This window comes from Tenrec ecaudatus, chromosome 8 (assembly GCF_050624435.1).
Source record: "Tenrec ecaudatus isolate mTenEca1 chromosome 8, mTenEca1.hap1, whole genome shotgun sequence".
NCBI lineage: Eukaryota > Metazoa > Chordata > Mammalia > Afrosoricida > Tenrecidae > Tenrec > Tenrec ecaudatus.
This window is the reverse complement of record NC_134537.1, coordinates 65419075-65491163: the sequence shown is the minus strand read 5'-3', so window position 1 is coordinate 65491163 and position 72089 is coordinate 65419075. Positions and strand designations below refer to the sequence as shown.

The 72089-nt window shown below is 37.4% G+C and overlaps 1 protein-coding gene across 1 annotated transcript; it reads right to left on the bottom strand.

Annotated features, from left to right (window-relative positions):
* Positions 1-11806: 11806 nt before the first annotated feature.
* On the bottom strand, positions 11807-69236 carry SH3YL1 (SH3 and SYLF domain containing 1). The gene is made up of 9 exons (XM_075557183.1): positions 69158-69236; positions 63980-64093; positions 61463-61527; positions 35643-35755; positions 34580-34708; positions 32628-32796; positions 31873-31951; positions 26131-26187; positions 11807-12199 (listed from the first exon to the last, which is right to left on the bottom strand). Exons 1-9 carry the CDS (start codon positions 69234-69236, stop codon positions 12009-12011), a joined length of 996 nt encoding a protein of 331 aa, XP_075413298.1. The 3' UTR covers positions 11807-12008.
* Positions 69237-72089: the final 2853 nt, after the last annotated feature.

Here is a 72089-nt window from a genome sequence, read left to right as displayed (position 1 = left end):
AAACTCCCGCAGACTGTCTTAAAAATGAACGCTCTCCAGTCAGGAGCTCCTCAGAGGAGTTCTGATTTTGGAATTCTATTTAAGAGAAAACCTACAGGTATAATGTTAGAAACAAAATCACTGACACTTAAAAATGTGTAAGAGAGAGCTTTATATCAGGAAGTAATTATATATTATATATCAAGCAAATATCCCAAACCCAGTCCAGATTGAGTTGGTACTAGTCTATAAATCTGATCCTAATCCATAAATCCCTCTTCAGATTCACGCAGCCACAGCAATGGTACAGAATGCAGGAAGATAACAGAGTTGTGTGGGTCCAATAGTGGTGGCTTGCACAGGTCTCAATGTCAAGAGGACATTTCAAAGGAAGAGCAGGGGGAGGTGGTGTGGGGGGAGGGCAGGGAGCCTCCAGAAAGCCATTTATCTCATTGGCTGTGACCTCAGTGATAAGCTAAACTCCACTCATATCTTAACAGAGGTACCATGTTGGTGCAAAAAACCTCCATACCTTAACAGAAGTACCATTTTGGTACCAAAAAACCTAACTATCACAAGAATCATCTAAAAGTCGCCCTCTGAGTATTATCAGTCTGTCACTTGCAATAATCTTGAGTAGTTTCAATTATGCAACAAAATGATTATACTTAAGTAATGCTTGAATTTTGAAAATAAAAGCTGAAACTCATGTACAAAAATGTATTTTATATTTTCTTTAACTATTAACATCTTGTTCCTAAATAGATGAAATTGTTTGACAAAATTTTTCATTAAAAATTAAAACAAGAAACTCAGAATTGATGAACCTCTAGGGCCAGCAAGTAGAATAAGGGTTTGGGAGGGGGAGGGGCACGGGGATGAGAGGGTGGGTTAAAAAGGAGATGATATCAAGGAGTACAGGAAGAAAAAGAATGTTTGGAGATTGACTGTGAAAGCAATTGTACAATGCTGCATGATGTGTTTGAACTATGGAATGATGTCATATATGTATTAACTCTCAATTAATAATATATTTTTTAAAACAAACCATAGCTCCAGGAATGGGTTTGGGCTCACACTTAACCCTAACTCCAATTTAAAAATAATTGCTTCTTACGTGGCCCTTCTTTATACTTGCCCTCAGGAAGGGAACACAGAAGATATAGGTGATACAGCAAAACTGTGGTGAAGAAATTAGATAGTACCCAGTTATCAGATAAAATAGCATCTGGGGTCTTAAAGGCTTGTCCCCAAACAAGCAGCATCTAAGTGAGATGTCAGCTAAGTCCACCTGGAAGAGGCCCACCACCATCATCAGTCACCCAAGGATTGTAAATCCTAGATTCTGAAGTCAAAGAAGGGATTAGTATCAGTGCCTAAATTGTGAGAATCCAGTTTGCAGAAGACTATGATGGCAGTGGGAACCCAAGATTCTCCTGTGGGAACTACACAGGAAACAAGCCTCCAGGGAGTTCCCTCAGACCACAACTGAGGGGTGGGAGGAAAGTGGTTGCTGAACTGAGTGCATTGGTGAGATGAGTACAGAAGGTCAAAGGCATACATCTGACTTGAACAGTTAAAACTTTGTCAGTTGATTTCCTCCTCTGATGCAAGCTGGACCTGATCTTGTTTATTATATTTTCCGTATTTTTTTTGTTTTGTTTGTTCATATTAGGGTATATCTCAGAGGTGCTATATCATTTGAGGTCATCATCTTAGACTTGTGTTACATGTTTTTCTGTTTCACTATATGAAACTGAGGCTTGATGAACCTATAGAGGCAGAGAGTAGAATAAGGTCTTCAGGGCGGGGAGTACAGTGGTGGTGTGGGAGTAAAAGGGAGACAATGTCCAGGACTCTAGGAAGAAAAGCATGTTTGGAAACAGATTATGGTAGCCACTGTGCGATTCTACTTGACATGATTGAACTATGGAGTGATATATGTGTTAACTCCCAACTAATAATAAAAGTTTTGTGTACCATCTACAGCTATATGTGTACCAGATTTATACCTCAGTAAGGACTTCAAAATGTTTTTAGAAAAAGGAAATTAAAAGATAAGGGAATTTTCCCATGAACATTTTAAGCCCCCTTGGACAATTCAGTGATATTGATTTTACACATCATGTTGTACAATTTTTTTTCAGTTCATTTTAATGAATGAAATATATTTTCTTCTTAGTGTTATACAATTTTCTTAATTAAATATACTCCTAAAATATCGACTATCTCATATGACATTTCATATTTACAGCAGTAAAAGCAGCCAAGCTATTCCTGGTGGTTACTCTTTCCGCTGGTAACCACCATTTGAATCCACCAAGCCCTCCTTGAGAGACAGAGAGGCTTTTCCCTTTAAACAGTTATTCTCCTGTAAATTAGAGCAGTAGCTAGGAAAGAGGAAGGCCCTCAAGGAGCCGGATTGGCACAGCGGTGCAACAATTGGCTCAAGTACAGAACACTTGTGTAGAGAGTGCAGGACCGTCCTGTGGTGCATAAGGTCGATATGGGTCAGAACTGACTCTGGCACTTTACAGCAACAACAAATGGTCACAGTCTCAGAAACCCACAGGGGCAGTTCTAGCCTGTCTCAGAGAGGCGCTATGAGTCAGTATCAACTAGATGGTAGTGCGTTTCTTAATTATTTAACAAAGTATGTCTGACAGTAACGTATCTTAAGAATAGAGATAAGAAAAATGTCTATTTTGATGATCAAAGTTATGTGTCAACTTGACTAGTTCATAACTTTCTGTGGTTTGGCAGTTGAATAATGATGCAGTTTTGCATTTATGTAATGGTATAGTCCTTTTCCACTTTTTGACCTGAGGGGATCATTCTCAATTTTTGTATAATGCTGATTTTCACAAAACAACCTAAACTTTGTAACTTTTAACTTATTGAGCAGACAACTTGGCCAAACATCTGACTGCTCAATTTAATAATATTTTGATGTTTGTCTTTCTCGCCTGTTTAACTGTCTGGTTGTTTGAGTTAGACTTTGTTGAAGACATTAACAGAAAATCACTAAGGTTTTATTTTATACTACCAGAAGAAAGTGAAGAAACCCCACTTTAACCAAAATTAAGATGGATCTGCAAAAGAAAGTAGACTGGTGATACTGAAAACCTTTGAGGGCAGTTGTCAAAAAGTTATAAAGATCTTTGTAAACTGTCTACAGTTCTTATGACTAATAGCACACAGTGTTGAGTTGTATACCCTCTAATCAATTCAATTTGGTGATCAACTAAGCAGGAAATTGAAAATTCTGAATTTCAAGAGAGGAAATAATGGAAATGTCATGTCTTGTGGTACTGATAGAAAAGATAAAAATTAAAAGATATTTAGTAACTATATTTTTTTCACAAATTCTTATTTTCATAGAAACACTTGTTAAAGTTTCTGAGTTGCAGCTCATATTGAAAAATGCCCATCCCAAACAACACTTATTTGAAAAAATATGGTTTGTATAAAAGTTGATTATTAGAGAAGTCTAAAATAGAAAACATTAGATCATGAAAAATCATTAGAGGATTTAGTGATTCCATTTAATGTAGAACATTTCTATAAATTCAGAAGAATGTTTTTCAAGTTCTAGTTTTTGGGGGAGTTTGCTTTTCAAGAGTTGGGTAGATAATGGCAAGATATTTGTTTTTCTATGCTTGCATTATTTTCTTTTACACACCTGTAAAATAAAAATTATTTCAATAAGTTAAAAAATCACGTGATATCAACTATGAAGGAGCTTACTAAAGAGTGGAAGAGTGGTATGTGAGGACATGATTTGGTTGCAAATGATCTGCCGTACAATGAATTGTTTAATATGACTCCTCCAGCAAAAGTCTTTGTTACTCTCCTCTAACAATATTTTTCCTGGGTAAGAAGATGTAGGAAGATACTGAGTGATATCATACTCAGATACTGAGTGAGTCAGCTGTGAGTGATTGTTAACAGGGTTAGTTGTAATTGCCATCATTTTGGGTATTAAAAAAGCCATCTCTGAAGGAAAATGTAGGTTTTTCTTTACTAGCAAGGGAGAAGAGGTAGGAGTGGAATATGTCCTTTGGACTCTTAGAACCTTTCACATTGAGTTTCCTTGTTACTTTGATCCTAGAGACACTAGATGAAGGGCAAAGGGGCAGCAACAGCAGAACCAGGAGCCAGAGCATGAGGCACAGCTCTGGATTTCTCAGCTCAAAGAGCAATTAAAGCTGAGTGTTTGGGGACAGGAGGCTGGCCTATGAAATAGGGTGCTTCTGGGCACTTAATTGAGTGAGCTGAGTTTGCTGAACCACGGAGCTGTAGATGAGTGCTTTCTGGTTGAGGCTTACAGAGGAGTGGCATGCCTTTGGAGCATTTATTGGCAGTTCTAAAAGAGTTTTCTAACAATGCCCTAACCAAATAGAGGCCAACCCCAAAAGATTGATGAATAGGTAGAACCCTGCCTTTTGGCATAGCACAGAAGAAAGTGTCCTGCCTGAATAACTATATACTGAATAATTCTCACTTGAATTGTAACATGTTAACTTCCCAAATAAAATCCGTAATTGTGAGTATCATCTGTCAGTTCTGTGTAGCTACTGCAGTGAATTTTAGAGGCTAGAGCAGTGGTTCTCAACCTTCCTAATTCCATGACCCTTTAATACAGTTCCTCATGTTGTGGTGACCCCCAACCATAAAATTGTTTTCGTTGCTACTTCATCACTGTAACTTTGCTACTGGCATGAGTTGGGAAACCCCTGTAAAAGGGTCATTACATTTCCAAAGAGGTTGCAACCCACAGGTTGAGAACTGCTGGGCTAAAGGAAAGTAGAGCTAACCAGGATGGAGGGAAGAGGCATGTCTAATCCCTGGGTAGTAACAATCAGTGATGGGAACTAAGATATCAGATGCAGCCTACACACAGTTTCAAAATTGAAAACACAAAGTTTAATAAGAAGTATAGAAAATATGAAAAATAAATATGTAAAAGCACTTCTAAAACAAAAAAAATAGACTTGAACAAACAGAATAATTTTCTCTGCTCCTTGCGTTGGACACTTGTACATCATAAAGAAGGCAATTTTCTCTATATTAATACATAAGTTGAACACAACCCAAATAAAAATTGTTCTCCTTTTTCCCTGGAGATAACCAAGTTGATTCTAAACTTCATATGTGAAAACAAGAACAAAATAGAAAAATCTTGCAATTAAAATAGTTAATTAGTACTATCACAGTTTGAAACTATAATTTAACTGGTGTGCTGACAAACAGACCAATGGAATAGCACAGAAAATCTGGTAATAGACTAACCAAAACAAATATTTTTATATGCTACAGATAGTTTTTCAAAAATTGTTGAGAGAAGATAGACTTTTTTTAGTAAATGACTATGAGAAAAGTAAATAGCTATTAGGGAAAAAAACAGTTGTATCTGTATCCATATTACATACCTTAATAAACCCCAAATCTACCAGAGTTCTAAATGTAAAATAATAATTGCAACCAGTGTTTCAATAATAATAATAATAATAATAATAATAATATAATAAATAATACAAATACTATGGGAAACAGCCCACTAATCTACAAAAGGAGAGGGCTTATTATCTCCACAGGAAAGGGAGAGATGGACCAGATCTCAACCAGGTGTGCCAAGACATGAATGCAACAGACCAGCATGAAGCAGCAATCTAATAAAGAAGACTGTGGGATTACCCCCAATCCTAGCTATGTGGACCCCCTCCCCAAAAAATGCACTACAGAGAACAGCACTGAAGTTACAGCTTAGGAAGAATGACACATCTGCTCAGAACACACAGGAGCAAACTAAGAAGGAAGGAGAGAGAAAGAGAGAGTGGAATGTATCCTGGCCCACCAAGCCCCAAGGGCGATATTTGTGCTTTGGCAGCCAATCCACAGAAAGGATGATAGGGCCAGCCCCACCACGGAGTCCCCTCACTGACCCATAGCATTACAGGGGGCGACACTGGAGACAGTGTTGGAATTATGCCCGATCTGACCCCACCACCCTGGAGCAAAACACAAAGGGCATACAACAGAGCCGCAAGGGGAGAAAAGCAATGAAGTCCCTGAGGAAGCCCCAAAATAGATTTTGTGGTTAGGTCATGGCACCTCATCAGACATGACTGAAAACCACTCATAAAGGTAAACAGAGACCTGGAACTATTTATAGGCTTTTATTTTTTTGGTTGTTTTGTTTTTGTTTTTTCTTCTTTATCTAGATAAGATAAGCAGGATAAATAATCATGAGGAGAAAACAATGGGACCAAAGTTTCTGGGCACACATGGGAGAGGAGGAGGTAGTGGAAAGGAAGGAGGGATCCAAGAAACCCAGGGACAAGGGAACAACTAGTGATTTAAAATCAAGGGTGAGGAGGGTATAGTATGCCTGGTGGGGCTTGATCAAGTGCAATGTAGCCATAGCCAAGAGGAATTATTAAAAGCCAAATGAAGGGCAAACTTGATAGTGGGACAAGAAAAAGGAAAGAGAGGAAAGGACTAGGAGGCAAAAGGCATTTATGGAGGTATGAAAAGAGGCACGGATATATGTAAATATATATGTATATAACGATAAGGAAATATATCTATGTACATATATTATATGTTGAATATTGAGAGAGATGACTGGGCCTCTACTCAAGTACTCCCTCAATGCAAAAATGTTCTGTTCTAATAATCTGGCATTCTGTGATGCTCACCTTCCCAACATGATCACTGAAGACAAAATTTGTGCATAGCAAATGTGATGAAGAAAGATGATGGTGCTTGGCTATCAAAAGATATAGCATCTGGGGTCTTAAAACCTTGAAGGTAAACAAGTGGTCATCTAGCTGGGAAGCAACAAAGCCCACATGGAAGACGCACACCAGCCTGTGTGATCATGCAGTATAGATCAGGCATCAGAAAACCCAGAACAATCATATTAATGTGAAGGAATGAGGGAGGGTGGTGCCATAGAGATCCAGCCCATCTGTAGAAAATTGGACATCCCCTCACAGAAGGGTCACAAGGAAGGGATGAGTCAGCTAGAGTGCAGTATAGCGCTGACAAAACAGAATATTCCTCTAGCTCTTTAATGCTTCCTCTTCCCCTCTCCCTACTATCATGACCCCATTTCTATCTTACACATCTGGCTAGGCCAGAGCATGTACACTGTTACACATAAGAGCTCTCAACACAGAGAATCCAGGACAGATAACCTCCTCAGGAACAATACTGGGAGTACCATGAGGGTTGAGGGAACGGGGGGGAGAAAAGAGGGAAGTGATCACAATTATTGACATATAGCCCCCACACCACCACTGCCAGAGGAACAAACAACAGAAACATGGGTGAAGGGAGACAGTGGTCTGTGTAAGATATGAAAATAATAATAATTTATAAATTATCAAGGGTTCGTGAGGGAGAGAGGGGAGTTGGGGAGGAAGACAAAAAATGAGGAGCAGATACCTAGGGCTCAAGTAGAAAGAAAATGTTTTGAACAGGATGATGGCAACATATGTGTTTGACACAATGGATGTATGGATTGTTATAAGAGCTGTAGAGCCCCCAATAAAATTATTTTTAAAATAATAAATAATATAAATACTAAATAATCTAATAAAATAATAAATTTATATAATAATATTTTAAAATAATAATTCCTATTACTAATGAAAATGTAAAATGGCACAGACATTATGGAAAATAGAGCTACAAATAGAACTACCATATGATCCAACAATCCCACTCCCAGGCCCCCCAAAAACACAAAAGAAGAGACTTAAACAAAGTGACTTACACATCAATGCCCAGTGTATTCAGAGTAGGCAAAAAGTGAAAACAAACTACCGGTAAATGTCAGTCAACAGATGAATAAACCAAATGTGGTGCATATGTACAAGGGAGCAGTACTCAGTCAGTGGGAGGAATGAAATCTTGATGCATGCTATAGTATGGATGGAGCTTGTAGACATTATGTATAGCAAAATATGCCAGTCACAATTGTTGTTAATGGTCCTGCCCATGTGTCGTAAAGGTTACATCTTTGGAAAACCTACCAATGAGTCTACTCTACAAACAGAGTCTCCAGAAGTTAGAATTCACTTAGAATCAACTTATAACACAGATTATACATGAACTATTTTTAAACATTTCATACATCTATTGAGATAATAGGTTTTATAAAAATTTACTTTTTATGCTTAGCAAGTTAACAATGTATTTAAATGGTGATTTATTATGTGGTGATTATGTTTTAAATGGAAACTCATTGTGAAGAAATTTTTAATAGATATATATACTCTCACTTATGTGAAAGAAACTAAAAAAAGAAATGAAAAGCAATCTTTGTTTATTAGTAGTTACCAGGCATGGGAAGGAGAGGGAAAGAGAAAGAAAAAAAGAAAATTTCATTATATCCTGGGTGAGGAGAAAGCCTCATAAATAAAACTACATAAAATAGTTATGAATAGAAATATTATAGAAATAATTTTTAAATTAGAAGAAAATATTTGTAACTTAAATCACAAACTATCACCACTTGTCAGCCAGATTGTTGCACTGTGGTGGCTTCTGTGTTGCTGTGATGGTGGAAGCTGTGTCACTGGGATTTCCAATGCCAGCAGGGTCACCCAAGTGAACAGGTTTCAGCAGAGCTTCCAGAGTAAGAACAGACAATGAAGAAGCACTTGGCTCCCTATATCAGAGGAAGGAACCTCTGAAAACCTCACGCACAGCTTAGAAACATTGTCAGATACTGTAGGCCTAATGAATGAGGAACAGTGTCAGAGGTAGTGCTGTAGGATTGGCCCCTTGGGTCAAAATATGACCCAGAAGGAGCTGATTTCTTGAAGAGGCATCAACCAGGATGATGTGAGTGGGGTAAAGCCTCTGGGAGTGGAGCCTTCTGGGTATTCATTTACTCATGGGCAGAATTCAAGGTAAAGAGCAACACCTGCAAAACTGCTAATAATCAGAACTTGGATTTGTGAAGTATGAATCTAGGAGAATTGGAAGTGGTCAAAAAATAAAATGGAATGCATAAAGATTGATATCCTAGGCATTCATGAGCTGAAATAGATCAGTATTGACAATTTTCAGTAAGAAAATTTTATGGTTTACTATACCAAGAAAAGCACAATCAAAAGGAATGGGGTGTTACTCATCATCAAAAAGGACATTGCAAAGTCAGTCATGAAATGAAGTTGGAAATCACATGATAAAATGTTGCAAAACCAACATGTTCATAACAAACACCTTTTCAACAATACAAAAGGCACATGGGCTTCTGAAGTTGTAATACACCAAAATCAAATTGGCTACAACTGTGGAAAAACGAGATGGAGCAACTCAATATTATAGTAGCTAAAGCAAATGGAAGAGAGGATGAAGTCAAATAGTTGAGTGGGATATTTCAAATGTCAGCTCAAGAAGACAAAACCAAATATTATAATGAAATGTGAAAAAACTTGGAATTAGATTACCAAAGGGGGGCAGCATGCTGAGCATATCTTAAACTGAAATAGTTGAAGAAAAAAAACTCAAGCCTTGAGTTGAAACACTGAGAGATTCTGTGGGAAAACTGTTGACTGATACAGAAATCATCAAAAGAAAATGGAAAGAATACACAGAGTCCCTGTACCAAAAAGAATTAGTCAACATTCCACCACTTCAGAAAGTAGCATATGAGTAAGGACCAATGGTACTGAAGGAAGAATTTCAAGCAGCACTGAAAGCATTGCTAAAAGCAAGGTTCTAGGAATTGATGTTATATCAGTTGCAATGTTTCAATAAGCTGATGAAGCACTTGAAGCACTCACGTGTCTATGCCAGGAAATTTGGAAGACAGCTATATAGCTAACTGACTGGAACAGATTCATATTTGTATCCATTCCAAAGAAAGTTGACTCAACAGAATGCTCAAATTATAGAACAATATCATTGTTATCACATGTAAGTAATATGTTGCTGAAGTGTTATCACATGTAAGTGATATCACATGTAAGTAATATGTAAGTGATATCATGTAAGTGATATCACATGTAAGTAATATGTTGCTGCAGTGGTTGCAGCAGTGCATTGCAGCAGTGCATTGACAAGGAGCTGCCACAGGGTTAGGCAGGATTCAGAAGAGGACGTGGAACAGTGGATATCATTGCTGATGTGACACGGATCTTGGCTGAAGCAGAGAACACAAGTAAGATCTTTACTTGTGTTTCATTGACTATGCCAAGGTATTCAAGTGTCTGGGTAATAATAAAAGTATGGATATCTTTGAAAAGAACAGGAATTCCAGAACACTTCATCATGCTTATGCTGAACTTGTACATGGATTAAGGGGCAGTTGTTAGTCAATCGCAATCACAAAAGGACAAATATTGTATAAGACTATTACAATAAGGATAAAAAGGAAGATAAAGGTATGTTTCTACTACCACATTGTGTGGTCTTCTACTCTGGTACTCCAAGAAATGAGGTGGTGTGCCTACCTAGTTCCCAGAAACCTTATAACATGCCCTTATTTGAGCATCTGATAAAGTACCTTGAGAAAGGTGGCCTCACCCCAAATGGTGTCAGTTTCCAATTTTGTAGAGAGGAGAAGATCAATCAATATCTGACAAACAGCTTTGTTCTGTTGTCACCCCAAAATCAGCAGAAACTTCTATGAGTAACTAGTGAACCTTAGTGGGAACTCAGATGAAGAGCAGGTTATCACAGAAGGCAACGGCACTCCTGACTATGCAAATTGGTGGGGCACTCTGCCATTGATAAAAAATGTTTAACTTTACTTATATGAACCCCCATAAGCCTGGGCACCTTTGAGCTAAGTTTGACCTAGTTTCTAACCAGTACATGCTAACCCAGGTATAGAAAACTAGAACATTAGACTGTGTCCTTTTAAAGTGTGCACTTCCTATTGTAGACCACACCAGAAGGACATGATGGACATGAATTGGAAACCCTAGTAAATGAACTAGACTTTACCTTAAACTCACTTGTAGACAAGCCAAGAAACTGAAATACTCCATTGAATTTAAAGTGGAAAGGTCCTATTTGTAGAAGCAGCAGACAATTACTATCGTGAGGTTATGGATTTGGTGGTTGTTGGACTTTAGTTTGGTTTGAGCCTATTGCTTTGAGTGCCAAGTTGCATTTGAGATGCTATGCCCAATAAAGATACACACAGATGACAAGTGAGTAGTCAGAGATAGGAGTCTGGTGTTTAGGAAAGAGGGTACAATTGTAGAATGAAAATAAGACTAACAAAACCAAGACATTGATTTAGTAAGCATTTTCAAAATATTTATTTATAGACATCTGAACCTTGACACAGTAAGTGATTCCACTGGTAGAAAATGGCCAAGGAAAAACATAACCCCAGAAAGAAGAAAAGTTAATAGATATAATCTTTTTCTTAACACATAGCAGTTGAATTTCTTTGTAATCATACATTTCTTCTATAAGTAAAATATTTGGATATACAAAGAAACATTTTAAGGCTTCATATTCTAGTTAATAACGATAATTCTAGTTGTTTTATTTAATACAGGCATACTTGAGAGATATTTTGAGTTTAGTTCTGGACAACCACAGTAAAGTGAATATTACAATAAAGCAAACACACACACACACACACACATATATATATATATAGTTTTGGTTCCCCTATACATATACACATTATATTTATACTAGACTGTAATCTAGTTAGTGTGTAATAGCATTGTGAAAATGTTTGCTATATGAAGGGGCTTCAAAATTTTGTAGGATAATTCCTATCTTTTAATTCCATTTTCCACAAAGTTTTGAAAGTCTTTTTTTTTTCTCCAAGAATTACCCAACTGTGATGCAGAGACATGAAGTGAGCACATGCTTTGGAAAATTGGGCTGATTGAATTATTCTATACATTATCATCACAACCTTCAATTGGTTAAAAAAAAGATAGAGTATTTATGAAGCATGATAATTTGAGGCATGCCTGTATTTGATTTGGTGAGTATAGAGATATATTATGTATTTCTCAAAGAACAGGAAAAAATAGACTCTAATTCATGGTTACATAGTTGGCTGGGAAAATGCCAGTTTGACCTCGAAGTTTTCCTTCCCACCAATCAAAATGTGACTCGGTTTTTGAAATCACTGTGATCCTGTCTCCAGCTTGAAACTTCAGATCTCCTGGCTGCTGTCCTTCAAAAGAATACAGTGCTGTCACTTCTACAGGTTGCTGGGACTTTCCTAAAATGAGATTGGAAGTATTTAAATCATTACTTACATTTATAAAATTAAAATATAGATTAATCATTTAGGGCATGGTATGCTAAGATGAAGGATATAGTAAATGACACAGTGTGAGAATTCAAGGATTACATTTTCTCAAATTATTAAGCTGACATTTTTTGGCAATAACATTTCCAACATCTACACAAGTTAGAGAAGCATAATATTTTATACCTACAATTTATTAAACAAATGTTTCTGGTTAAAATTATTTGAACTTCAAATAATCTACAAGATGTTTACATATTTATTAAATATTTACATACTTCTCATTTAATAGTACAATGGCTTCCATATAATACAGCTAGTGAAGAAAAGCTGTTATTTATGTTCATGATTATATTATATGAAATTTTAACATCTTACTCTAGAGTATATGGTTTTAAAGATTTTAGTTAGGATGTTTGTTTTGCTGCTATTATAGTTAATATTTATATTTTTCTCCACGGTTTCAGAGCTGTATTTATTTGATCCTTTCCCTCAATATATGCAATTCAAAATAGAATAATTTGAAGCATATCCACATATGCTAATGAAAGTATTTTAGCACATTATCGAATTAAAGGAACTGTATTGGAAAAAAGTTCTTCAAGAATTAAATGACTAATATGAGTAAAAGATAGTAAAGCTATAAACTGTGGAATATCACGGAAAATATAAAGCCATAAACAGATACATTTTAGGTTCATATCTACAAAGAATTTAATATTTTATGTGTCATATTAATTTGTAAATGGATTAAACAACTGTATACCCATCTATGTACAGAAATACAGAGAATATAATTAATAGAGTTCTAGAAGCATTACTTATTTGAACATAAAATATTACAAAATGCAAAAAGATTACCTTTGGTCTTCCAGTAGGAAATAAAAATAGTAACACTTTAGTAAGAATTAAAGACATTAACACAGACTCGAATTTGTAGCTTAGTCAAGATGGTTCTATAGTTCTCTGTAAAAGCATGCAATATCTAGTTTTAAATAATCTTAATAATCACTAATATAAGTAAATAAGGAATATTTATAGTATAATTAGTTTTCTCTATAGTAGAGAATCATGCATATTTGTATGTATTTATATTAGATTACTTTCAGCCTGCCCATTTTAAGGAATAAAATTAAAAGAATATAACAAAAAGAAGAACTATTATATAGTATGGAAATAATCAATTCAAGTTAACTAATGACTAATACATTAAAAAAGTTATAATTAAATGCTATGAAAATTAAATGGCACGAAACTAGTATTGCATACATCCAACAGAATATTCATACTATGCTTCACTGATATTAGCTCATAAGAAAATGTTACAGAAAAATAAACTTCGGATGATTATTCTCTTAGCAATAATTATGTGTTTGAATTTATATACAAAGTTTAATTTTGATTAACCAAGCCTCATCAATGAAGACACAATTAACACAATTCTTCCCCTTTGTTCCTGTCTCCTTAGAGAAAAACAAAAAAATGAAGGTTCTCTGTGAATGCATAAGAATGCTCAGGAAATCATAGTTATTTCAGATGCCATAGACTTATCCAACAATTTACAAACTTATAAATGAAAAAGAAAGATGTTTATATTGATGAAAGTATGAAAAAAATGTTCTTTGGGGTCCAGTTCACACAAGCAAGGCTTTATTCCAACAAAATGTGCTTGTATATGTCTCTGTGACCAGCAGACAGCTGCAGGCACGTTCTCTTGGTAACACATTTGGTTAGGTTGCTAGGGTAAAGTCAGACAGTTGTTTTCCAGGGGGATCTTCTGGCCATTTAAATTCAAAGCAGAAAAGAGAACTCAGATGGTTTGGTGACTGTTTTGAGAGGTTGCAAAGAAATAGGTTTGATAGAATTTCTTGAAGGATGCAAAATTACCACGGGGACTTATTCTCAAGAAGCTTTAAGAAAGAGGAAACCTGCTGGAGGGAAAAAATGCCAGGAAACTTGCCCTGGGAATTTTCTCCCCTTCCCCCCATGATGACAAGGCAGCTGTGCGTCTTCTGCGGTTGTCAAGGTCTGTCCTCTGTGAAAGTGTTAAGAAATATTACCCCCCCATCCTACAGTCCTCATCTGGAGCCTGCAGACTCCTATTTGCTCCTCAAACAAAAAGAACACTGGAAAGTTCCTAGAAGACACAGTGGTCACTTGGGCCAGTCAAGTCTATTAGATCCCTGTGTATTCCATCCAGAGAAGGCCATGTGGATAGTTGACGTTTATATTGTTGGGGAACATTTTTGCAAATAAGAACTGATTTGTCTTGCAAAATTCTATCAATTGACATCCAGCTTCTTCTATTTTATCACCAAGATCATATGTTCCAACTACTGTCTCCTCCTCTTTGTTTCCAAGTTTGCATTACAATCACCAATAATTATCAATGGGTTTTGATTGCATGTTTAATTGATTTAAGACTGAAGAAGTTGGTAAAATTCTTCAATTTCTTTATCATCAGCTTTAGTGTTTGTTTCACAAATTGGAATATGATATTAACTATCTTTTATATTAATAGATATTATTCTATCAGAGATAGTATTATACTTCAAGATTTATCTTGAAATGTTATTTTTAACAATGAATGAAAGCCATTCCTCTTGAACTTGTCATTTTGGCACAGTAAGCCATATGACCGTCTGATTCAAAATGGCCAACACCAGTCCATTTCAGTTCACTAATTCCTGAGATACTGAACTCTGTTTCATTTTTGATGATTCCCCATTTTCCTAGATTCATATTTTGTGCATTCAATGCTCCATTTATTAATGGATGGCTCAGCTGTTTCTTCTCATTTTCAGTCATGCTTCATTAGCACACGCCAGTCCCGAAGGGCTCCATCCACATCCATCAGGCTGACTCTGCTTTGAGGAGGCAGCACTTCTCCACTTGCACTTCGTCTTCCAGCCTGAGGGGTTTACCTTCCAAAAGTACGTCTGATAATATAGATTCCACGGTCATTCATAAGGTTTGCAGTGGCTAGTCACTGGGAAGTAGACAGTTGATTCCGTCTTAATAGTCTTGAATCTGTAAGTTCTGCTGAAACCTATTCACCATGGGTAATCCTGCTGGTGCCGGAAATACAGATGACAGAGTCATTAGTATTATAGCAACATGCACGCCACCCCAGTGTTAAGGTGATCATTTATGTTAGAAGAATTAATAGCAGGCTAATCCAAAGAGTTGGAAAATAAAGGTGTCTCAAATATCTGACTCTTCCAATATGTTATTATGCTCCATCCCCTCTTCCCACCTCCTCCCTTGAGTATATTCCCTCACAAGCCAGGATCCCTGTTTACATAGTGGTGGGTGTTGTTCAGTCTCAGATCTGAAGGTAAGACAGCAGAGTGAGCCAAATATAGGGTCCAGAACAAGAAGCCAAAAATGTCCTTAAGTTACAGCAAGTCTTAAATAGGAGTATGACTTTTGAGGTGATGAGTGTTAGAACTGTATGGTGATACCAGGATAGCCCAAGGAAAACAAAAGATGGTGTCTTAAGTCACACTTTCTACGAAGGTGGGCTCAAAGATGCCCTCAAGGAAACAGAGTATTGCTTGGTTCACACCCTCTTCTAAAGTCATGTCGTACGCCCACTCTAATCCTGTCTATTAGGAGCACAAGTGGTACAGTGGTTATGCATTGGGCTGAGATCCGCAAGGTCTGTAGTTCAAAATCAATAGCTGCTCTGCAGGGAAAAGAAGAGACTTTCTACTCACAAAAAACAGTTACAATCTTGGAAACAATAAAACTATTCTACTCTGTCCTATGTGGTGGCAATGGCTCACTATTGACTAGATCACAATGAGAGATGTAGTGTAGTGCAGAGTGCCCTCCAAAAGGAGATGAGAGGCACACGTGTACAGAAGCCAGAATTAAATCAAATGAGGAATTATGATGAACAAGGCTAAATTAATTGTCTATAACTCAATTGTGCTAAACTGACAAATAAATGGTGATGGAGGATGGGTTGGGAGATGGAAAAACTGCCTTCTGAGATGTATAGATCTATATAAAGGCTATGTTGAGAAATAATTGCTACATATTTTGGTATGGTTTAATAAACATTTAAACCTTTTTGTAAATATTTAAATATTTTTCTACGATTTTGCAGCAATACTTTTTGACTTATCAATGTGTATATAATAGCAGCTACTTTTCCCTCAAAAAGGCATTGCTAATAAGCACTTCATATGCTCTATGCTTTTTTCATAGACCCTTTAAAGTGGGGCCAACAGTACTAGCTCTGGAGAAAGACGATTTTTATCCACATCTTAAAGCATTTGAAACTGACATTTAGAGATGCTGAGTAATTTATCCAAGGTCAGGGAACTGTTAAAATTAGCAGTGATTTGAAACTAAATTGTTTATCTCCAGGTACTTTCAATTGATATTCAATAATACTCAAGTATCCTCAAGATGACACAAATATTAAATTGAGTCCAAAAGATTGAACTTAGATTTATCAGAGCATTTTGTATTTGTTAGGCAATTTTTCAAGGAGAATTAATATATCATTTTGGATCACAGAGCTATTTTGACTCTATAGGTAATTGTGAATATGTGATTCTGATGAACTTTGGTAACTACTGACAACCAAATTAATCCACACTGGTTTTATATATAGCTAATTAGAAGAACAAAGATATTATGAACTAAAGAAGAGAAAGACAGATGTCATATAGGCCTCATTTGACAAACTAATGCTTACCGAAATATGTGATTTTTAAATTTCTTCTAAATTGTAGATTCCAAGTGAGATGTGGAAAAAAGCAACATTGCCTTTAAATTTTATCTACCTGTGCTTACAATACATTTGAAGGATTTTTAAAAAATCATTTGGAAATTTTCATTATAATATTCTAGTATAATTCAAATATGAGTTATTTAACCAAATCAGGGCTATACTTAAAAACACAGTTAGATTACAATCAACATTTAGTGATTGGCAGCTGCCATAATGCTCATAATTTAACATAGTGAGGTCCAAGCAGGGCATCAGTTTTACTTTCATTTACTCAAGGCAGTTAAATCACTTTCCCAGTGGTGTCTGCATAATGTAACCCATCCGCAGCTGACACATCCAGCCCTAGACATATTTCAGGGGAAAGAGCTCTGCGTTGGAAACTCTGCTTCAGGAAAGCAACCCTGACTAAGAAGGCAGCCTTGGGTTTTGTTAAGCACCATGGGGACGGGAACAGGAGCTGCTCTCATTCTGGCTGCACCAGTTTCTCCAGGCCGTGTGCTGCCAGGCTACTTCTGCAGAGAGAAGAAGTCTATAGGTTTGGGAACCATGCTCCTGTGGGTGTGTGAGAATCCATGATAAGGCCACAATTCCTGTGACTTCTGTTTCGGGAGGGCAGTTTCACCCAACCATCAAGACATTGTTATCGCAATTGGGGATAAGGGTACTACTAAATATCCTACAACATATAGGTCAGGACCCCACAATAGAGGCTTAGCCAGTCAAAAATGTCAATCATGTCAAGGCTGGAAAATTCCTGTGATAGAATATTTCAATATGGGTCATAGGATGGGAATGACTGCTGGTATACTGAAAGCACAGACTGAATTATGGAAAATGGTCTTTCAAGGGCTTGCAGAGGGAGCATCAACAAGTCAGACTATATACAAGGGAGATAGAGGAAGGAGCTGGGAGTCAAGGGGCATTCATGGAGGTCTAGACAAAGACATGTACATGCAAATATATATATGAGGATGGGGAAATAGATCTATGTGTCTATATTTATAAGTTTAGTATTAAGGTGGCGGAAGGACCTTGGGCCTCTACTCAAGCACTCCCTCAATGCATGAATACTTTTACTAAATTTGCACTCTATGATGCTCACTCTCCCGACACAACTGCTGAAGACAAATGGGTGCATAAGCAAATGTGGTGAAGAAAGCTGATGGTGCCCGACTATCAAAAGAGATAGTGTCTGGGGTCTTAACGGCTTGAAGGTGAACAAGCGGCCATCTAGCTCAGAAGCAATAAAGCCCACATGGAAGAAGCACACCAGCCGGTGTGATCACGGGGTGCCAAAGGGACCAGGTATAAGGCATCATGCAAAAAAAAAGAATATATGTGTGTGTGTGTGTGTACACCATAGTGAATGAAGGGGGAATTGCAGAGTGGAGATCCGAGGCCCAAGTGTCAACCACTGGAGATCCCCTCATAGAGGGGTTTAGGAGAGGAGATGGGTCAGTCAGGGTACAATGTAGTACCGATGAAGAACACAGCTTTCCCCAGATCCTGGATGCTTCCTCCCCCCAACTACCATGATCTGAATTCTATCTTGCAGGACTGGATAGGGCAGACATTGTACACTGGTGCATATGGGAGCTGGAGGCACAGGGAATCCAGGGTGGACGATACCTTCAGGACCAGGGGTGTGAGGGGCGAGGCTGAGAGAGTAGAGGGTGAGTGGGTTGGAAATGGGGAACTGATTACAAGGGTCCACATGTGACCTCCTCCCTGGGAGATGGACGGCAGAGAAGGGGGAGAAGGGAGACTCCGGATAGAGCAAGATGTGACAAAATAACAATGTATAAATTACCAAGGGCAAATGAGGGAGGGGGTAGCGGGGAGGGAGGGGAAAAAAAGGGGGATCTGATGCAGAGGGCTTAAGTGGAGAACAAATGCTTTGAGAGTGATTAGGGCAAAGAATGTACGGATGTGCTTTATACAATTGATGTATGTATATGTGTGGATTGTGATAAGAGTTGTATGAGCCCCTAATAAAATGTAAAAAAAGAAAGGAAAAAAAAAGAAAGAAAAAGATTAGGGTAAAGAATGTACAGATGTGCTTTATACAATTGATGTATGTATATGCATGGATTGTGATAAGAGTTGGATGAGCCCCTAATAAAATGTTTTTTAAAAAAGGCTTATATCACTGAGCGGCCCAACTAATGTTCAGATAGACCAAAAAATGGTACAAAACTAAAACGAGCAGGGAGAGGAAATGACATGCTGTTTGGAGCGGTATCATTATGGCTGACAGCACATATGTACAGTTGTAGATTGTCTCTGTGGGTGTGTAACAATTTTAAGCATTAACACAATGGGGAGACTGAATGGCCTGCCTAAATAAGTTTTCAAGTTAAATATGAGTCCATCCCAAATACATTGAGAATTTTCTCTGGCAAGGATACTCTGTTAGGATGTAGAGAACTCTTTGTAGAGTTTAACTCTTTCAGTCTACTTTAAAAAAAAAGATGATATAAAGTAGGTTTTAGTTTTAAAATAGATTTTAAAACATCCCTATTCATCTCCAACCCCTTCAAAATCATATGTGTATGGGAAAAAGAATCCAATAATTATTAGCATTGACCTAGAATCTACTAAGTATTTTGCTATTTTGACTCATTTTAGCCTCAGTGCATCTCATGTGTCTCAGTGGAGGTTTGTGTGTTGCTATTGTGCTGAATAAGTTTCAGTGGAGTTTTCAGATTAACACTAACCAAGAAGAAAGTCTTGCCAATTTGCTTCTGAAAGTGAAAATCTTATGGATCCCAAATGTCCAATCCACAGACATCATGGAAATTGCATGGGACTGAGTAGAGTTTTCTTTTTGTTGTGTATGGGTCACCAGGAGTTGGGTTGACTCCATGGTAGTTAACGAAATAAAAACACACCAAGCAACCACTAGTAAATGTTATTATCCTCAGATGATGAAACTCTTAAATGTAAGGATTGTGATTTAAATCTAAGTCTTTGACTACAGAACACCTTTTTTGCCTTTTGCTATTTACCATGAAGTATTTTCTCTTGGTGTTGCTTATGGGACATTTCTAACATCTATTAGGCATTAAGACTACAAGTTCCAGGAGCACTGATAGCATAGTGGGTTTGACTGCTAACCACAAGGTCAGCAGTTTGAAACCACTAGCCATCCCACAGGAGAAAGGTGAGTTGTTCTACTCTGACAGTTAGTTCTGCAGACCCCACAGTTGCAGGTCTTCTCAATTCTGTCTGGTGGCAATGAGTCATTACCACTAGATAGCAGCGAGCTTGAGTTTAACTTTAGGATACAAGTACAAACTTTAGAAAGACACAATGTCAGAAAAGGGAAGTCAAGTTCCCAATTTCCTATTCCAGTCCAGTAATTTTAGGAATGCATCACCTTTATTCTACTGTAGGTTCCATCCTCTCCAACAAGTTCAGCAAGTCTATTCACCCTGCAGGTATACGAATCTCTTTAATTTACAGTACCACTATCAGACCAATGATCTTCAAGTCAATTTCAACTTATGGCGGAGTAGAACTATAGTCCACAATATTTCTAATGGCTGATTTTTTAGACTTAGATCACTGGGTCTCTCTTCCAAAGAGCTTTGGGTAGACTTGAACCTCTACTTTTTCAGTTAGCAGCCTAAGAACACTAACGATTACATAAAAACAAACAAAACAAAACTCTTTCTGCTATTGTGTCCGTGCTGGTCTATCAAACTTAAAAAACAAAACAAAACACCTGACTCATATAAAGGTTTTTATATTGTTGTCTAAGCTACTTTGATAAAACATTTATATCAGTCAATAGTACTCCTAAAAGACATGTACCATAAATTCAAACTTTCAACGCACAGTGAATGAAAAATTTAATAAAGAAAGAAAACCAATTTTTCAAGAAATTTCAGTTTCTAAAATCATAACAAAAGCTTTGCTCCACTGCTGAGGCATGTCCCAGGATGAATTGTGTCCTCTCGCAAACCATATGTCAACTTGGTTACACTATAATTCCCAGTATTGTGTGGCACTCCTCCATTGTTATCTGATATAATTATCCTCCATTCTGGGTAGGAATTTATAGCACATGTAACAGAATGGACGATAATCACATTAAGTAATGATTCACAAAATATAACCCAACCTAGTCATTCATGAGGCACGACTAGATTGGGTTATATTTTGTATCACAGCCTTACAGGAAAGTATGAATTAAATCCCATCCTGACTCATGTCACTAAGCCTACAAATGCATGTGAGACATGCCCTACGAGACACAACCTTGAATGGATCACCTATTTAATTTCACAAGCAATGAACATGAGAGAAGGAAGAAGAGAGAAGGGACCCGACGACCACTGAGAAAGAAGAGGTGGGAGCCAAGAGTGTCCTTTGGACCCATAATTCTTGTACTCAGAACCCTCTCAACCCAAGGGAATAATGATGCCAAGAAAACGGAGATCTGCCAGGAACACTGAGTCCATATTTGCTGAAAGGAGACAAAGAGTCTCCTCGAGAGGTGACAGAGAGAAAGCCTGCCCCTAGAGCTGTTGCTTGAATTCAGATTTGTAAACTGCAAGCTACTTGTGGTATTTTTGTGATTGCAACACTAGATAATTAAGTTAGATAGGCCATCATATTAACTCTGAAACCACATTCTATCCCTTGGAATTCGCGGATCCCTTGGAAGAGTATAGTGAGGGAAAAACCTGCCAGAAGTAGGTTCATTGGATTAGGATTTTTATGATTCTGAATTAAGTACATGGCAGTGAGTTCTGAGTTTTGTGGGCTAGGCATTGGGTTGCCTAATGGTTCAAATTTACCAGGCATTTCAAGTGAGAAAGATAAACATCTGAGTGCTCCTGTAAACAGGGGCAGTCTTGGAAGCCCTGTACAAGGTCACAATGAGTCAGAATCTACTTGATGTCTGTGTGTTTGTTGATTACCTTGATGCTTTCTTTGCATTCAAAGGTTAATTCTTCTTCATCATGTGTTTTAATTCACTAATGTGCAACTTTACAATGCCAAGGCATAATGACATGCACACTGGAGTGACATGACAACTTGTCTGTCAGCTTATTATGCATACTGTGGTGATTTCTGTGTTGCTGTGATCCTGGAAGCTATGTCTTGGCATTTCAAAACCAGTAGGATCACCCAATGTGAACATGTCTCAGCAGAGCTTACAGACTAAGAACGAACTACAAAGAAGGAATAGGCTGTCCACCTCAGAGAAGTGAGCCATTGGAAATGCTATGAACAGCATCCACACATTGTTAATTACTGCAAACCTCATGAATACAAGAAGACTGTTATCTGAAATAGCGTCACAAGACAAGGCACTCAAGTTGAGGGCACTCAAAATATGACTGAGGAGCAGCTGCCTTCTCAAAGAGCCAACCATCACAACAGGAACGGAGTAAAGCTTTTGGGAGTAAAGGCTTCAGGGTCTTCATTTGCTGATTGGGCACAACTCAAACTGAGATAAAACAACTATAACTATCAATTAATAATCATAACATGTAATGTATGAAGTATGTATGTAGGATAATTGGAGGTCATTAAAAATGAAATGGAATGCATAAATATAGATATTCTAGGCACTGGGGATATGAGATGGACTGGTATTAACCATTTTGAATCAGGAAGTCACATGGTGTACTCTGCCAGGAATGACAGATTCAAGAGGAATGGCATTGCATTCATAATAAAAAACAACAACAAAAAAACATTTCAAGAGTGGTCTTAAAGTACACTGCTGTCTGTGATAGAATTATATCTATCCACCTTCAAGGAAATAAAATCAATATAGCTATTATACAAAGTTTGGCACCAAGCATTAATACTAGTGGTACAGAAACTGAAAGATTCTACCAACATCTTCAGTCAAAATTGACCAAACATGCAGTCAAATACTGGCACTTGGGATGCAAAATTTGGAAACATAGAGTAAGGGACAGTAGTTGGAAAATATGGTCTTGACGATAAAACATAGTTGGAGATTGCGTAACAGAATTTCATAAGACCAATGACTTCTTCATAGCAAGTACTTTTGTCTTCCCACACAAAAGGTTCCTACACATTGGGGCTTTTCCAGATACAATACACAGAAATCAGATTTACTGTATCTGTGGGGAGAGATGATGGCGACACTCAGTATCAGAGGCTAAAAAAAAAAAAAAGGTAAGGAGTGACAATGGGACAGACCATCGATTGCTCATAATAAGTTTGAAGCTTAAGTTGTAGAAAATGAAAAAAGGTCAACTGAAGTCAAAATACAACCTTGAGAATATTCTACTTGAATATTTTAAGAATATCTCAAGAACAGATTCGATATATTAAACACCAGTGATAAAAACCTCATGAGCTGAGATGGAATCAAGAACATCTTACATGAAGAAAGCAAAAGGGTCATTAAAAAGATGGTAAGAGAGAAAGGACCAAAGCAGGTATCAGAAGAAACTCAAACGTGCTCTTAATCATATAGGAACTAAGGCAAATAGAGGAAATGGCAAAGTAAGAGAGTAGAATAGACACCTTGAAGGGGCAGTTCAAAAACACAAAGCAAAATATTATAATGAAGTGTGCAAAGAATTTGAATTAGACAACAAAAAATAACACATTTTTAATAACTTAAACTGAAATAACTCTTGAGAAAATTTAAGCCTTGATTTCAAGACTGAAAGATACTATGGGAAAAATACTGAATGATGCAGAAAACATCAAAGGAAGGTGGAGAAATATATAGTCACTGTACCAAAAATAACAAGTTGATATCCACTATTTAAGGAGGCAGCAGAGCATGAACCAGTGGTGCTGAGGGAAGAAGTTCAAGCTGCACTGAAAGTATTAGCCCAAAACAAGGCTCCAAGAATTGACAGAATACCAATGGAAATGTTTCAATGAGCTAATGAAGCACTGGAAAAAACTCACTGTCTATTCCAGGAAATTTGGAAGACAGCTACTTAGCCAACTGGCTGGAAGGAATCGATATCAGTACCCTTTCACCCCCCAAAAGGTGACCCAACAGAATTGATATCACATCCAAGTAAGATTTTGCCAAAGATAGTCAAAAAACAGTTGCAACAGAACATTTAGAGGGAGTTGGCAAGGTTCAGACTGGATTGAGAGGAGGATGAGGAACAAGGGGTATTACTGAAAACATTGCTGATGTCAGATGGATATTGGCTGAAAGTAGAGAATACCAGAAATATATTTACTTATGTTTTACTGAATGTGCAAAAGCATTCAATTGCATGGATCATAAGAAAAACTATGAGTAGCCTAAGAAGAATGGGAATTCCAGAACACTTCATTTTGCTCATGTGGAAACTTTTGATGGAGCTGGGGAAGTTGTGAAATTGAACAAGGGAATACTGCATATTTTAAAAATCAGGCAATGTGTGTGTTGTGTTTGTATCCTCTCACCGCACTTATTTAATATAACCGGAGAAGCTGGATTATACAAAGAACGCGGTATCAGGATTAGAGGAAGGCATATGAACAATCTGCTATATGCAGAAGACACACCTTGTTGGCTGACAGTGAGGAGGACTTGCTAATGAAGGTCAAGGATTGCAGCCTTCAGTCTGGACTACAATTCAATGGACTGAAGACCCAAATACTCTCATCTGCACAAATATGGGACATCATGATGAATGAGGAAAATATTGAAGTTATCAAAGATTTCATCTTGCTTGAATCCACAATCCATGTTCATGGAAGCAGCAGTTAAAAGATCAAATGTTGCATCGCACAAGGTAAATCTGTTTTTTAAAACCTCTTTAAAGTGTTGAAAAGAAAGGATGTTGCTGTGAGGACTAAGGTGCCCATGACACAAGCCTTTTCAATTGCCCCCTGTGCATGTGAAAGTTGGACATTGAATAAGAAAGAATTGTGGTGATGGCAAATAATATTGAAAGTATCATAGACTGCCAAAAGTTGTAACACGTCTGTCTTGGAAGAAGTACAGTCAGAATGTTCCTTAGAGGTGAGGATGGTGAAACTTTGCATCACATAATTGAGACATGTGATTAGGAGAGGCTAGTTCCTAGGGCGAGATATCATGCTTGGTAACGTAGAGGAGCAGCAAAAAAAGAGGAAGGCTCTTAATGAGATGGATTGCCATCATGGTTCTAACCAGGGCCTCAAATATAAGATCAATTATGAGAATGGCACAGGACAAGGCAGTGCTTAGTTATTTTTTGTACATAAGGCCATTATGGGTCAGAACTGACTGGACAGCACATTACAACAACAACAACAGCAGCAGCAACAACAACAACAACAACAATGGCAGTTGTGTAAAAAACAACAATGAAAATTGTGTAAAAAATGACATGTTTCTGTTTTTTAAACCTCTGTAATTTAACAACAGCAATGACAATTATGTAAAAATTGACATACTTCTGTTTTTTAAACCTCTCTGCAATTTACCAACAACAACAATGACAATTGTGTAAAAATGACATACTTCTGTTTTTGAAACCTCTGCAATTTTTGTCCTACACAAATTTCAAAAAAATCTAGATCCTTTCCAATATCATTTTATAAATAATATTGGAATAAAATATTTTGAAAGTAATAGCATTATTATAGGAAAGCTTAGGAAGTTTTACGAGGCAGCTCCCAGAAAAACATTTAAATATGAAAAATTAATGTGATATAATTCCATAAAAATCATAAAATTCAAGGGACTAAAATCCAGAAAAGTACAGTAAGAATCAAGTCATAATTTAAAATGAAAAATTTTGGCATTTTATTTCCTTTAGATTTTCAAAAGCTTCTAAGCAAGTAGTTTTTCAAAGGTCATGTGAGTATCAGCCAACTGTTAGCATCCTTGCTCCCCAAGAATAAGCACCATTTAGTCTCTGAGCTCTGCTAGGCTCAAGTATTCTTTATGCATCTAATTGTACCCCTTAAATTTCTATAATCACAAAAATTTCTATAATCACTTTCATCTATCTCAAATCATAAGCTAGTAAGAGAACAAATGCACAATGTGCTGCTTTTTCCCCTATGAAGTATTGGTCAAAATACTTTACATGTCCTACAAATCAAAGAGTTATTCAACATACTTTCTACTGATTTTCATAAACTACCAGAATAGTCAGAAGGTTTGTGCTTTTAAGAAAGATATAAAGCATGGTAATTATATAAAAGTTTTATTTACCAGCACCTTCATGATAGCTGGAAAGTTCAGGATAGAGCCTATATTCATTTCTGTCACCTGCAAAAAGAAAGTGGGAATAAATAAAACTTTTGAGCACATAGTATGTAATAGACACAAAGACATCAAGTCATGCACTTGTTAAAAAATAGTTTAAATTGCTCAATTTGAGAGCAATAGAATTGTTTGATCATGCTTTAAATATAGAAGTATGCCTTAATAAGCCCAGAAAATACACTAAGTATTGGGCAGATGGCAAATATAAAGGATTGAGATATAAAGAAAAAACACAACTTTTAACTTTTGAATCAATAGTTTTCTAAACAGTTTTGCTTAAACCTATATAATTTTTCAACCTCACAAATTAATTTGTGAAGTCATTCCTAAATAATGCCAATGGGAGACCGTAGGGCTGCTAAGCAAAGGGCTGCTGCGGCTAGTCATGATCCACAGTGACTTCTGCACAACAAAATAAAACACTGCCAGCTCTTATGTCCTCTTCACAAATGTTTTCTGTTTGAGCCACTGTTGTAGCAACTCTGTCATGCCATCTCGTTGAGAGCCTTCCTCTTTTTCACTGGCCCTCTACATCACCAAGCATGATGTCTCCATTCAGGACTGGTCTCTCCTAAAAACATGGCCAAAATGCATGACATAAAGTCTTAACATCCTTGTCTCTAAGGGACAGTCTCACTGTACTACTTCCAAGACACATCGGTTGGTACATTTGGTAGTCCATGGTACCTTCATTAATGTTTTCCAGAATCACAATTCAGAAGTATCAATTGTCCTTGAGTCTTCTTTAGTCAATATGGAACTTTCAAACGCATAGAAGGCAGTTGAAAATACCATGGTGTGAGACAGGTGCACTTCAGCCATTAAAGTAAGTTCCTTGCTTTGCAAAGTCTTAAAGAGGTACTGTGAAGCAGGTTTAAGGGATGCAAAGCATTGTTTGAGTTCTTGACCGAGACTTCCAGGAACACTGTGGAGCTGAGCGAAATCATATCCTCGGAAACTTCAATTCACTCTCCCTTTAATATGATGTTACCTATTGGTCCAGTTGTGAGGATTTTGGTCTTCATCACAGGGAGTTGAAATCCATATGGAAGGTTGCAATCCTTGACCTTCAGCAGCAAGTGCTACAATTCCTCCTCACTTTCAGCAAACAACATTGTTAATATACCTTCTGATACAAAGTTCTTCATATAATCCAGCTTCTCCGCTTATTTGCTCAGTATACTGATTGAATAAGTGTGGTGAGAGGATACAACCACAACACATACCTTTCCTGATTTTAAACCATGCAGTATTCCCTTGTTCAATTTCACAACTTCCCCTGGCTCCACAAAAAGTTTCTACGTAAGCAAAATGAAGTGTTCTGGAATTCTTGTTCTTCTCAAGGTTACTCATAGTTTGTTTATGATCCATGCAATTGAATGCTTTTGCCGAGTTAATAAAACATAAGTAAACATCTTTATGGTATTCTCTACTTTCAGCCAAGATCCATCTAATGTCAGCAGTGTCCTCAGCAACATTCCTTGTTCCGCTTCCTCTTTTGAATCCAGTCTAAACCTCTGTCAGGTCCCTCTCAATGAACAGCTGTAATTGTTGTTGGATGATCTTCTGCAATATTTTACTTGCATGTGATATCAATGATATTGTTCTATAATTTTCACATTCTGTTGGGGAATCTTTCTTTGGGGTGGGTATAAATACAGATCTCTTCCAGTCAGTTGGCCAAGTAGCTGTCTTCCAAATTATCTGATATAGAGAGTAAGTACTTCGTGTGCTTCATTAGCTTGTTGAAACATTTCAATTGGTGTTCCATCAATTCTAGGGCCTTGATTTGGAGTAATGCTTTCAGTGAAGTTGGAACTTCTTCCTTCAGCACCATTGGTGATTGCTTATGTGCTACCTCTGGAAAGGGTCAAATATCGACTAGTTCTTTTTGGTAATTTCACTATATATTCTCTCAATCTTTTGATATTTCTTACATCATTGAATATTCTGTCTGTAGAATTTTTCAATATCACAACTCGAGGCTTGAATATTTTCTTTCCTTCTTTCAATTTAAGAAATTCTGAGGAGTTTCTTTCTTCTGGAAGACCAGAGTAAAGGTTAAAGGGTAAGCTTAGCCAGTTTGAATCTATCCAGAGGCATCTGGAAAGAAAATCCTGGTCAAAAGGCATAGCCATTGAAAAGCTTTGGGGCACAGGTCTCTGCCAGGGGTCAGAATAGACTCAATGGGAAGTTTTCTTTTTGATACAACTTTAATAAGAATTTAAATAGCATAAAGGGATACGCGCATTAGCCTATGTGTTAGGGTTCTCTAGAGAGATAAAACCAGATTGCTGATATATATATATATATATATATATATATTAACTTGAATTATATACAGATAGATAGATAGATAATACAAGAAATTAACAGTTAAATCATAAAGCAGTACAAATGGCTCAGTGCAACTCACTCCCATTGTGAGACACTAGTAGTCCTTCAAGTGTTGAGGGCCACCAAGTAGTCGTATGGAGAGAGAGCTAGGCTATTCCAGCACAGGCAGCAAACAGCAAGGCAGGTCACCAACCATCAGCCAGGTCACCATCAGTCCCCAGCTCCAGAGATGTACATTCCAATTCTCTGGCGAGGCAAGTCTTAAAGGAACCTCAAATTACAGTGACACAGTTCACAGATTAGGTGTCCCACAAGTAGTGTAGCTTGCAAACTGAGGCACAAAACAAGCAAGGCAGCTGCACAATGGTCCGATGATCAAAGAGCAAGAGACAAGAAAGGCGAGGCTCGCCAGGCCATTTATCTCTCTGCCCTTCAATTAATCCCACGTGTGTTTATCGGCCAGGCTGGCACAAAAAACTAATTGTCACAGCCTATTTCAAATATTAATTACTTAAATTAAGCACCAAGTCTCGCTTTTAAGAATCTATATCCTCTCTCACTGCCATTAATTAATTTCAACGCCTAGCGACCCCATCGGACAAGGTAGAACTACCCTGTGAGTTTCTGCGACACTTTGTGCCAGCACAAAATCCTCTCTTTCTCCTGTGGATTGTCTGGTGGTTTCAAACTGCTGAACCTGTGGCTCACCGCATAGCACGTTAACATGCCAACAGGCCTCCACTGAGCTACTCTATTGGCCTGAAACCTGACATTCATGAAATAATACCAATAATACCTTTTTAATTAATCTAAATTATAGTGTTCATTTTTAACCTGAAAATTATATTTGCAATCCTCTTGCCCCCAAAGATGCTCAAATATTACATTTTTTAAATGTTACATTTTTATAAGTAATAGTTTGCTGCAATCTTTGTATATAATTTTAGTTTTTGCATTTTAAGTAGGCACATATCTATTAAAATTTGTTCACAATTAAATTAGCATTTTAGACTTTATCCATACGTAATAAATCATCATCTTAAATACATTGTATACTCGGTAACTTACTAACATAGAATGCAAAAATATTTATAAAATACATCTCTTAATATATATATGACATGTTTTAAAATTAGTTCATGTATTTTTGCTGTAGTTGTTAGTTGCCTTTAAGACAATCTTGATTCATGAAAACTCTGTGCAGAAAAGAACTGATCCACAGATTTGCCAAATATGTGACTATTAAGAGCGACCTGGACAGGAACATTGGGAAAAAGTGATATAAAAAGATGAAGAAGGATGGGGAAGAAAACTTTCATGATGAGAGAAAAATGCTCCTGCCCTCAAAATCCCTTTGGTATTATTTTTTTTTGAATGTTTGATTGTTCTCTGGGGGAATGTTTACAGAATTTGTTTGGTGACACTGGCTACCAGCCCCTCAGTGTAACAGCATCTTTCCACTTCTTTCCTGGAATTTCTGCTTCCACTCACCTATTTTTCCTGCCCTCTTCTGCCTTTTGTTTTTAGGTAAATGCTGCCCTTTTGGTCTTAGACTGGATTGTTCTGAGAGGCACTCTCCTGAGGAGGGTTATAGTTCCTTTCATAGGGCTGTACATTTTCTGGTTAAAATGTATTCTTCCACAATGAGTTTCATTCTACGTTTGAAGGGCGTCTAAGGGCTACAGTCTGGAGGACTCCATCAGTGTCTATCAGTCAGTAAGTCCTATGTTTTTTTTTTATGATTGTGTTCTATATTTTTTCTCCAGAACTTTCTATTGTAGTCTAGGTCAGAACAGTGGGTTGTAGTTGCCAAGTTCCCTCTTACTCTTCTGATCTTGGGCTAGTGACATCTGTGCTCCATGCGGTCTATCAGCCCCTCACCTTCTCCAGTTTGGGAGTCATCAATAGTTGGATGTTAGAAACCCTTGAATATTTTACTACTTTTCTTATAAAGCTTTGCCCTTTCCATTATTGCAGTTAATTTACCACATGTAATTTCTCTCTCACTAGACTGAAATCTCATTAACGGCAGGATGTAATACATCTTTGTCCTTCCCAAAGCTATAGCATAGAATCTCCTCTATAACAGTCTGCTATTATACAAAAGATCACCTACTTTAACATGATTATTTATCGTTAATTTTTTAAATGTGAAAAGCAGAATTCTAAGAGTAATTCTCATGGAAATGAATGATAGGAAGAGAGTACAGGCCAAGAACTGACTCTTTATAAATTTAGTTTATTTAAGGGGAAAAATCTCTTCATGAAATCCTGAGATCTCAACAATGAACAATAAAGCTAGTGTGCAGAAAAGCAAATCTTTGGGGAATTAGTAAAAACATGTTTATTATGTTCTCATCTTAAGTTAGCAGAATAAAACTATTGAAAGAAATGACAAGTAAGATACATCATAACTCTATAAAGAGAAATCTTTTGTCATTGAAAAGGCATCTAAGGAAATGGTGAGGGGAGTATGTCTTCTCTGGCTTCAGTAGGGAGAAGGGGAATTCTTTTCTGACATCAATGGTTTCTCTCAGTTTCTCTGTAGGTTCAATAATCCACTGCAATGGTCACATAGAACTCACAAATAACACTCATGATTATTGGGGTTTATTAGGGAAGTTTACAGTTTGTAACAAGATATGATCAAAAAAGATGGAAGGTGTACATCCCTTTGTCTACAGCAATGCCTCTTCAGTCTTGCTAGAAGCTATGTTTCTCTCTGGTCCTTGCCTTTCAGCCAGAGGACTCTTTTGCCTCTTCACTGCTCAAGTGTTACAAAGCTCTTGAACACTGATTAATGTTCAAAGGGCACCCCACAAGCCAGCCACTCTACCACTTCATGGTTGGTGCTTCGTCTTCGCTCTATCTCCTGGTCTCGGTGTTATATCCATGGCATTTCTGCTGTCTTCACTACTTCCTTCAGGGATCTTGTACATGTTCAACAGGTGGGTCTTCTTTCTTGATGGTTGTGAGATTCCTCTGTACAAGCTTCTGAGATGGCTTACTCCTATACCCAGTGCAATAGTAAAACTGAACTATTCCCAATAAAAGTCCACTATACATTATCTGCATGATCCGACCCAGTCATTTGGTGGGAGTTACAAAGACGGTAGAAAGATAAGATAGATATACCAAGTAATTTCAAAACTTATGAATGAGAAAAGGCATTTCATAAGTTCTGATTACTATGTGAGATTTTCTTACATTCTTAGAAGAAGCCAAATATCTATTTTTGCCTCCAGTATTCAATTGATGTTCTATATGACTTTGAAATTTAACAAGTTGATTTTCTAACAATAATATTCAATACTTAATTATAGTCATTTAAATTAGAATAAAAATATTTACTTTTAGAACCAGAATTCAGCTGAACGTGTGTTGATGACGGCTGTGGCCTTGACAATGGTTTTGGAGGGATTTCCTTAGCCTGAGAGGAACAAAAAGATTATTTCATGTGATTTTAAAAACTTGTTTTTGCTTAGGAACATATAAACTATTATTTTCTTTTAATGATTATATATCACAACTATTTTCCTATGTATTTATTAATAAAGTTGGAAGGCACTTTTTAAATTGAGTTAGAGGACAGGATGCAGACTTATGAACTGTGTTCTTCTCATAACTGGAAGCTGATCTCAATCATGGGCTTCTAAAAGTCTATGCTAGATTGAAAGGAATTTCAAGTAAAATGATGATTAACTGGGAGAGGCAGGGAATATGTTAAGACCTTATACTTTAGTTTTCATCGGGTACAACAGGACTCAAGCAAACTTGAAAGGACATTGAGGAAGTAGACGAATAATGCACACAAATCTTGTGTGCTTAAAACTTTACACACAGGAATGGTTTAGTATTAGTGACTATTATTGAGATTGTCATTTTAAAATATTACAGTTTGAAGAATTTAATTATGGGGAAAATCATCTTTTTCCATAAGCTTTTTAATAGATAAATTCTCAAGCTTTTATGGTATTTCCATAAGAAAATAATATAAGTAAAATCAAGAGAAGATATTATTAGTAATTTGATATCAAGACACAGACTCATTCTGCATAAAGAAATTTCCACTAACAATTTAAAGAAACACAAAAAGCAAACATTACAGCAGCCTTTCTCTGTTCTCTTTCTGCTTTTCTTGTATTAATCCGTTGTTCTTCATTCTCATACTTTTCAGTAAAGGAATCAAGAATTTGATAAAGATCTTCTGCTTGAGCTGGCCGTGGTATATCCCCAAATAAAATGTCACAAGCTCGAATATCTTGACAATAAAATCTAATAAAAATATTGAATAGAGAACATTTCTTTAATTGACAACTCTTCAATAATATATATATATATACATTGTATATATATGTAAATATATGCCTATACCCACATATATATTTAACATGCAAATTCTACCTCTCCAAATCTAATTCTTGAGGCAATCATCATAAAAAGTTTGATATATATCCTTTCTCTATTAATATACAAGGCACATTCACTTCTATCAATGAACATTTATATACGACATAGAAAATATGAAATGGTAGAGATATTTTGTGTACAAATTTTAAAATTAAAAATCTATAAAGATGTTTGTGCTTAAATATATATTTATTTAAGCATTTATAGAGAAAGTATTTTTTAATCATTTTATTGAGGGCTCTTATAATTCTTATCACAATCCATGCATTGATCCATTGTGTCAAGGACATTTGTACATATATTGCCATCATTATTTTCAAAATATTTTCTTTCTACTTGAGCCCTTGGTATCAGCTCACTTTCTCTGCCTCCTTCACCCTTCCTCCCTCATGAACCCTTGATAATTTATAAATTTTTTTCCCATGTCTTACACTGACTTCTGTCTCCCTTCACTTACTTTTCTGTTGTCCATCTACCAGGAAGGGAGTTCTATGTAGATCATTGTGATTGGTGCCCCCTTTCCCTACCCCCACCTTCCCCTTCCTCTTTGGGTATCACTACTCTTATTATTGGTCCTGAGGGGTTTATCTGTCATGGATTTCCTATGGTTTGAGATCTTATAGACAAAGTATCTACATATGTACAATTTATGTGTTTCTCACATTAATTAACCAGCAGTAAAATATATCTCTTGATTTTATGAAATGAAGAAATCAAGAAACATTCCTTTTTCTTTTTTATTCCTAATATTTAGTAGTATTCAATGCCATGAAATTCTTGAGTACAATGATATGTTAAAATATAATGAAGTTCTCTCTAGTGGTGATGCATGTGTCAGTGACCAGTTATGTCAGTGCTACTAGTCTGGAAATTCATGGAATTTCTTCCAGGTTCTGAAAATAGTTAGGATCACTTTATTTTCTTTCTCCTGGTCTTCATGGATATTTCAGTAGCAAGGTAGTACTTTGGGGAAAAATTAGTCAGATGTTAGTTGAAATTAGAAGGTCCCCTATGCCTCTCTGGGTAGTTTCTCATTTTTTAATATCGAGTGGTCTCTATGTGATATGGAGGAAAAACAAAGACCGAGTGTAATACGAGGAAACTTTCACAACGAGTAACATTTTGATTGACCCACCAGTTACACTTGATTGCTTTCTATACATGTTGGAAAAATTCACTAATACAATGTATTCAACTGATGTAATATTATGTAGCCATTGATGTAAGCTTATATTTCTTACATAATTACAAGTAAAAAAATAAGATTCATAATTGAATCTATATTATAATAAAAACCAAATACATGATAACAAAAGAAAATTATGCTTAGAAAAAATGTTTGTGAAGTAGTAAATCCAAGTGTAGACAGTGGTAGCCTTAAAGATATAGAATATATTTTCTTTCTTTTGCTTTCCTTTATGTTTTTAAAACTTTCTATGAAAAGTATATATTACTTTTATATTGAAAGAGCACCCAACAAAATATTTGAATAAATAAATGTTCAGAGTTGCATACTGTTGTACTGATATACTATGCACATGTGTACTCTAAAAACTTTTATAACATGTATATACATTTAATCTGTTAAGTACTATTTCTTCATCACAACTTCTACATATGAATTAAAATTATTTTGGCTTGAACTTACTTTCGGTTAGTTTCTTTCCTTTCAATCAAATAGCTACCTTCCAGAGATACTCCAGCAAACAGTCCCCTTGATTTACAGTATGCAAAAACAGCAGCAGAGCTTCTTAAAGCAACATTCCCTTCCAAGTTCCTGTCAAACAGCAGATAGAACATCACAGAACCTCGAGAGTTCCTCCAACTTAAGAAAACCTTTGTGAATAGCATGGTCCTTTTAATTCAAAATCATGAGTATGTTCTGTACTCACTTCATTTATTTTCATGCTTTATTTCATGTTTACTGAATCAGGGGGAGTTCTAAAGGCAAAGTAGGACACAGAGCAGGTGTACTGTATCCTGTAAAATTACTACAGCGAAAGGTAATGCTGTAGAATAATCATGTCACAAACAAGGTATGTCTGTAAAACTCACCTTCTCCAACAGGTTTTTCCTTTTCTAAAATAGAAATATACTTTGACTACTGAAGAATTTAGATTCTTATACTGAATGTTTTTATGCAATCTCAAACTAAGAAAATATTTTTAGATGACTTTACTGTGTAACTTCTGTAAACAATTTGGGTATACAATATTTTTATATTGCTCAATTAAGTAAAGAATAGCACTTTTTTAGAAGTTAATGAAAAATACTTTAAACATAAATATAATTCAAGTTTACCTAATTTCATTCTTACTTAATTTTTCATGAGGTTATTGGAACAAGTTCTCTCGCTCTCTTTTTTTTTTCCCTTTTCTGACCAAGCTGTATTTCATCAGTTAATAAATTGTGACTTGTTTTGGTCCCTTTAAAATTTATGCAAATTGTATGTTCAATTCCAGTAGGTAGGATGGCTTGTTTTTTTTAACTATATTGTTTCTATGTGTCCTAGTTTCAAATGTTCTAAGTCTATTACACTTTTTTGCATGTTTTTTGTTTCTTATTTGTAAACTACATCTATTCCTCGGGGAGTAGGCAAGTATATAAATCATGAATTCCTTGCATTTTGTAGTTCATGTTTCCATTTATTGAGAAAACTATAGTGCTTAAGCATTAATGTGTTCTTCTGAGAACTGATCCATGGTCCTCACCTGCCCAAGGGCCCAACTGCCACGGTGAAATTCCCTCCAAGTGTGAGGTTGCCACCTTTTGCAAAGGCTTCTACTGCTCTGTCATAATTCAAAATGATCACCAAATCCGATACCTAAAATTCAGAAATCCATTTATTCAAAGTAGGTATATATAAATAGAATTTAAGACAAATATACATGGCTACATATGCATGTGCATATATTATAGAGGAAGATTTAAATGTAGATAAAGAATATGAAAAAAGAGCCATACATTTGAGTTGTGGGTGTTAGCACTCATTGTTGCCAGAGTAGTTAAAATGAATATGTTTTGAGCATTTACTGTGTGCCATGTGCATTTTCTCTTTCAGTCTTCTCAACATCCTTGTGACGTAGGTAGTGATCCTGAGATTTCAAGAAGTTAAGTAAACTGTCACTAATAATAACTAAAAACAGATCAAACAGATAGGCAACAGGGATCAAAAGGTTCCTGACCTCTTTATATCAAACAATTCAAGAAAGTTGAATCTAAATGATATAGCACTAGGAATAAGGTCAATGAACTATAAAGTTTAAGGATCATAATGATACTTTGCACATTTATATGTCAGGACAAAGCCATGTACCAACAACTAGTAAATTGCATTCTGTAACGCTATGCCAGTTCAGAGGACAAAATAGCATTAGTAAAGTTGCCATCAGTTTTCATTAGTGAAGAAGTAAGTTCAAGGACAGAAAATTAGAGCCAAATTCAATTGAATTCTCAAAGGCTGTTTATAAGAAGAAAGCATTTGTTCATCACACTCATCCCCTCAATGATAAAGCTATAATGGAATAGAATACATAGTGTAGGCCATCGAAATGCATGCAGCAGTGTGGGCAAGAGTGCAGTGCTTGGGGCTCCAAAGACCTGAGCTTCAACTATCCCTCTATTTCTTCATAACTGTGTGACCTCAGAGTCTCTAATCTTACTATATTCAAAATCTGAAAGATATGATCTACCTTACTAAACTATTGTGATGAACAGACAATGGAAGGGAAAATGACATGATGCTAAGAGCTTAAGCTCAAATTTGAACATATCTGGGAATGAGTTCCAGTTTTGCACCTTGCTTGCTATTTTGGCAAATGGCTAAACTACTATAAGGCCCAACTTCTTCTTTGTAAAACAAATGTAACGATAGCAACAATAGTTCTAGGGTAATTTTTAGGATGAATCAAAATCGTTGGCAAAGCCCAGCATATAGTAAACTCACAATGCATTAGCCATTGTTACCATTACATAGTAAGTCATCAGTCACAGCAACTACATGCATTTCAATATAAACATGTGAAGGCCAACCAGATCAATATTAAAGATGTAAAAATGTTCAGGAGCGCTGATGGCCCTGTCAGGTGGTGTTAGATTTGCAACCACAAGGTCAGTGGTTCACACCCAACAGTTGTTCCTTGAGAGAAAGATCAGCCAATCTCTTCCTATAAAGACTGGCAGCACAGGGAATGCTTGTGTAGGGTCGCTATGAGTTGGAATCTACTCAATGGCAGTGGTTTGTTTGGTTTGGGTCTTAATTTATATAGCTCTTTAAATTTCTCTTACATGTCTTTAACTGACTTACAGACAGCTATAGTATTACCAAATCAGACAATACTTGAAAGGACCCAACAAAAATCTTAATTCAAGTAGATTTTTAATAATCATTATTAATGATTTAATAAGTTTTAAAAATGTTATGCTGCTGGTGGCCGAGTGGGGTGGCATGCAAGATACACAGGACAAACTAAATACACTTTTCAGATTAGTTCACTGGGACTCCTGCTACAGTTATTTCCATTTTATGTAAGAATAACTCCTGAGAGTCATGGCACACAGAATTATGTCTCATGACTTATGTGAGGTAAATATTTTTTGCATGATTATAGCATGTTCCCTATAAGCACAGTTCTATAACTTATGTAAGGGTGCCCTGTAAAATCATGAGTACATACACATTCCATACATATAATTTTAGCATAACCTGGTAGATATTCTAGTTGCTTTGTTTTCCTTCATTTTGGTACATCTTGGAAAACGTGGGTAAGGCGGAACAAGGCTTACAAAAAGGAAACCATCATCTGTTATGTTTCTATCTGATCTTTATTCAGTTCTTCTGAAATAACAGTCAGCTAAGCCCATGTTTTCTGGTGATGCTACTATTAGATAAAGAACCAGGTCAAAAGCTTGACAAGGCACTAGGGTTTCCCCCCCCCCCACACACACACAGTTTTGAATAAAAAGCAAATAAACGTTAGGTAGCTAGCATAGGGACTGGGGTGTCCATTAAGCATGCTCAGAGGTTTGAGCTTATGGCCAGGTAGGGGTGGTAAACCCAGGTGGGCATTACACCTGGATTGGCCCATCAAGCCAGGTGAATTCAATTCAGCCAATGGGGTAGAGGGGGATCGTCGACCACACCTCCCAGCCGAGGACCTGAAAAACCAGAATCCAGGGCCTTGCGGCCCCTTCTGAATTCTTTCTCTCGCGAAGCCAAGGACCGAAGTATCTCTCTCCCATGAGAGATGGAACACAAACATTTCTTGCAAGAAAACTATGGATTATAGCAATATATTTGAATAATATTAGAGAGCCATGTAAGATTTAATAACGACATCTTAAGTTTTCATTAAGACTTGACTAACTGTAAATAAAATCCAAATTACTCCATTCCATTCCATTTGGGGTTGGGGGGAGCTATCATGCAGGATAAGGTAGGAGATAAATATTCTCCGGAATAAGAGAACTGGACTCCCCGCCCCCCCCTGCAATTCTATCCCAGGAAATTCCATCTCATGATATCCTGCTATTCCCCATATCTGTTTGATGTGTTTTACTGATTTTAATAATGCCTGAGTCCTTTGTCGTCACTTAAATGTATCCTGTAATAAAAGAGTTTAAATATATTTTTTTTACTTTTAAATGTTGGTAACTTCCAAGGGCCACCACTCTAGCTTCTTGCTCTGCCCCTGAAGGGCTAGGTATCTCATCCTTGGACACGGTTTTGAACCCTCACACCAGCCACACCTCCTCGCTACCATACAAGCTGACTCAACACCTTGCTCCATTTATTTTAATATCACCAGTAAGCAATTGTTATTAGGATTATTACATTTAAATATATATATTTTACATTTTATATATTTTAAACAGGAATTAAATTTGAACTTCAGTTAGTCATATTTTAAAACTTGAGTAACTTTTAACTTTCTCCATTTTCCAAGTCATTCTTAAATGTGCTAGGGAATCTAGTTAGATCTTCTCAAAAGCTCCATTATGTCCCCCCCCACTTAATCAGCTTTATTTGGTTACAAACATAATTGGAATTGAACTTAGAAGGGAAAACAAGGTAGAGGTAACTTTCCTAGTATAAAAGAAATATATGATCATATTTATTATTTTATTATTAATGCTTTTTGTATTCTCATTATTGAGGAATTTTTATAGATCTGACCTAACAAGAAAACACAGAAAGTTTATCCTGCAATCTGTAAAACTTAAAGCAGCAGTAGATAGAAAGCATCATCCCTCCACCAATGATCTCAGCTGGTAGAAGGCTACATTCCAATGCAGGTCCTCAGTTCTGGCAGTTGTGCCACTGTTGGGCTTCGAACCATGAAGAACACAGAGATACCTTCCTCCTCTGGGCAGGGACTTCTACTAAGCCTTCCTCTGTCCTAAGGCAAAGGAACCAGTGCACGGGCACACCCCCTTCCAAAAGGTCCTAGTTTCTTGGGCTGGATCAACCCAGGGGAGAATAAAAGGACCTTTTGGTGGTTTGATAGTGTTCTAACAGAAAGCCAACCTTCATATATGGAAAAGTCCCATTTTGTCGGTAATATACATTTTACTAGTACGCAACATTGCCAGTCCCAATATCTAAATCAAACTGAAGGCAAGAAGAGTTGTCAGTTTTGTCTCTGTGGGCAAACACACCTCTCATTCCTTATATCAAAAAGATTGTCATCTGAGGTGTCAAGACTTACAGACCTTACAAGACAAAAACAAACAAAAAGACTCGTCTCTCTAACAGTTTGTTCTTTATCAGAATTCCTTCCAGAAAATGCTAAGTCATTTTTCACATATTATAATCTTAGATAAAACAAAGCTGATAAGACCTGGTAACTTTAGGGATTACTCCGATTGATGGTACACAACAAACAATGAGGGACAAGTCCAAAGAAAATTAGTGCACCAGGACTTTACAATAATTGTTGCCTCGAAAAGAACATTTTACTCTGTAATTTTCTTTTTGTTTTCTTTCTTTTTTTAAAAAAATCATTTTATCACAATCCACAGAGCAAAAAAAAAAAAAGTTACAGTCTCAGAAACCCACAGGGGCAGTCCTACCCTGTCCTACAAGTGACAAGGACAGTTCGAAGATGTAAAGTGTGAAGAAAATGCACCCTTTACTTTTCTTAAAAGTCCTGGGATCTCAGGATTGATGAACCTATAGGGACAGCAAGTAGAATAAGGGGGCTGGTGGAGGGGTGGTAGAGTGGTGGGGGTGGTAAAAGGGAGACAAAGTCAAGGAGTCGATGTAGAAAAAAATTATTTTGGGAACTGAATGTGGTAACAATTGTTCAAGTCTACTTGACGCCATTGAAATGTGGACTGATACGATATATGTATTAAATTCCAAATAAAGAATAAAGGAAAAAATGTTTTGAGAATGATGCGGGCAATAAATGTACACATGTGCTTGACACAATGTATGTATGTATGGATTATGATAAGAGTTGTATGAGCCTCCAATAAAGTGATTAAAAGAAAAGTACATCTTAACAGTGTTTAAACCGAGGCAGGTTTTACTGGTATATTTCTGTAAACCACAGACTTTCACATCTCCTCATAATCACAACTCTCTTTCTCAATGATATCTTTTCCTATAATAATAACTTCCTGTCTCTTCTAACTCTATTCTTACCTAGCTGCATATATTCATTTACTAATTTAGAGAATTAGTTAGTACCTATAATAATGCAGGGGCTAGGGAGTTATAGAAACACTTTCCTGTTAGAATCTGTGAATGTAAAGGTTAAGGTTGAAAATCACAAAACATCCCAGTGCTAATCTAAGGTTTACAGTGGATCATTTTCACTTAAAGCCAAGTATAAGTCTCAAACTTTCAGAATTACCCTGAAATGAAACCACTACTCAATGCAACAAACTACCCTGTAGTATCCTGAGATCTCCACTGCTGTTAAGCAACATCCTTTTTATTCTAGATAATCATCAATTATCAAAACTGAAATGAAGCAAATAACGTTACAAAGGCAAAGTTAAGATTGAAGCCTTTCTATTACCAGGACTTCCTGAGGAAAGTAAGTTCTAATCCCTTAAAGCACTCATTGCAAGGAATACATTAACGATTCCCCTAAATATCAAGAATCATGGTGAAAAAAATTGATAAGTGCTCACACAATTTTCAGTCGTGAGGAACCTGTTGTGGGGAGGGAGGTGGCGAACCAGTCAGAGTGCAGTGTAGCAATGAGGAAACATAGAATTTTCCTCTGGTTCTTGAATGCTTCCCCCCACCCCGACTATCATGATCCAAATTCTCCCTTGCATAACCGGCTGGACCTGGAGGTGTACATTGGCATGGATGGGAACTGGAAATACGGGGAATCCAGGACAGTTGAGTCCCCCAGAAACAGTGGTGAGAGTGGCGATATCAGGAAGGTGGAGGGTGAAGGAGAAACAGGAAACAGATGACAAAGTCTACATGTAACCTCCTCCCTGGAGGACAGACAGTGGAGGATTGGGTGAGGAAGACGTCGGATGGTATACAATATATAATTATAATTATTATTTATAAATAATAATAATTTTATAAATTATCAAGGGTTCAGGGGGAATGGGGAGGGAGGAGAAAATGAGGAGCTGATGCCAGGGGCTCAGGTGGAGAGTGGGTGCTTTGTAAACGATAATGGCAGCATATGTACAAATGTGCTGGACACAATGATGTATGTACGGATTGTAAAAAGAGTTGTATGAGCCCCTAATAAAATTATTGAAAAAAAAAGAAGAAAATATTGAAGAGAAATTCTCGGAAGGAAAGACTGACCAAAGCACAAAACAGTATCTCATTCACTTGTGTCCAGAATTGGCACCCTTTATTGCTAGTCAAAATATCAGAACAAGGTATGAGCCCCTAATAAAATGTAAAAAAAAAAAAAGAAAGAAAATGATTAGGGCAAAGAATGTATGGATGTGCTTTATACAATTGATGTATGTACATGTATAGATTGTGATAAGAGTTGTACGAGCCCCTAATAAAATGTTTAAAAAATATATCAGAACAAGAAGGTAATTAGAAATTCATTTTGTGACTGGTTATTGCAAACGGTATTGTTTTATGATGTCCATTCTTAGAGCTCTCTCATATACAGGAGTGTGATTGATTTCTGACTGTAACCACATCCTGGCATATTGCCAAAACTTTAGATTGGTTCCAATAATTTTTTGGAAGTCTTTGGGGTTTTCTACATATAAAATCATAACACTTTCAAATAATAAGTTTTACTTCTTCTTTGCCCATTTAGATTTCTTTTTGTTGTCTTCTGTTCTGGGTTAGACATCTAGCACACAGTTGAATCAGAGTGGTGATACAAAAATATATAAAACAAATAATTCACCATAACTACATGGGATTCATACCACGGATGCAGGAAAGGTTCAACATATGAAAGACCATTAGTATTATTCGTCACATTGAAATGAAGAAATATAAACCCACATGATAATATCAATAGATGCAGAAAAAGCATTCAACAACTTCCAACACCAATTCATGTTTAAGACACTCAAGAAGATAGAAATGGAAGGAAAATTCCTCAATAGAATACGAGCTATATATGAAAAACCAACAGCCAATGTGGTAGTCAATGGAGAAAAGACAAGATCAATTCATCTGAAAAAGGGGACTATACAAGGATGTCCCTTGTCCCCACTCCTATTTAACGTCGTGTTGGAGGTCCTAGCTAACAATATAAGGCAAAGAAAGGACATGAAATGTATTCATCTGGGGAAGGAAGAAGTGAAACTATCATTATTTGCCGATGATATGATTTTATATATAGAAAACCCTAAAATTTCCACAAGAGGAGTACTGGAGGCAATAGAGGAATATGGCAGAGTATCAGGTTACAAGATCAACAAACAGAAGTCTATTACACCACCATACACACCGTACAAGGACACAGAAGTAGAAATCAAAAAGGAGGTACTCTTCACAATAGCCAAATGCAAATTGAAATATCTAGGGATATACTTGACTCAAAAAAACAAAAGATCTGTATGAGAAAAACTACAAAACACTATTAAAAGAAACCAAGGATGACCTCCACAAATGGAAGGAGATCCCATGCTCATGGATTGGCAGGCTCAATATTGTAAATATGTCAATTCTACCCAAGGCACAATATAAGTTCAATGCTATCCTGATCCAAATTCCAGCAACTTTCTTCAAAAAGTTTGAAAAACAGATCACCAACTTCATATGGAGAGGGAAGAAACTGAGAATTAGCAGAGAACTCCTCAAGAAGAAGGACCAAGTCGGAGGGCTTGCTTTATCGGACTTTAGCACCTACTAATGGAAAAGGATTGAAAACCCAGAAATAAAATTATCAGCATACAGACAACTGATCTTTGATGAGGGGCCCAAAAATATAAAATGGGAAGCGGATGCCCTCTTCAACTCATGGTGCTAGAAAAATGGATACATAGCTGTAGAAAAATGAAGTAAGACCTTTATCTCACCTCATGCACAAGAATAAACTCAAGGTGAATCACAGACCTTGAGGTAAATACCCAAACCATTAGGGCCATCAATGAGGGAATTGGGACAAACCTGAGAACTTTGGCACGGGGATTACATAGGCTATCAGAAATTGGGAAGGACACCAACACGGAGGAGGCACAAATTGACCAATGGGTCGTACAAAATATAAAACACTTATGTACATCGAAAGAATTTACCAAGAGTGTAATAAGAGAGACTACAGAATGGGAAAGCATCTTTAGCAATCACACATCAGACAAAAGTCTTCTTACTAAAATCTATAATACACTGCAAAACTACCAAAAGAAAAAAAACCAATTGTCCACTCAGGAGGTGGGCAAAGGACCTGAGCAGGAGTTTCTCAAGGGCAGAAATCCAAATGGCCAATAAATATATGAGAAAATGTTCCAGATATCTAGCCAAAAGAGAAATGCAAATTAAAACAAGTATGAGATATCACCTAACACCCTCAAAGATAGCCCAATTCAAGAAATCAGAAAGTAACAAGTGTTGCAGGGGATGCAGAGAGATAGGAACTCTTGTCCACTGCTGATGGACCTGTAGGTATGTACAACCATTATGGAAATCGATTTGGTGATATCTAAAACAGTTGGAAATTGAGCTACCTTATGATCCAGCAATCCCCCTACTGGGCAAATACCCAGAAGAGACAAAAACAAACCTCGCCAGACATCTGTTCCCCAATGTTCATCACGGCACAGTTCACAATTGCAAGGAGTTGGAAACAGCCCAAATTCCCATCAACAGACGAATGGATTAAAAACTCTGGTACATACATACAATGGAGTATTCCACATCCCTAAAAAGCAATGATGAACGCATGAAGCACGTCGCCACATGAGAAGAACTGGAGGAAATTATGCTAACTGAAGTAAACCAAGCACAAAAGGACAAGTGCTATATGAGTCTGCTGAGGTAAGCTAAAAAAAAAAATTCAAAAGGGGCATAGGGAAGAAGATGCTGTATACATACGTCCTTGGGGTGAGGCCCAGGTAATATGGCAGGGGCCAGACTAAACTCAGGGATATATATGGGACATACATTAAAAGGAAGGAGGGAAAAAGTTATGGGTAGCCAGGGGAACAGGGCACTAACCCACACAGGGGTAGGATGTTGATTGTGTCTCCACAGGGAAAGAGAGACAAGACTTCAACCTGGAGCTCCAAGACAAGGACGCAACACACTGACATGAAGCAGGGAACCGACAGAGAGGCCTGAGAGGCCAGCCACAATACCAACTAAATGTACAGCATCACCCTCCCTACAAGAATTAACTTCAGAGTACAGCACAGACGCTACAGCTCAAGAAGAGGGGAAGGGGGACTGGTCTGGTCAGAGCACACAGGAGCCAATGAAGGGGCATGGGGGGGAGGGGAGAGAAAAGAGTGAGGAACATCCTGGCTCACCAAGCCCTGAGGACAATGTTCCTGCTCCTAAAAGCAATGCGCAGAGATGACCACAGGGCTGGCCCAACCATGGGACATAGCATTCCTCATTGACCCATAGCAACACTGGGGACAACACTAGAGACACACAGTGGGAATTGTGCTTGCCATGATTTCACCATGCTGAAGCCAGCCTCTGGGGATATGCAGCGGAGTAGCGGGGGAAGCAGAGCAATGAAGTTCCCAGGGATAGAGGCGGTGCCAGGGCATGGCACCCCATCAGACTTGACTGGAAAGCACCCGTGAAGGAAAACAGACAGAACCTGAACTATTCATACGTTGATGTGTGTATGCGTGTGTGTGTGTGTGTGTGTGTTGTTGTAGCTATTGTTTTACCTTCTATTGTCACTTCAGAGTGCTCAGTCTTGTGATAGGACATAGCATGTCTACCTGGAAGGGATAGGCGGAATAAACAAGCCAGAAGAGAGAACAACAGGATGACAGTTCTGGGGGGCCATGGGGGTGGGGGAGGCAGGGGAAAGGAAGAGGGTGTTAATAAGGCCAGGGACAAGGGAATAACAAGGGATCCAAAATCAGTGTCAAGGACGGTGTGGGAGGTCTGGCAGGGCTGGATCAAGGGCAATGTAACCAAGAGGAATTCCTAAAACCCAGAAGAAGACAGAACATGATAGTGGGACAAGAAAGACAAAAAAGAAAAAAATCATAGCATTGTAAATGAGGGGGTGTACAGAGTGGGGACTCAGGGCGCATCTGGGGAAATTGGACTTGTAGAAGGGCTGTGGGGAGGTGATGAGTCAGTCAGAGAGCAGTGAAGCAACGATGAGATGTACAATTTTCCTCTAGTTCTTAAATTCTTCCTCCTCTCCACTATCATGATCCCAATTCTACCTTACATAACCAGCTGGACCAGAAGATGTACACTGGCACGTATAGGAACTGGAAATATGAGGAATCCAGGACAGATGAGCCCCTCAGGACCAGTGGTGAGAGTGGCGATATTGGGAGGGTGGAGGGAGGGTGAGGGAGAAAGGGGAACCGATGAGAAGGGCTACATATAACCTCCTCCCTGGAGGACGGACAGTGAAGAACTGGGTGAGAGAGACGTCGGATGGTGTAAAATATGATAAAATAATAATTATTTATTAATTACCAAGGGCTCAGGGGAGGGGAGAGCGGGGAGGGATGGGAAAATGAGGAGCTGATACCAAGGGTTCAAGTGGAAAGCAGGTGTTTTGAGAATGATGATGGCAACATACGTATGAATGTGCTGGACACAAATGATGTACGTACGTACGGATTGTGAAAAGAGTTGTATGAGCCCCTAATAAAATGATTTTTTTAAAAGGAAATTTGAAGCACTCTAGTCTGAAAAGAAGCAGTGGACTACTTTCTCAAGGCCATGGATTTGGAAGTTGTGGACTTTGGTTCAAATCTCTTATTTTTAAGGTTTCCCACTGATTGGCAAATTATGACTACCGTATACTTGCTATTGTCATTTTTGTTTCTTTTTGTGACATGCCTTTGTCCTACAGACATAGTTTTGCCTTAGTGAATGTACTTTATTGAATTGTTTGCCTTGTGTCAAACTGTTTTATTAAAGAATGTTCAGTTATTTAAATTTTTAACCTGTATAAGTGAACATCATATGTATTTTAGTCTAAAAAGATTTCCTATACATTTGTATGTTCCTTTTCTCAATAGTATTTTAAACTCTATACTACTGGATAGATAAATGAAACTGTTAGAATTACCAAAAATCTCAAGGTTCCTTAAATTATTTGCCACCAAGATGATAAGGCTACCTCTAAAGTGAAACCTGTACTTTATCAGGTACTTAGACTTGTATGTATCCAGTGGCAGTTATGTGATCTGAACATGGGCATATTAGATGGTTTAAACCAGAACAAGTGTGTTTCAGGGTTGTAGCCTCTCACTATATTTATTCAATCTGTATGATGAGCAAAAAAATCAGAGAAACTGGATCATATGCAGAAGAATGTGGCATCAGAATTGGGGGAAGTTTTATTAACAACCTGTGATATGCAGAGGACACAACCTTGCTTGCTGAACATGAGGAGAACTTGAAGTACTTGCTAACAAAGATCAAGAATGTCAACCTTCAGTGTGGATCACAACTCAGTGTAAAGGGGACCCAAATCCACACAACTGGTAAATATAATGAAAAAGAGAGAAAACTGAAGTAGTCAACTGTTCCGTCAGCTTTCATCCACAATCAATGCTCGTGGAAACAGCAGTCAAGAGATAAAACACATTAGATTGGGTAAATCTACTGTATAAGACCTCTTTAATATGTTGAAAATCAAGGAGTTTGCTTTGTCGACTAAGATGTGCCTGACCATGGTAGCTTTCGCATTCTCATGTGCATGTGAAAGTTGGACATGGAATAAGGAAGAACCACGTATAATTGATGTGCTGGAATTATGGTGCTGGCAAAAAAATATTGAAGGTACAATGGACTGCTAAAAGAGCCACTAACTCTGTCTTGGAAGAAGTACAGCCAGCACCTTCTCTGGAGGTTTGGACGGTGGAGACTTTGTCTTCTGTACCATGTACCTGTTGTCAAGAGAGACCAGTCCCTAGAGAAGGACATCATGCTTGGTAAAGTAGATGTGCAGCAAAAAAGAGAAAGACTCAGGACCTGATGCACTGACATAGTGGCTGCAACAATGGGCTCAAACATAATAATTATGAGACTGACAGAGGGCCAAGCAGCATTTCGTTCGGTTGCAATCAGGGTCACTATGAGTTGGAAGCCAGTTGATGACACATAACAACAGCAAAGTGGACTAGGGACATATGTGAAAATTTTACATATAAGAATGGATTTTGAGTCCACACTCTTAATTGTTTGCCCTAATCTAAGTACAGTTAATTCTCATGATGTGGCCCTTCTGGATCCCTGAAAGGATGGTTGCTATATAAAACTGTGGTGAAGAAATCAGATGGTGTTTAGTCGACAGAAAGAATAATGTCTGGGGTCTTTAAGGCTTGTCTTAAACAAGCAGCTATATAAACCCACAGCATTTTCACTAATGGAGATAGCTACTAGGCAGAAGATCAACATAAAAAATAAAACACTTGAACAATATAAACCATCAAAACATCTAGAACTAAGGCCAAAATCAAAATTATTGTCAAAATTATTGTTTGAAAGGAGTGGAGGTAGAGGAAACATTTGACAAAATCCGAGTCATTTGTGATTAAAATATTGATAAATGGATGAATTAAATATGGAATCCCATATAAGTTATTATCTAGTATTTAAAAGAATGACCTACTGATACATACTACACTATGTATCTAAAATATATCATGCAAAGATAAAATACCATGCCTGTTAAAAAAATTATACCATTCCATACTTATGCAACGGATAGGATAGGCAAATCTATCAAGCAGAAAGAAGACTGGTGGTCTCCAGAGTTGTAAGGATGAAGAGAATGAGTAGTAACTATTAAAGACAATAGGTTTATTTTTGAGACTATGGAAATATTCTGTCATTATTATGATGATGGTTATTCAATTTTGAATATGCTAAAAACACAGTACACTACCAAACATTTAAAGAATATTTAAAACCCATTATTCACAAACTCCTCCAAAAATACAAGGGGATTTCTAGAGAACTATAAATATAAATAGGTTAACTGTACATAATGTAAATGTAATCATAATAAAAGTGTTTGGGGGAAGAAAGTAAAAACAAACAAACAAAAATCCTTTCTCCATGGAACACTGTTTTTAAGCAGAGTTGACCAGTTCTAATTTTGTAAAAATATAATAAATATCTTTCCTGGATCTGTGAACACTTATTTTTATAGCGTTTGTTCTTCATGAGATTTAGCAGCACTTGAAATTCTGTAATGTTTTCTGGTGAATTGAGAGGTAATTGGGAAGCAAATAATTTTTTTTAATTTTAGAATTTATGAATATACATATTTATATTTTACATAAAAATCAGAGGCAGAGATAGAAATAAATGTAATAAAACCATTTCAGGGGGGACAGTATATTTATAGTGACGAGCTGAGCTGATCAGGTAAGGAAGGAGCAAATGCATTTCTTGTACCATAGAAAATAACTTCCTTTCCTGACTTCTCCAAAATCACAAAGTCAAATTTTGACCATGCAGCAAAAAGGTGAAAATTAATTTATCAATGCTCTAGGAGGAAAATTATCCTTGAAACACCTCAGTTGATAAATTGACAAAACTATATGTATTTAATTTTTTCACAAGATATGCTTTCTCCTATTTAAATATCTCCTTATCTTTGATACCTAAGATCCTAGAATGGTCTTGGAATTCCCAAAACTCATCAGAATTCTCAGTAGAGACTGAGGACTTCTCAGAAGTTTCATGAAATATCTAGTCTTATAATTCAGACTTAACTAATATCCAAATTTATGAAGGTCACTAGCATGACATCAAAGAATGGCTCAATCCCTAACTTCAAGTGATATCAGAAACTAAACCTGGTCTAGATTTCATTTCACATTATGTATCTAGAGTTTGTTGATTATTAACTTATATTACTACTAAGGAATTTAATCTTCCATTAAAGGCCACATGGTGAGTTGACAAAAACAGTGAGTACCCAGTGGATGCTACATCATCCCCCTTGCCAGCCGTTTCTGTTTCTGTAACTGCTCGTTCTATCAGTTCACAGTCATCCTTTATTCAAAGAACTGCTGCTGAGTCTGTCTCCCCTACCCCCTTATAGTCCCCCTCCGTGGAACAGCCTTTCATGAATTAGTGAGCGAGCAAATCCATCTCTTGGCCTCTGCTTCAGTCAACGACAGATACTTATTTAATAGTTGCATGATCTTAGTTAGATAAGACACTTAATCTCCCTGTGTACTGAAAGTAATCAGGTATCCCCTGCTTATCTAACACAGTTGTTACAAGGACTCAGATAAAACTGCTCTAAAAATGACTGTTTGTTTTACAGGTAGGAGTTACAGTTACAAGAGGAAAAGCACTAGAAGTGAAGAGATTTATCACTAAAGTATCCACCAAGTAGATTTAGACTAGAACTCTGTTTAACAATCCATTTACCTCTTACACATTGTGCTATACTCATATATCTTATAACAATTATTTTCTCTATTCAAATAAATCACAGCAATCTTCTATGGATATGCAAATGATTCCATAAGCATACATGTGAATGGGTTGTAAAAATGTCAACTATTATTCATAAATCCAATTCTAAAATAGAATCCCTGATACTTAAGCTAATCATCAAATATTTAATGATATTAGTAATTTATATTTGTGCTTTTGTGTGTGCTTGAAAGTATAATCCTAGGTGCTAATAAACCCATTGTTACCATGTTGATTCTGACTCATAGTGACCTTAAAGGATAGAGCATAAATGCTCCACAAAGTTTTCAATGCTGAAATCTTTACAGAAGTACCCTGCCATACCTTTCAACACAAAGCAGCTAATGGGTTAAAACCACCAGTCTTTCAATTAGTAGTTAAGTGTTCAAGCCATTGCACTACCAGGGCTTGAGAGATTGCACTAAAACAAAATCAAGACAAAACTCCCAAAATCCATTCAGTCGATTCATAGGTATGCTATTGCAAATTTGCTTTCCACAAGGGGGCGATATTTTGTAAGCTTTTGACTTGGTTGAATCAAAAATAAAAATGTAATCATGACAGGCACAGCTGAAACATGTTTTTCTTTTTTAAACTAGAGATTTCTGCAGCAGTGAGTAAAGAAGGTCAAATCAAGAGGAAAGAATTATTAGTAGAAATAGCTCCTGCTGCCAAGAGACTGAGGAATTTAACACCATGGCAACAGGGAGAATTCATCAAAGGACTGCTTAGGAACAAATTTACTGAAATATGAGAAGAGAATGATTTGAGATTATTAGGACATATGATTTACCAATCATTTAGCTACAAAGCAACAGATGAAAGATAATATCATGTATGAAATGATCCTTGTGTAAAATACCTTTGTAAATAAGAATATCCTAGTGTATAATATCTGTCCATTTGATAGACTTCAAAATCATTAGGAGTCAAGGTATTGAATGAAATAATATGGAGCTGGGGAGGGGAAGAAGATGGCAGCCTGTTAGGTTTACCCGCCTGGAGCTTCTTCTGCTAGACAAGAAAATTGGGAGATAAGGTAAAGGTGGAGTCCTAAAATTAGATTCAGGGTGCTAGTGTCTGTCCCGAATCCCGCTTTTAAAAATTTTCACTCACACAGTGAACTGAAACAATCTAGGTTTGTTGTGCTGAGCACCTGGTTTCTGAACCAAACTTCTGCCAGCACCCTAATTGGTAGCAAGTAGCGATTTCCTCAGACTGTGGTCCAAAAGGGGTCATAATCCCAGGGTTGAAAAGAACCTCTGAAAGCTATTCAAAAGACCCCACCCCAGAGCTCTCCACATTGTTAGATCCCTTGTGCTCATAGCCTACAGGTCAGGGTCAGCATGGGTAGTCATAAATGTGGACCAATTGAAAAGTCATCAGGAAATTTACCTGAGTCAGATCACAGTGTGGCAGAGCATAAGTGGGTAGCCACAGCCTGGGGGTGAAATTCAGTTCTAGTTGGCCAAGAAGAAAACAACCTCTCCATTAAGCTAGATCCCCTCCCCTGGGGATCAGCATTCAGCCCCCAAAACAGAGCACCCCGTTGGTCCAATATAAAAAAAAGAGAAAAAGTATTTTCTCAGTGAAAACTGCAAATTCCAGGCTCATTGTTTAAGTCCAAGACAAACTGGAAGAACAAGTCCTTTAACATACACTAGCATAATAAGGAAGCCAGCGCTAACTAAGGCATGCCAGAAGTTAGCTACAGAACAGGGCAGGTGGGCTTTCAACAAAACAAAGAGCCTCTGAAACAAGCCTTAGTTTCAGAATATCTCACTGAGCAAAAACCCAGAGCTCACAGCCCGGGGGCCAATTTAATTTAATTTCAACTGGCTAGGGGGTGGGGGGGGGAACAAAAAAACTCTGAACTATTGTGGCACCAGCGGTCTTGGCACAAGCTAGAGCAACTCCTCAAGCCTGACAGAGGGAGCTACTGTCTGCCTGCAGGGTTCCTATAAGCAGCTGTCCTCCATGTGGCTGGGGGATCCCCTGCCTGTTCTGGAGCCCTACATGTGACTGAGGGAAATTCCCCTCAGCCCCTGCTGCAGTGCTCAACACTTCCTACCAGTGATCTCCAGTGTTCAACACTGCTGTGGCAACCACTGCCTGGCTCTGCTGTAATCTTGCCTTCGAGGGTAATTCCACCCAGCATCTGCGGGACCCTACACCAAGTGGGCACACCACCCTGCTACCTTGAGACAGGGTTGGAACTCCTTTAGCCCCACAGTCAAGCGATCAGGCCTCAACTATCTCCTTATCTACTATTGTTTTTCTTCTCTTTCTTCTCTCTCCCTTCTATCTTTCCCACTGCAGTCAGTCTCAGTGGGCTCAGTTTTTCTTTCCTTCTTTTTCTCTTATTTTCCTATTCTCTCCTTCTCTTTCCTTTCACATACCACTGCTGGATTTTAGGCCACTACCCTCCACCTAGGGGAACTCTGTCCAAACAACAGGGAAACTCCAGTCTCCCCTCTGTCCAAGCTCTGCACACCACACGAGGCAGCTGTGACAACACTCTACAGTGCTCCACCCTGCTGAGGAAACCTCTGTCTGACCTCTATGGTAATCTTGCCGACTAGGGCAATTCTGCCCAGCACCGGTGGGAGCCTGCACCAAAAAGGCAAACTAATCTGCCACTTTGGAGCAGGGTTTAAACCCCTCCGGTCACATGTTCAGGCATTCCGGAATCACCTACATCTTTATTTTTTTTCTTCTCTCTTTCCACAGTCAGTCAGAGCAAGAACAGTTGTGTTTTCCCCCTTTATTTCCCTCTTTTCTTTTTCTTTCTACTCTCTCCTTTCCCCCCTTCTTTTCTCTTCTTCTCTGTTTCCTCTCCCTCTCTTTCCTTCCACATGTCACTGCTGGCTTCCAAATCCCTACCTCTACCTAGGGAAACTCTACCAATGCAGCGGGGAGAGCTACATCCTGCCCCCTGTTGCAGTGCTGCATGTGACACAAGGCAGTGCTATACCCAGCATGGCACAGGACTCAGCTATCTCTTTATCTATTTTTTCTTTCTTTTCTCTTTTCCTCTTCTATCTCCTTTCTCTTTCCTGCCACAGTCTCGGGAGATTCAGTTTTTATTTTTTGTTGTTTTGGTTTTTTGACTCTTTTTCTTTTGTCTTTGCTTTATGTGTGTATTAGTTTGCTTCTTACTTTTGCTCTTGTCTTTGTTTTCTCCTTTGTTTTTCTTATCTTCTCCCTCTCTTTTCAAAAATGCACTACTTCCCTCCAGGCCACTCCCATCTGCCTAGGGAAACTCTGATGGCCCAGTTGAAGCTCCCCCCGCACATGTTGGCTTTACATGAAGAAGGGGAAATCATTCCCGCCTCTACTATGTCCAAAGTGACTGGGGGATCACCCCTTTAAACACCTTGAAGAACTCCTGCATACACCCCAAGGCCCTTCAAGTGACTGGTAGAAATCCTGCCCGCCATTTGTAGTGCTCTATGCTGTTGCAGGAGCATCTGCCCAGCCTCCAAGGCGATCGCCCCAAATGGGGTAATTCTGCCTGCCATCCATGGTGCTCTACACCAAAGAGGGTATACCCAGCTGCCCTCCGTGGCACTCCAGTGCAGAGAAAAACCCCACACACCATCCGAGGTGCTCCAAGCCCCATGAGACACACCACTAAGGCTTCATGGGTGATCAGCCAGTGAAATGGCATCCTCATGGGCCCACAACTACTGGATCAGCATCCTGTGAGAGGACTATCCAAATCACATTCCAAATAACAAGATAATGGTTAACTAGGGTTAAGAGTGCAACCACAGAAGATACAGCAGTAGCTTGACCCCCCAGTGTAGCTACCTGCAGATAGTTTAAAGAAGCACCCATGAGTTCCCCAAAGAGAGAGCCCCGTCTCTTCGGCTCTCTGGAAGATGGTGCAGGACTCCTTTAAAACAACACGTACACAGCAACCAGCCCCAACTGCCTCACCGAAGAAAAACAGGATAAAAAGAAGTCATGAACCTAATGATGTGCATAGAAGAAGCAGATATTGACCTATCACAGAAAAATCTTCACAATGCTACTTGGAGTAATACAGGATCTGAGGGAAACAATAAAGAAAAAGGATGAAATGATAGAGGATATAAAGGCAATGAACCAAAAGGAAATACAAAACCTAAGGGATGAAATAATAAAAATTAGTAGCAAATTAATAAACTTTGTCAAGAGACTTGAGGAGGCAGAGAATTGCACCAGTGACCTAGAAGATAACCAGGTAGAATTAAACAAATGAGAAAGGCAGTCAAATAAGGCAATCAAAGAAACTGAAGAAAACCTGAAAGCCATGCCTGATGCTATGAAGAGGAACAATATTAGAATAATTGCACTACTATAAGAAGAAACAACAAAGAATTCAACAGTGAAAATTGCAAGGGAATTCTTAGAAGAAAACTTACCAAGCTTAATAAAGGAAAATCAGGCAACTATTCAGGAGGTTGAATGAGCACTAGCCAGACTGAATCCCAAGAAGAAGTCACCAAGACACATAATAGTTAAATTATACAACTATGAGGAAAAGGAGAAAGTCATAAGAGAAGCTATGAAAAATAGTCCCTTATAAGGGTATTCAAATAAGAATAGGTTCAGACCAATCAGTGGACACAATGAAGAAGAGGAAGGAATGAAATAACATATCCCAAAAGTTGAAGGAAAATAACGCAAATCTAAGAATATTATATCCAGTCAACTTAGCTATTAAAGTAGATGGAGAAGTAAGAGTCTTGACAGACAAGGAAAAACACAAAGAATAAGTAAAAAGAAACTCAGCACTACAAAAGATCTTTGCCGATCCAGTATAGGCAGAAGATCAACACGCACCAAACACATATAAGAGACCATTACATAGAACAACTCTACCCAGAGGGCAACAAAGAGAAAACAGCTCCCAAGATAGCATTAACTTAATAGTGTAAAGAAAGCAAGAATGAAACACACGTGCACACACACACATACACACCACAAACTGATAAGAAAGGTAGGTAGGAAAATACCCAACACAAAAGGTATAAGACAGTATCAGAGTCCACAGGTGGATGTAATAACACTGATTATCAATGGACTGAACTCAGGAATTAAAAGGCAGAGGCTAACAGACTGGCTAAGAAGACATAACGCATTAATCTTACTGGGGACACATTTCAAGCTTGTAGATATAAACAGGTTGAGAGTTAAAGGCTGGAGAAAAATATACCAAACAAATGGCAATGCAAAAAAAGCAGGGGTAACAATCTTAATCTCTGACAAAATTGATCGCAAGGTACAAGGCACAAAAAGAGACAAGGATCGGCACGACATAATTAATGCTCAAGGGAACAGTAGAACAAGAACCAGTGTGCATAATAAATATATACATGCCCAGTGAGAGACCCATGGAATTTGCCCATAAAATACTCCAAAAAGAAATCATAGCCTCAACAATTATAGTAGGAGACTTTAATACACCACCCTCTGAAAAAGGCAGATCACAGGCAAAGAAACTTAACTAGGGGGCTACAGGTCTAAACAGCACAATTGGGCGACTTGACCTGGTATTTTCAGAGCTTTCCACCCAAATTTAAGCCAATTCACATTCTTTCCAAGTCCACGTGACACATACTCAACGATAGACCACATGCTGGGACACAAGTCAAATGAGTAAATTCAAGCACATAGAGATTATATAGACGTCTCTCTCCTACCACTATCTCATAAGGTTGGGAATCAACAAAATGACAATGAAGAAAATAAGGGCAAATAACTGGAGGATGAATAACACTCTATAGATCTGGATATTGGCCTAGATCAGAAGTGAAATCGGGATGCTTCTAGAAACCAATGAGAATGAAAATATGACTACCAAAACCTTTGGGACACAGCAAAGGCATTTATCAGAGGAAGGCTGATAGCCATACATGCACACATGAAAAAGGAAGAGACGTATGGTTGCTATGTTGGCACAAACCTTATACCAATTAGAGCAGAGTCAACAGAACAATCCTACTAATAGCAAACATAAAGAAGTAATAATAATCAGAGGTGAGGTACAGGTGAGAGAAGTCAAGAAAACTATGGAAAAATTAATGCAGCTAAAAGTTGCTTCTTTGAACGGATTAACAGAATTGATAGACCACTGGCAACTCTAACCAAAGAAAGGAAGGAACAAATTTCAATAGCAAGTTAAAGGGATGAAACAGGGGACATTACAATGGACCCTAATGAACTCAAAAGGATAATACCACAGTATTATGAAGGCCCGTAATCTAATGAATTCAACAGCATGGACAAATACTTAGAAAAACAATCCCTCTATAGACTATCCCAGATCATGTCAAGAACCTCTACAGACACATAGCAATAGAAGAAATAGACAATGTTATCAATGGAGTACCAACAAAAACAATCCCCTGGGCCAGGTGACTACACAGGAAAATTCTACCAAGCATTCAGGGAAGAATTGACACCAATCCTACACAAACTCTTCCAACATAGAAAAAGATGGAAAACTCCCTAACTCTTTCTCTGAAGCTAGTATAACTCTGTTAGGCAAGGATCCCAACAGAATTGAGAACTACAGACCAATATCCCTAATGAACATCTAAGCAAAAAAATCCTTAAAATACTGGCCAACAGAATACAAAAGAATATAAAACAAATAACTGACCATGACCAAGTGGGATTCATACCAGGGATGCAGGGATGGTTCAACATATAAAAGACCATTAGAATTATTCACCACACTGACAAGAAATATGATAAGAACCACATGACAATATTGATAGATGCAGAAAAAGCATTCAACAACATCTAACACTCATTCCTGTTTAAGACACTCAAGAAGAGAGGAATGGAAGGGAAATCCCTCAATATTATACAAGCTATATATGAAAAACCAACAGGCAACATGGTAATCAATCGAAAAAAGATGAAACCAATTCCACTGAAAAATGGGATCAGACAAGGATGCCCCTAATCCATACTCTTATTCAACATAGTACTGAAGGTCCTAGTTAACAACATAAGACAAAGAAAAAACACCAAAAGTATTAGTCTGGGGAAGGAAGAAGCAAAACTATCATTATTCACAGACAATATGATTTTGTATATTGGAAATCCCCAAAATTCCACAAGTAGAGTGTTGGAAGTGATAGTGGAATACGGCAGAGTGGCAGGATACATGATCAGTCTATTGGACTGCTATACTCATCAGACAAGATCACAGAAGAGGCATTAAAAAGGTAGCATCCTTTACAATAACCAAGCACAAAATGAAATATCTAGGGATGTACCCAACTAAAAAAAAATTGTATGAAGAAAACTACAGAACACTATTACAAGAAACCAAGAATGACCTCAACAAATGGAAGAATATCCCATGCTCATGATTTGGAAGAATTGATATAGTAAAGATGTCAGTTCTGCCCACAGTACTATGTAAGTTTAATGCTATCCTGATGTGAATACCATCATCCTTCTTCAAAGAACTGGAAAAATCGATTACCAACTTCATATGGAGAGGGAAGAAGCCCAGAATTAGCAAAGAACTCAAGAAGAAGGCCAAGTGAAGGACTTGCTCTACCTGACTTTAGCACGTATTATACGGCCACAGTGGTCAAAACAGTTTGGTACTGTATAACGACAGATATTCAGACCAATGGAAAAGAACTGAAAACTCAGAAATAAAAACATCAGCATACAGGCCACCGATATTTGATAAGGGCCCCAAAAATATCAAATGGGAAGCAGATGCCCTCTTTAATAAGTGGTACTGGAAAAAAAAAGGATATCTACCTGCAGAAAAATTAAGGAAGACCCTCACTCCATGCACAAGAATAAATTGAAGGTGGATCACAGACCTTGAAGTAAAAGCCCAAATTAGGGCCATCAATAATGGAATTGGGGCAAATCTGTGAACCTTGGCACAGGGAATACATAGACTATTAGAAGTAGGACTGGGGGACCATCTTTAGCAATGATGCATCAGATGAAGGTCTTATTACTAAGATCTAAAATACTGTGTAGGCTTGCAATAGGAAAAAAGGTAACTGCCCAATAAGGAGGTGGGAAAAGGACCTGAACAGAAGTTTCACAGGGGCAAAAATCTGAGTGGCCAATAAATACGTGAGAAAATGTTTCCAATCATTAGCCATAAGAGAAATTCAAATGAAAATGACTATGAGATATCACCTAACACCCTCAAAGACAGCCCAATTCAAAAAATCTGAAAGTAACAAATGTTGGATGGCCTATGGGAAGATAGGAACTCTCATCCAATGCTGGTGGATCTGTAGGTATGTACAGACAGTTTGGAAATTGATTGGTGATATCTAAAGCAGATGGAAATCGAACTACCATACGACCCAGCAATCGCCCTACTGGGGATATACCTAGAAGAGGAAAGTAACAAAGCACGGCTAGACATCTGTGCTCCAATATTCATCACGGCACAGTTCACAATTGTAAGGAGTTGAAAACCCAAATTTCCATCAACAGACGAATGGATCAAAAAATTATGGTACATACATACAATGGAGTACTAAGCATTTCTAAAAAGTAGTAATGAATGCATGAAGCACATTGCCAAATGGGAAGAACTGCAGGAAATCTTGCTAAGTGAAGTAAGCCAAGCACAAAAGGACAAGTACAATATGTGTCCATGGAGGTAAGCTTAAAAAAAAACCTAAAAATGGCGCATAGATGAAAAGCTACTATATACATACATCCGTGGAGTGAGGACCAGCAACTATGGCAGGGGACAAACCTAATCCAAGGATACATACGGCTGCCAACTAAACAAGAAGGGGAGAGAAAAAGGTGGTGGGGGGGAAAGACATGGGTAGGGGTGGAGGAGGGCACTAACCCACCCAAGAGGAGGTCGTATTTACATCTCCACAGGAGAGGCAAAGAGAGACCAGGCTCCAACCCGATGCGCCAAGGTGTAAATGCAACATACCGGCATACCAGGGAACCAATAGAGAGTACTGCAGGGCCTGCCCCAATCCCAAACACCTCCCCACCCCCAAAAGAATGCGCTTCAGAGGACAGCACAGGGGCTAGGAGAAATGAAAAGGGATATAGAGGGAGGGGAGGACATCTTGGTCCTCCAAGTCCAGAGGACAATATTCCTGCTTAGAGCAGAGAACGCACAGAGAGGACCATAGGGCTGGCCCCACCACAAGAGGCGATGTTCCTCACTAAACCATAGTGCTGTGGGGGACACCACTGGAGACACAGTGCAGGAATTGAATTGTCACAATCTGACCCCATCGCACAGGGATGAAACACTAAGGTCATGCAACAGAGCAGCAAGGGGAGCAAGGTATGAAATCCCCAGGGAATACCAAAAATAGACTTTGGACACCGAGTGTGGCACCCCATTAGACTCAACTGGAAAACTCTCATAAAGGCCAACAAACAGACCTTGAAGTATTTATAGGTTTTTCCATTTTTGTCAGTGGCTTTCTTTTGTTGTTGTTGTTGTTAGGTTTTTGTTGTTGTTGTTACTGTTTTGTTGGTCTTGACTGCCTTTGTTGTTTTATTTGGCCTTGACTGTTTTTTGCGCTTATTGATGTATCTGCATGTATATCTAGATAAGATAGGCGGGTAAATAATTTGGAGATGAAAAGAATGGGACCAATGGTTCCAGGCAAGCGGGGGGAGGGGGCGTGGGGGTGGCGGATATGGGAGAAGCGGAGGTGGGAGAAAGGAAGGGAGGGGGGAACAATCTAGGGACAATGGAACAACAAGTGAATGGAAATCAATGGAGAGAATGGTGAAGGATGCCAGAGGGTGGGGGTGGGGGCGTTATTCAAAGGCATGTAGAACCGAGGAATTACTAAACCCAAATGAAGGCCAAACATGGTGTTGGGACCTGAGGAAAGTAAAAGGAAATAGAGGAAAGAACCAGGAGATAAAGGACATTAGACCAAAAAGTTCTAAATACAGGCATGTACATATGGACATATGTATACAACAAGAAGGGGAATAGAGCTATGTACTCATATCTATATGTTAAGAACTAAGGGTGCAGTTGGGCCTCAACTCAAGTACTCCCTCAACACAAGAACACTTAATTTTAACAATCCAGCATTCTGTGATGCTCATCTACCTGACACAAACACTGAAAACAAAATGGATGCATATGCAAATGTAGTGAAGAGAGCAGATGGTGGCCGGCTATCAAGAGATATAGCATCTGGGATTTTTAAAGGCTTCAAGTTAAACAAGTGACCATCTAGCTCAGAAGGAACAAAGCCCACATGTAAGAAGCACACCAGTCTGTGTTGTCATGAGGTGTTGATGGGACCAGGTATCAGACATATAAGACCCAGAACAAAATCATAACCAAAGTGAATGGGGTAGAGGGGTATGGAGTGGAGACCCATTGCCCACCTATAGACAATTGGACATCCCCTCACAGAGGGATCACAGGGAAGAGAAGAGCCAGTCAGGGTGTAGTATATTACATATGAAAACACAAAAATTTCCTCTAGTTATTTGGTACTTCCTCTCCCCGGCCCCCCCATTATCATGACCTCAATTCTACATTACAAATCAGATTAGACCAGAACATGTACACGGCTACAGATAAGAGCCCTCTACACAGGGAATCCAGGATAGATAAACCCCTCAGGGGCAACAATGAGAGTAAAGATACCAGGAGGATTAGGGGAGAGTGGGAGGAGAAAGGGGAATCTATTGCAAGCATCAACATATAACCACCTCCTAGGGGGATAAACAATGGAAAAGTGAGTGAGGGGTGACAGAGGATGATGTAAAATATGAAAATAATAATCTATAACTTATCCAGGGTTTGTGAGGGAGAGCGGGTAGGGGAGGGAAGGGGAAGAAATGGGGAGCTGATATCAGGGGCTCAAGTGGGAACAGAATGCTTTGAAAATGATGATGGTGGCATACATGCAAATGCGCTTGATACACTGGATGAATGTATGAATTGTGATAAGAGATGTAAGAGCTCCCAATAAAAGTATTTAATTCAAAAAAGAAAGAAATAGTATTGAGTTATTCTCTGTTTAAAGAATATGAAGTATCTGAATATCAGATACTACAATACTGAATTTTGCCACAAATGATGGTAGGCTATGGCAAACAACTTCTACCCCACTATTTGTTCTTTGGATATTCTACCATCTCTATTATCTGAACTTTTTAACATGAACTTCTGATGGAGATAAGCAGTCCAATTAGTAAACCATAATTATAGTTTTCAGCCACTGAAAGAACTCTGGTAGCAGATTTACTCTGGATGGAAAGAGAACGAGTGAAAACTCATCCTATACTCAATGAAAGAAAATGAAAAAAACAAAATGGGTTGGGCTCGATAATTTAGAGGCATCAAGAAAAGAAAATGGAGAAATTTTCACAGGTGACAGTCGTAAATAAGAATAAGCAATCTCTCAAGTCCATGCTTTTAATTCAGGTGCTTTCAAAGAATTAGATATTTTATTCATATATATAAGCTCTTACCTCAATTCCTATTTCAAATCCTCCACCAACACCAGCTATCCCAATGGCTGACGGTGCAGACCATTCTGATAAAAACCAGAAAAGTAAACATTATTTTAACATTAAAACCTGTAGCATACACATAAGGAAGGAACAATTTTGAAATGTGAAAGGAGTTCCATTTTTCCAATAATGAGACGTAGGGTGTTTTAGTTTGTTTTGTCCTCTATGATTTTAAATGCTCTTTAATAAATAGTTAAAGAAGTATTAAAGATATTTCTAAGGTAATACCTATTCATTACACATTCACAACCCTTGCTGTCTGATCTTTCTCTATCAACTTATAAAATACCAAAAAACCAGCTACCTAAAGCAGAAGCAGATCACAGCCTTTCCTCCTCGGATGAGTCTGAACTGGTAAATGCTCAACTGTTCAACAGGTAGTTTCCTTTTTACCATGTGTTATAGATTGAATTAGGATTCCACTAAATATATATTATGAAACCTAAGCTCTAAACTTCTGTTTACAGTTACATTTGGGAATGAGTCCTCTTTACTCTCTTAATGAGGCAAGAGTACTACTATAGGGTGTATCGTGAGATACAAAGGAGATTAAACAAACAAGGGAAAAACTCAAAAAGATGGGCTTTCCTCAAGAGCCAGCAGCCTGAACTATTATTTATACCCAACTAACCAATAAGACAATATAATTCTGTTTGGTAAAGCCCTCTATGTGTAGTATTTCTTTTATTGCAGCACTAGTTAACTAACATACCACATGCACATATATCAGATATTAAGTTATTGCTATAATGCACTGCAGTGGTTTATTGGTTATGTATTAAACTGCTAACTGCAAGGTTAGCCGTTCAAAACTACCAGTCACTCCTCAGGAGAAACACAGGGCTCTCTACGCCTCTAGTCTCAGTAACCCACAGGAGTAGTTCTATCCTGTCCTATAGGGTCACTATGAGTTGACCGTAACTCAGTGGCTGTGAGTTTGTTGTTGTTAAGGCATACAGCAGTTTGAAGTACGGAAATAATTGTTTGACTATCTCAAAGTTTTCATTCTTATAAATTAGTAACTTGTTCCAATGAAAAGCTGTCCCACACGAGTGATCTACAGTCTCAAGACACAGACACATCTGGCCACAGTCCCTATTTTCTTGCTATGCCTTATTTAGACCGCTTTTAAATTAGAATTTACAGAGAATACAGCTGGGTATGTAGGGAAACTGGAGAGAGATATTTAGGCTTTAGAAACCAATTGAAAGGTCTGCCTGGAATTCTAAGAGAAACTCCAGAGCTTGATAGTTCTTGAACCTTTTCAAATATAATCACCTTAATCTATGGAGGAAAGCCAGAGGGGTTCTGAAGGCCTTGGGAGTATAGAACTTTGTGATTTTCTTACAGACTCTTGAGCACCCTCTGATAGCAGCCTCCCTTTGATGTGTCTGTGTATGGTTTTATTGCTGAGAGCTCTGCCCATGAAAATGTAGGCAATGCTGGGAAGAGAGTTTTATAGTTTTCATTTTCATTGTCAGTTATTACAGTGAAGCTACTACTTAGGGGAAGACTCATTTTCTATGGGGTTACTTTGGCTAAAAACCTAATGAATCCAACTAACTGATATTTAAAGGCCATATGCTCTGCAAAAAAACCTTAAATACGTCTCTTTTCAGTAAGTGTCCTATGCTCTCTCAAAATAAAAGTTAAATTATGTGCACTAAAAATAGCTAGTAGTAGACAAAATGTATTCACTCATATGACTGAACAGCAAATGTTAAGTTGGTATAAAAACATTTTAGTTATGACACACCTGCATATATTTTAAATAGTATTAAACATTTTGGTCCTTGGAATTCATAGCAAATTCATAATTTCAATTCCTTCAATCAAATAATTAGTTTATCTCAGAAAGTAAAATCAAATTATGTGGCTAGTCATATAATTTTCCCTTGGGAAAAATTTGTCAGAATGTGGCAATGTTTATGGAGCTACCAGAGAAGCAGTAGTAAAGCCTACAGATGCCTCTTTATGTTCATATTATTGTCCGTCATTGGGTCAATTCTGACTCAAAGTGACTACATAGGACCAAGTAGGGTTTCTGAGGCTGCAATCTTTATGAAAACGGACTGCCACAACCTTCTCCCACATGGGAGGTGGTGGGCTTGCACAACCAATCACTTCCTATACCATGAAGCTGAGAAATACAAATTCACTTTTAACAAAAGAAATGCAGAGATTGTCCTATCTAAATATTTGCTCCATGAAAAGATTACAAAACATAAACTAAGCAAAGTATGATCTATTGAGTCTTATATATTTAGTATCTATTGATATATTGAGACTTGCCTAACGAATTTGAGAGAAAGAAGGAAATAAGGAAAAATATTCTTTTACCTCTTGGTTAATTAATTACCATCTACACACACAATTGAACAGTTCTTAGTAAACCAATTTTAGGTGATACAGAGGAAATCTATCAAAATCCTTATGAATGTATTCAAAATGAGAAAAGAAAAAAAATTAACTTACTTCCATCTGGAAGACGAGCCACGACAATCCCACTGCCTCCTCTAGCAGTCACCAGAAAGCCAGCTTTTACCACAGACAAAATTGCAAGACCTTTAGCTTTAGCAATTACATGGGCTACAAGCAAAAAAACAATAGTACGTTAAGCCTTCTCAATATATATGAGTGAATATATAGGTAAAACAAATATCTATAAGCAAGTTTTAAACAAACATACTACATTTACAGACATTTGCTTAACAAGGTTATATGGTTCTAATTAAGAATTTTAGTGGCATATATGAGCCATGAATAAAACCTACTTATATAACAGATGGGCACGAAACTTCTCTCCTCCTACTTCTTTTTATTTTAATGTTATTTTTGCAATGCTAAGTATACCATCTTAATGCTCACCATTCCTGCAGCTGCCATGATAAATTAGAATCTTGAATGAGATTTTATTGTTCACTACTAGCAAGGCAAACATATTGGTGATTTCAATTAATGTAGGAAACAAATAAAAGTGCAAAAATCACTATTTTACAACAAATTAAGAAAAATCTCAAAAAATCAACATGGGGCAAAATATTGATTTTTAAAGCAAAATAGTGAAGTCTACCTTATATTAATATGGAAATATTCATAAAAACAGTTTTACTATTTTAAAACTGTTTAAAATTAAGAAACTTTTGTACTTTAGAAAGTTTAAGTTATTAAATGATCTGCTCATTTTAAAATCTCTGTACTTAATGACTTTATTTGTTGTGTGCTGTAAAGTCTAACTCATAGCAACTCTCTCCTAATTTTCAGGACACCGAAAATATAATTTAATTAAAAATATATTGGTTTACTCCAGTGTTTAGAATTACATTACAGAAAATGAGGACTACCAAATTATTTATCCATTAATTACAGTGCCTCTCTATTCTACGAATTTACTAATACAATAGCACATCTTTTCAACTAGCTTAAAAATTAGAAATCATAGTGGGATGCTAATAATATTTTTAAAGTGGTTTAGTTTATCATCACCATAGTCAAATCTTCAGTCAAGGAACTCAAAGAAGACGACTGTGCACAGTTGTACACAAGAAAGTTTTCTAAGTGTTCTTAGAAAAACATTAAATTTCTAATATAACTATGTACATTTAAAGGGACTGATTTTGAGAAATTCACAGAAACACATAGGAAATTGGGTGACCAGATAATTTTCAGCTGCTTTAAATTCAAGAACATGCGATAGAACTGAACAGAAAAGGAAAGAAAGCACTATGAAAGTAAACTGAAAGGAATGCATGAAAACTTAGAAAGCATACACAAAACAGCAAATAGAAATTAAAAAACGGTTAAGATTTCAGAAATAGACAATGCATTGGAAGAGAATAGGAGGAGAATTGGTCAATGGTAGGCCAGAGTAGGGACTTGCCAGAAACAATGCAGGCCAGAAGTCAATGGGATGACACATTGACTTGGAGAAAAAAATGTCCACCAAGAAACATATATCCAGAAAAACTGTCTCTCAAACGCACCAGCAAAATTATGACATTTCCAGAAAAGCAGAAATTAAAGTAATTTATAAAAACCAGACTACTCTTAGAAGAAACACGAAAGAAAATTATTTGGACAGAAGATCTGAGATTAACATACATAACAAATGACCCAGAAGACAACTCAGATATAGACATATCCAAAGCAAAACAACCTACAAGACTGAAAATAAAAATGAGAGCAATCAATTTTTAATGACAACAATTTAAAAATAAAAAGGGAAAATAGTATAGTTACAAAGCTTCCAAAGAGAGTAAGTCAATTGTATTTCAAGACTGAGTAGGCCATTTTAAATTGGGGGAGAAACTAGTAAATTATAGGGTAAGCTCAAATAAAAAGAATAAAGTTCATCAAAAAGAGAGGAAAGCAATAATGATTTAGTAAGCTCTAAAACAATGGCAATTAAAAAATAACAATAAAATTATGAACAAAATGAGCTCAGCAAAGAAAATTGCATGGAATAAAGAACTTAGAATTAACACACAAATATGCACACAGAGCATAAATGACAGCAACAATTCCATAGCTATCAATAACACAATACATGTAAATGGTTTAACTGTACCAGTGAAGAGACAGAGAGTAATACAATGGATAAAAAAAACAGTACTCATCAATGTGCTGCTATCTACAAGAGACATACCTTACACATAAAGGTAAAAATAGACTAAATATCAAAGGATAGAAAAAAATGAATCAAACTATTGGCAATGGGACAAAGAGTAAGAGTGTTAACAATAAATTCTGATAAAATAGACTTTTTAAAAAAATAATTTATTAGGGGCTCATACAACTCTTATCACAGTCCATACATATACATACATCAATTGTATAAAGCACATCTGTACATTTTTTGCCCTAATCATTTTCTTTTTTTTTCTCCTCTTTTCTTTTTTTTTTCTTTTTTTACATTTTATTAGGGACTCATACAACTCTTATCACAATCCATTCATATACATACATCAATCAAAAAATAGACTTTAAGGCAAAATCCAACATGAGACAAAGAAGGAAGTTATATGATTATTAAGGGCTCAATTGAACAAGATGATATAATAAATACCCACAAACAAAAGACAGAACCTCAAAATATATTAATATAAAATAAATATACATGCACCAAAGGAAACTCACTCAAAATACATAGACTTCTTAAAAACAATGACAGTGCAGCTCGAAAGAAACTTAACAAAGACAGAAGAACTAAATATAATAAAAAAATTTGACCTCATAGACATATATAGAACATTCTACCCAATAATAGTACAATATATATTCTTTTCCCAAAGACTAAGCAAGAAAATTGTTGTAACTACTTGAAAGATTCAGCAATGTACCAGAGTATAGTATTAACAGAAAAATCAATTTGATACCTTTTTACTAATAAAGAGATCACTGAAAATGCAATCAGGAAAACAAAACCATTTACAATTGGCACTGAAAAAATGAAATAGGAATAAATAAAACTTTAGAAACAAATGACTTATGTAAAGAAAACACAAAAATAATAACTGCTATAAGAAACCAACAGAGACGCACATTAAATAATGGACCACAATGAATTATAGGAAGATTCAACAGTGTGAAAATGTCAAAACTACCCAAAACAATATACATAAAATACAATCCCAGTCCAGATTCCAGCACCGTTCTTTAAAGGATGAAAGAGACCCAGATAAACAAAGCACTTTTAAAGAATAAGAAATCAGAAAGACTTTCACTTCTGGATCTCAAAATGTACTCCACAGCAATGGTAGTTCAAACAGCCTGGTATTGGTCTGATACAGTGGAAAGGCATTAAGAAGCGATAAGTAAAACCATCCACTTACACTGACAAAAGGTTCAAATACATTACATGGGGGAAGAGACAGTCTTTTCAACAAATGGTGCTTCCATTTGCAGGAGAATCAAACAGTGTCCATATTTTACTCTATGTGTAGAAATGGACTCAAGATGGATCAAAGACCTAAATTTAAAATCTAAAACTGGAAAAACCATCAAAGAGAGACAGAGAACAAAAAACATGGGGATAAACTTAGGGGGCTCAATACTGACATAAGTATACTAGCAAGCATATTTAAAAATACACATAGTAAAAGATAAAATAGAAACTGTAATTTCCTAAAAAATCTGAAATTGTATGCATCAAAAGATTTTACTAAAAGAGCAAACCTTTTTTGGTAGTGCCATATTGGACAAGGGTATTGAATTTTTTTGTAGAAAAGTTCAACACCCCAACAAGAAAAATACAAATACTACAACAAAAAGATGAGCAGAGAACATGAACTGAGAGTTCAACAAAGATATTTATGAGGTCAACAAATATATGGAGAGATGCAATAGTGAGATATCACCTCACTCCACCATTAAGAGTAAAGCTTAAACAAACAAAAAAACCCATAAAATAACAAAGCTGGCAAGGTGTAGAGAGCTTGGAACCTCATACTCTGTTGGTAGTGTTGTGACCACTGTGGAAAGTGGTATGGTGCTTCCTCAAAATCTGGGAATAAAAATATCATATAACCCAGAAATTCTTCCGCTTGGTATATATCCTAAGGAAATAATAGCTACAGCAAAAATTTGTCAGTGACAAAGGGCAAATTTTGTATAAGACTACTATTATAAAAAAATTAAAAGTCTGGAGACAGAAGGCAAGATTAATTTTCTATAAAGTCCATGATATTTTTTAAGTGTTAGGAAATATAGTTTATCCACAAATTAGGCTGGCATGACATTTTTCATATATTGATATTCATCAAGACCCACATTATTTTAAAATTAAAGTTCTATCATTGAATAACTTGGGGAAAATTTATATATTTATTTATTTTAGTGCAGGACTCAGAGACATACATTGTGATCAGAAAGGAAATTTAGTCTGCAACAGTGCCCATACATATATAATTAAGAATCTTATTTTATGTGAAATAAGTGTGCAATGAAACAACCTTTGAAAATTATTTGGAGTGATAAATAGGCAAAAACCATGTGAGGATGGTACAGGACCAGTCAGTATTTTATTCCATGGTGCAGAGAGTCACTATGAGTACGAATCGACTCAACGGCTTAAACAACAACAACAATAAAAACCAGTGGCTGTCCCAGCTGATTCCAATTCAGGTTGACCCCATGTATGTCGGAGTGGAACTGTCTCCCACAAGGTTTTCGTGCTTGATTTTTTTTCCTCAGCAGCAGATCACCAGGTCTTTTCCCCATCACACCTCTGGGTGACTCAAACAACGAGCCTTTTCAGGTAACAGCAAAGCAAATGAAGCATTTCGACATATGATCAGGAGAGCTCAGTCTCTGGAAAAGGACACCATTTGTGGTAGAGAGTCAGTTAAAAAGAAGGGTCTCCACAGATGGATCAACACAGTAGCTGGGTTGAAGCACTGCCACAATTATGAGGATAGGATGTCAGTGCTGGGCCAGGCAGTGTTTCATTCTGTTGTACCTAGGCATCTATCAACAAGAAGGATGCCAAAAAACAGGTTTACCAACTCCTGATTAATGTCTTCTTAAACCACTATAAAAATGTAAATGCCTTATCTGGAAAGAAAACACACCAAATTAAATTTAATTTATTACGTACAAAAATAAATAGACAGATAGATAAAAAGAACTATTGCCATTGAGTTGATTCCAACTCACTGCAACCATACAAAGGAGAATAGAACTGCTCCTTAGAGTTTCCGAGCTTGCGAACCTGTAAGAGCACAAACATGCTCATCTTTCTGCCATGGATTCCTTTTGAAGTTAAACTGCTGACCTTGTGGTAAACCAACACTTAACCCATTGCATCATAAGAGCTTCTTCTGCTGAGTTCTCTGCACCTTTAATAAAACCAGCTGTAGGAGACCAAGTAGTCAATCATTACTCTAAAGCAAAAATGAAAGGCTAAGGGAACAGAGAAATCAGATAAATAGAAGTAAAATATTCAGAAAAAATTAAGGAGAATGTAACCATGAAGAATACTATCACTGTATCAACAATATGTATTATTGATGTTCAATGTCATCAAGCTGGTTTTGACTCCTAGCAATCTTACACAAAACAGAATACAACGTTGTCTAAACCTGAGAAATCCTTACAGCAATTGCCAAGTTGGAGTCTAGAACAGTGATGTGCAGTAATTGTTATATGGGAATCTAACCTACTGTGCAAACTTTCACCAAAAACATAACAAAACATTTTTAAATAATAAAAAATTAACGAGTACTAGGCACCAAATGGATAGGTGGAGGAGGAAGGAAAATTTGATTAAAATAAATATCCATGATTTGATTTACTCTGGCTGTATCTTGAAAGAGCACTTGGACGAGCTTCTAAGCACTGCTGGATCAGTTATGAGGGCAAAGGTAGTTTAAGGACGGGTTGTTATCAGTGGGCTTCTCTGTCTAAAGTAGAATGTGAAGGAATGCAAGAAAGCATCTGAGAAAACAAGACAAATTTAGAAATGAGCAAGTTGCATTTTATTTACCCACCAGGAATGATCTTATCAGGTCCATTCCTGGAAGTTATTTCTGTGAATTCTCTTAATATTTTAGCAGCCTTTTTTGCTTCCGATTTCAGATTGGAAGGGATAGGGTTATTCACTGGGGAAAGAAAAATTAATTAATTAAGTGAAAAAAAATTACCCAATACAAGTAAAACTATGTTATGATATCATTAAGAATTAACACATTATAGCCTACCAAATAAAGGAAACGCATTGGAAACCTCCACTTATTGCCTATTTTGGGTCTGTTTTCCTAACTACCGAGCCCAAGGCCCTCTATAGTGACGCCCTACCCATGGCCATGGAACCCTTTCCAACTCATGGCGATCCCTGTGTGTGCAGAATCAAGCTGCTCCACAAGGTGTATAAGGCTGTGACCTTTCAGAAATAGATTTCTTAACTGTTGTCTTTCAAGGCATATCTAGTGGGTTTGAACTGTCAACCTTCTGAACATTTAACCATTGGCACCATCTGCAGAAAACCTTAATACTTAAAATCCCATAAATCATAGGAATCACAGGATTCTTGAACAAAGGCCAGTACAATTTCCGTAGGGGAATTCTTAAAATAGCTCTATACAAATAAAAAAAATTTAATGAAAACATGATTCTTTCGTGATTGTTTAGAATAGCTAATATAAGAATTAGTATATTTGATTATCTTTAACAAAAGATGTTGAATATTTATATGAACAAGGGGTACTTAACTCCCTACCCCCCCCCCAAAAAAAATGGAATCAAGCTCTACTGGGTGGAGCTTTCACTGATTGCATTTTTCCCATGAGCATCCAGAAACTCACTTTGAGTTAGTACACCCAGTGGTGTCACCTGTGAAGGTTGTCTCTGGTCACAGTGAATTTTTTTGTAAAAGCAGTTTTCCCCCAACCTCTTCTTTTTTGATGGCCAATTTAAGAGAACAGTGTGTGGCTGTGAAATTTTCTTTCTTGCTCAGGAAAAGTGCTGCAGAAACTGTTGTGATGTTGAACACAGCTTACAAGGACAGCACTATGGGAAAAACTCAGGTGTACAAGTAGTTCTCAATTCATAAAAGGTAAAATATTGATGAAAAACCATTTTCTGGATATATGCCAACTTTCCAAATGGAAAAAAATATTGACAAAATTTATGCACTTGTGCTAGAAGACTGATGACAAACCATTGAAGAGCTGGAGACATTATCTGGACTATCTTGGAACTCAATTCAGAGAATTTCAATGGATGATTTGGGAATGTGAAAGATTGTTATGAAATTTGTGCCTTGGGTTCTGACTGATCAGGAAAAAGAGTGTCCAGTGGGAACGTGCCATGCTTTGAAAAACCAGCTCCAAAGCGAACCAGACTTTTTCCAAGGTCATTACTGGTGACAAGCCACAGTGCTATTCTTATGACCCCGAAAACAAACATCAATCAAGCCAATGGAAGACAACATCCTCACTTTGCCGCCCCAAAACTCAGCCAGTGAAATCAAAGATCAAGGCATTTTTTTGATTTGAGGGGGCTAGTGCATTTGGAGTTCATTCTAACAGATCAGATGGCTAACCTTTACTTAAAGGTCCTGAAAAGTTTGCCTAACAGTGTGTGACAAAAAAAAGTCTGATTTGTGGCAGGTGCGGGCCTGGTTTTTCCACCATCACATTGCACTATCTCACGCAGCCATCTCAGGGCACCAATTTTTAGCAAAAAACAAACAAACATGCCTCTCTTGCCTAATGCACCTGACCTTGCTCCATGATACTTTTCTTTCCCTCAAATGAAGGGCAGGAAAGGACGGCGATTTGATGATGTAGAAGAGGTGAAGAAAAAAACAAGGGAGGTGTTGTCAGCCATCCAAACAGATGTATTTGAAAAAATGTTTCCAAGAATGGAATCTCAGATATGACAAATATATTAAGTGTAATGGAGAGTACTTGAAGGTGAAAAGGTTTTGTTTAAAAAAAAATTAACTACATATATCTTGGGGGGCAGGGATTCTGTTTTTCGGGTTGGGGGGTGAGAATTCCCCAGAAGGTGGCGATAAGTTGCGTTGATTCCGACTCATGGTGACCCCAGTTGTACACAGTGGAACTGCTCTATAAGATTTTTAAAT

Coding starts and splice junctions, on each gene's coding strand:
- SH3YL1 (XM_075557183.1), bottom strand. CDS start 69,236: ATGAGCATGTTTGTGCTCTTACAGGTTCGCAAGCTCGGAAACTCTAAG. Junction 61,528..63,979: donor GGCTCGTCTTCCAGATGGAA/GTAAGTTAATTT, acceptor GGTTTTTATCAG/AATGGTCTGCACCGTCAGCC. Junction 35,756..61,462: donor GATTTGAAATAGGAATTGAG/GTAAGAGCTTAT, acceptor TCTGAATTTTAG/GTATCGGATTTGGTGATCAT.